Here is a 71,493-nt window from a genome sequence, read left to right on the forward strand (position 1 = left end):
GCTGAAAAATTAAGTCAGGCCAAGCTTCACATCCATTTTAAGACTCTAGGTCTTCCTTAAGGACGAAACTTGACTTTTATTTTCATTTTTGTTTCTCCTTTGGTTGAATCATGGGCCTATTACAGCCAGAGCTCCTTGCTCAGGTGACATCATCTTTCAAACTGCTGTGCCTGTGAAGGAATCCACATTAGCCTGTGGGATCAAGAAACTGGAATTTGCTGCATAAAGCCTTTCCACAGCTCAATTTTTCCAGTTATGAATGGCATTTCAACCATGCAGGGCCAAGATGTGCTTAAGGCACATGGCTGTCTAACTGGCCAGTACCACGAGCCACCCCACTCTGCCTTCCATGTTATTCTGAAAGGAGGCTGGAAGAAAGAAAGGAAAGGAAGGAGAAGAAAGGGAGAGGAAGTTCACTGGAATCCAAGGCAACAGGCTTCCCTGTTGTTTACAGCCCTGTTAATTTCTCCAGTCATTCATTTCCTCATGCACTGAAGATCTAGTAAGTGTCTTCTACACGAGGACTTGTAATTTATGAACCTGACAACAGAAGTGAGCTTGAGCTGGGAGCATTGGAAAGCTTCAGGAGAAGGCTACAGAACACAGCATTTCCCAAAGTTCCTGAACTCTAGGAGCCTTTTTGAACACCTACTTAACAATCTCCCAGAATTACCATCCACAGAACACTGGTTAAATGGAAAAGTAAAAAGGCATTTAGTGAGGCTCAACATCTGTTCTAGTGTTTTCAAATGAAATTCTTTTAAAATTCATAATAGAAAGATACTTCTTAATGTGACTGATTTATAAAATATTAAACCAGCAGCTAACAGCATATCCTCAGGTGAAATAACAAAAGAATTGTCATCACAGTTAGAAGCTTGGTGTGGATGCTTGCTTCCCAATACAATAAAATAGGAAACAGAAGAAGAAACAAAGTAATCACGAATGTAACTGATACAGCTATCTACCTAGAAAATCCAAAAGAACCTACTGAAGAGCTGTCAGAGTAACCTGAATCAAATGAACAGATACAAAACAAAAATGCATAAAAATCAGTAGTTATCTCATATACTCACAATACCCATCCAGAAAATATAAAGGAAAAAAATCTGACTCATAAGAGCGAAGGAATATAAAATACCTAAGAACAACATAGAGTATATAGAACCTATGTAAGTACATCAAACACCTTTCTGAGATTCATAAGAGGTCTGAGTCAAAGCCATGCTGTGTTCCTGCTTGGGAAGAGCAAATACCAAGATACAAGGCAGTTCCAATACAAATGGATCCCAACAGTATTTTCTGGGGAGGATCTAATGAAGCAATTTTAAAGTTCCTTTGAAAGAATAACAGGAAATGATGACTGACAGTATTTGCAAAATAAAGAGAAGTGAGATCAAAAGCGTTACAGCGCATCACTGTTTAATTAAAGAATGTTTTAAAGTGACAGTCCTTAAGACAGTGTGGTGTGGGCATAAGAATCTATCAACAGAGCTCCAAAAGATCCCAATATTTAATAAATTAGCATATGAGGAAGCCTCATGTGGTAAAGGGAAAAGGTACAATTATTCAATAGTGCTAAATAAAAAAGCAAGGGGCGCCTGGGTGGCTCAGTCGGTCAAGTGTCTGCCTTCAGCTTGGGTCATGATCCCAGGGTCCTGGGATCAAGTCCTGCATCAGGCTCCCTGCTCATCAGGGAGTCTGCTTCTCTCTCTGCCTCTGCTGATCCCCGTTTGTGCTCTCTCTCAAAATAAATAAATAAAATTTTAAAAAAATAATAAAAGAATATTTTTCCTGTCACACTTGATTTAAATAATAATACATAGTTTCACTGACAGTTTGGTGAAATAATGATCCTCATATTAGATTCTGTGGTGGGAATCTAATTTGGGATGACTTTTCTGAAAAGGTATATGTACACATACATATTCAGGATAAAATAATGTTTTATTTTATATAAAATATATATTATATAAACATGTATGTACTATATGTATATATAAAATCAGCAATATACATAAACTTGACAAATATTTATACCTTTTGATGCAGTAATTCATACTTGGGCAGATATTCTTAGAAAGCAAAAAAAATGAGACAAAGATTCACAGCTAAGAATGTCCACTGCTATATTACAGATAACAGCATAAAATTAGAAACAATGTTCCAAGCTGTAGGATAGACTAGAATGCAGTCAGGAGAGCTATTTCCGAGGATTACTTCATAACACAAGAAAAAGTTCATCATATCATATTAAGTGAAAAAGGTTGTTTATTAAATTGCATTTTTTGCATAATTCCCAGTTTTGTAAGCATGACTTCTACGTCTTCGTCTAGGTCATTCGCTAAGAATGTGAGCAAATGGAGCCTGGACCACATGCCATGGAAAGGCCACCAAAGGGAGCCTCCCTCTTCTGGGTTGAGGCCGACCCGCTTCAAGAGTTAAAAAGTTCAACCACCATGATTCCATTAGCTGAACCTTTGTCTATCTATGGTTTCCGAATATTTCCTGGGGGAGGCTACCTAAGAATTACCGTGGGAGGTGGTTTCTAAAAACCAAACCCAAACCAAACCCAAACCAGATTTCAGAGCCTCTCCCACAGAGATTCCAGTTCAGGAGGTCTGGGATAGAGGCCCCTGGAATTTGTTCTCAGGCTCCCAGTGATTCTGACCCATAGCCAGATCCAGGGACCATGGCTTTCTGGTTCATAATTTTCCAAGGTCTTGAAAAGTATCCTGAATGCCTTTTAGAAGCAAGCTTCTAGATGCAAGTTAAAGAGAATTTTATAATTAAAAACAAACAAACCTGAACACATTTCTCCTCGCATCTCTCCTCGTCTGGGGGAACTGCTGCCGTTTGTCAGGCAGGTGGTGTAGTATGTGGACAGGAGGCCAACCTGCAAGTTCTCCCTACGTGACTGCTGTGACCCCCACCACAACCCCTGCCCTCAAGCCCCCCCCCACCCTTGCCCCTAGGCCTGTCTCTTCTTAGGTTTCTGAGATACCAGCTGCTCACTTTCCATGGGCCCCTTCCATCAACTTACAATGGCTTTTGCTGGAATGCCTGTCACCAGGGCACAGCTCCTCCCCTGCAGTACCCAGTCACTGAGAGTTTTCTGTATCTGATGCTTCACCTCCCACTCACTCCTCAGCCCATTGCCACCTGGCTTCCATCACCGCCACTTACTGGCATGGTTCTTCCCAAGGTCACCCTGAGTCCTGATGGCTAATCTACTGGATCCATTTCAACCCTTTTCTCAGAAGCATCTGGCCCTGCTGACCATGCCCTCTCTTTCCCTGGCTTTTGTGGGGGCTGCCCGATGGCTCACACATGCAGCAGATATTTTCCCTTTTTTGATAGCAGCACCTTGAGGAGCCACGTTGCCCCAGTCTTAGTCTACATGGCTTGGGGCCCAACCATCCCACAGCAGACATGGGTATTTCATTCTCCTGGCTCAAGGAATTGGTTCAGGATGGGCATACAGCCAAGGTCTAACCAATGAGACTTAAACCTAAGACTTCTGCAGAAACTGTTGGGAAAAGCTTCTCTTTTTTTCCCCCACTGGGGTTGCTGAGCTGTCAGGTGAGTTTGGAATCGGAGATGGCCACCTGCCCACCCCATGAGGGGCAACTGCCTGAGAGGGAAGCCAACATGAGGAAGGCAGCAGGGCTGAGAATCAGAGACCAGATGGCGCTGCTTGGGGTCCTAGGCCAGGCCTGAAGCCAGCACACCCGGGTCTGATCAATTTCATGAGAAAACGTATGTTTTTCCTTAAGCCTTCTTCACCTGAGTTTCTGTTACTCGCAACCAAAACAGCTCTATGATGGCTCTGAATGGCCATCCACCTCTCCGGTGACTTTTCCCTGTGGCTCTACAAGCTCGTCTTCCTTTCACTCCAGACGCATATGTCCAACCCCTTGTGGACCTTACACCAGGGTGTTTAAACATGGGTTTAAATCTAAACTCGTAATTATGCCTCCCCTCTTCCTCTCTGTGTGTCCCCATTTTGGTGGATAGCTCCACCGCCCGCCCAGTTATCCAAGAAACCTGGGCCTCATCATTGACACTTCTTGCCCTCATTTCCTGGTCTGGTTTGGGCAGCTAATTCTGGCTCATTCCTCAGGGCTCAGCTGTTAGGTTGTGTCATCAGGGAGGCCTTTTCCAACCTCCAAGCTGAATGAAGGGCCTTTCCTATGTCCCCATCCTACCCTGTGCTGCTAGCATCACAGCTCGGGTCACTCAGACCCTCATGGCCTGTGGATTCCTATCCACATTCCCCATGAAACTCTAAGTTCTGGGATAGCCAGACCCTTCCTGGAAATCAATATTATTTGAATAAATGGACACTGGGTATATAGGTATGATCTTGTGTATTATAGATAGTCCATTCTTCTGTAGAAATTAAATATTTCAGCATTTTGGAAAGATCTATGAATGGCTAGGTATTTGGCAGAGCAGACTATCATTTTCAGGGGCTCAGGGCCTGGCTGACAGTAAGAACCGCCCAACAGGGCCCACAGTGTTTCCTTAACGGGATTTTCTTTAATGGGTAAACCAGGCTGCCTCCTAGTGAGAGCCTTCACTTCTCTTCACTTTAATAACAGACTCTAGAGCTTATCAAAGGAATGAAATCGAGCTTTGTTCTTTAATAGCATCTATTTCCCCCTTCTTCTGAAAACTGGGACATGTGCCTGCTTCAAGTTTTCTGATACTCCTCCTATTCTTCATAACTTCTTAAAAATTACCAGACACAGCCCTTTGAGCCCAACTACAAGTTCTTCCTATCTGGTCCTGCCATCTGCCTCCTGACCCCCCAGTATTTACAGTGCCATGCCTGCACCGCCCCTGGGGCGCTCCTCACCTTCCAGGCTTGGATCCCCTTTCCCACCTGGCTGAGCTCCCCTTCCCATCTCTGGATCATTTGCTTTTGAGAGAAAAGGAGACAAGACAATACTAGCTGAGTAGTTCTGCTTTCTTTGAAGGTTACAGCAAGAGTCCCAAGCAATGGGCCTATCACTTCCTGATTCTTTTTCTTGTTCTAATCATACCGGAAAACGCCTTTTCTTGTCCAAAAAGCTTCTTAACACTTCATACTGTCCCTAAACCTTGTTTCCACACTTGCACAAGGAACTTGAACTTTCCCCCCATTAACACTATATTTAACTGATATTTAAAGTTTTAAAACACAATTACTTTATCAAGCATTTTATAGGAAAATATTAGACTTCGACTTTACTTAGAGTGTTAGGAAAAAACAAACGTTTATACACTGACAAGAATAATGGGGGAAAATACAGGGACTGTGTGATAGCCACTTGTTTTCCTTTTTCTTTCCTTTTTTTTTTTAGGATTTATTTATTTATTTGAGGGAGAGAGAGAAAGAGAAGTCACACAGAGGGGAGGGACAGAGGAAGAGAGAGTCTTAAACAGACTCCATGCTCAGTGCCCAGGCGGCCGGGTTCGATCTCATGATCTGAGATCAACACCTGAGCTGAAAGCAGGAGTGAGATGCTTAACTGACTGCGCCCCCCAGGTATCTCTGTAGTCCCTTTCCCCCTCATGTATATTCCTTAGTTCCTTTTTTCCATGTGTTCTTTTGGCTTATTTCCACAATTTTTGGTTTGCTTTCTTTCTGGCAACCATTTTTATTTTAAATTATTGGATAGAGATGTAGAAATTACTTGACTGGCACCAACTGCACAATTATGGAAACTAAAGAAATCACAGGATGCTGAACTGTTGGAAGACCGAACTGTTTTATATTTTTAACTGAGATAAAATTAATATACCATAAAACCTACCCTTTTAAAGGGTAAGATACGCTTCTCTGGTTTTTTGTAACTTCACAAAGTTGTGCAACTAACACTACTCTCTAATTTCAGAACATTGTCATCACCCCAAAAAGAAACCCTGTAGCCATTAGCAGTCACTCTCTGTTCCTTTTTTTTAAAGATTTTATTTATTTATTTGACAGAGAGAGAGAAATAGAGCGCACATAAGCTGCGGCAGAGGGAGAGGGAGAAGCAGGCTCCCTGCTGAGCAAGGAGCGTGATGTGGGACTTGATTCCAGGACCCTGGTATCATGACCTGAGTCGAAGGCAGCCGCTTAACCAACTAAGCCACCCAGGCACCCCTCTATTCCTTTGGCAATGTGGCTATTCAGTTGTCCACCATCATTTTTTGAAAAGAATGTTCTTTCCTCCATTGCATTATCTTGGAACCCTTGGGAAAACAAATTCACCAGACATACGGGTTTATTTCTGGGCTCTCAGTTCTATTCGTCAGTCTCTATCTCCATTCTTATGCTATTATCCCACTATCTTGTTTACTGTAGCTTTGTAGCAAGCTTTGAAATGAGAAAGTATGAGAACTCCAATTTTGTTGTCTTTCAAGATTGTCTTGGCTAATCTGGATCCCTCATGTTTCAGAGTGAATTTCAGGAGCAGCTTGTCAATTTCTGTAAAAAAGGCAGTTGGGATTTTGGTAGGGACTACATGGAATCATAGATCACTTTGAGCAGTACTGACCTTCCAAAAATATTAAGTCTTCCAATCTATGTACATGGGAAGTCTTTCCTGTTCTGTTTTTAGGTTTTCTTAAATTTCTTGAAGCAAAGTTTTGTAGTTTTCAGAGCATAAGTTTTATACTACTTTTGTTAAATTTATTTCTAAATATTTTCTCTCAGATATTATAAATGGAATTATTTTCTTAATTTCAGATTGTTCATTGCTAGTGCATAGAAATAAAATTGAGGTTGTATACTGATCTTGTATCCTAAGATAATGCTGAACTTGTTTATTTTAAAAGGTTTTTAGGATTTTCCTAAATCCTTAAGATTTCTCTATATATGATCATGCCCTTTGTGAATAGAGATGGTTTTACTTCTTTCTAATCTGCATTCCATTTCTTTTTCTTGTCTAATTGCTTTGGGCTCTACCCTTTTAAAGCCTATACAGTTTCTTGAGTGACTTCCCTCTTTTGTCCTCATTAGAATAAATTTTTCTCAGAGAAGGGGACAGGGTGTAGGAGGAAGAGAGAAAGCAGAGTTTTTTTTGTTTGTTTGGTTTTTATTATTTGATAGACAGAGATCACAAGTAGTCAGAGAGGCAGGCAGGGAGAGAGAGGAAGCAGGCTCCCTGCTGAGCAGAGAGCCCGATGCGGGGCTCGATTCCAGGACCCTGAGATCATGACCTGAGCCGAAGGCAGAGGCTTAACCCACTGAGCCACCCAGGTGCCCCAAAAGCAGAGTTTTTAAAAACCAAAATATGCCTGGGTGGCTCAATGGGTTAAGCCTCTGCCTTCAGCTCAGGTCATGATCTCAGGGTCCTGGGATGGAGCCCCGCATAGGGCTCTCTGTTCAGCAGGGAGCCTGCTTCCTCTCCTCTTTCTCTGCCTGCCTCTCTGTGTACTTGTGATCTCTGTCAAAAAAATAAATAAATAAAATCTTAAAAAAAAGATATGCCAACTGTGTGGTTTGAATTGATTAAAAAAAAAAAAAAAGATATGCCAACTGTGTGGTTTGAATTGGTTTTCAGTGAGCCTCACCTCCTCTCAGAGGAAATGTCTTCCTTCACAGCACCTGGGCCCAGGTATTTTCTGGGGGAAGCTCTGAAATCTGTTTTCCTCAGGTTTTGGATATAAGCCTGGCTGGGCCCAATATCCACCCTTCCTTGGCTGTTACATAGTCTAAGACAACATGGCCACTTTTCCCCATACCCATCTCTTCTCCTTTTTTGGCTAAGTCTTACTGGTTAGAGGTAGAGCACCCATGGTTTCTCTCATAGTATCCTCTGCCTTCTGAGAAATAAAACTGACTTCTGAGAAATGAAACTGTCAGACAGTAGGTACATTAGCTGTTCTGCTTCTATCCCAAGAAAACTTTGACAAATACTCCATCACATCTGAAGTCACCTTCTGGGCCAGTTTTGTGACCCATGTGAGGAGGGTCCACCAAGACTCTCCTTCCATATACTTCCATACACTTCTAAAAAGTAAGTATAGTTTTTGACACTCAGATTTTTCATCCATCCCATCTAGAAGACCTTTTAATTAGAACAAGGCACACATTTAATTTCCTCATTCCTGACAAAGTTTTGACTCACCATGTTTTAGTGGGGCTCTTACTTCTTCCCAGTCAAGGGACAAAGGAGGGAAGAATGGTTTTATTAAAGGTATGCGATGCACACCAAAGGCCTTGCTGACTGGCTTTAGAATGAGAGAAGTTTCCTTCCTGTCAGTGCGGGCTCTGTGTTACCAGTGACCTCTTGGGACATAGGAAGTCAGGTGGATGGGAATCTTTGACTATGTAAATAGGTGCACCCCATAGCCAAGTATGAGCTTCTAGTGCTCAATGGCTAGAAACAAACAATCCAGGCACTGATAAGCTTCAGAGAAAAGACAGCCATGGATGCAGGCAGGATCCAGGAGGGTCAGCACCCTGGGCCAACTCCACTGCTTCCCAGGGCAGGCTCTAGAGGGTAGCTGCCCTTTTGTTTGGGGCTTTCCTCTTAGGACTTAAGTCTCCTGCTCCTACCTCCGCTCTGAAACCAAACTCAGATCTCTGGTAGCTCACCAAGCTTCTTGCGCACCGTGATTTCCTTCTAATCTCACAGGTCCACTTTGTGCCCACTGCCTAAGGACAAAGTCACTTAGGCCAGAGAAAGTCTCAAAGAGCAAGTGACATCTTGGTAAGGTGACTGACTCCTCCCTCCCCCTGAGGTTGCACCTGCCTCCCGTGCCTACTGAGAAGTGGTCCATATGGATGAAGTTCCCAGGAGTCAAGCCTCAAAATCTTTCTTACAAGTGTGCTTAGCCATTCCACAGAGCTCCCCACAAATGATGAAAAAGAGAGAAGAGTGAGGCTATGTGAGCAGAGAGATGGCCACTTCACATCCTGGTGGGGACAGCAGCACCAGGGCTCCCTAATCACACAAGGCACAATAAAGCCCTGTGCCAGAGACAGACAGGAGGAAATGCCCAAGGTGCCATGAGCATGCCATTGCTCATGTCTGTGATTATTATAATTATGACAATGGCAGCTTCTCATCCCTTATCTGTGTGTTTCAAAAGGCTCACCTTCTACTCTTGTATACTTGGTCTCAATAAATCAGTATCCCATATACTTAAAAACTGGTTAATATTACTGAGACCTGAAAGGTATTGTCTTTCATCTTTCAAGGTACCGGTGACTGTGACATTTTTAGGTTTGAGTGTCTGGGGTGATATATTTAATACTATTTTCACCTTATTAATAAACACCAAATTCCTTCAGTCTTCCTTCACTTTCACTTTACTATCTAGAACTATATTTCAATATAGTGTATTTGCTTTTGCTGAATTCATTCATAATGGATCTGTACTGTACGTCTGGATTGAACACATTTCCTGTAGTGACAACTACTCTATTTGTAGGAACTATTTAGGTCACTGGAGTGGAGAAAAAGAGACTGCTGTTTAATAGAAACAGCATATATCCAAATATAGGTGCAGTTTTCTGGATACCTGTTGAACATCAGTAATGAAGAGACTGTTACAATTTCCCAAACTGTAGACCAAAAGCTTAAATGATTAGTCACTTTGTTTTAACTGACCCAGGGTTTAAGCCAGGAAGATAAATTTCCTAAGCAAAGAAAGTAAGCCTTGAAAGTGTCTTACTTCTGGTTTAGAAGTCACAGTCTTCTTCAAAAAGAAATTCGTTGCAATGTAAATGATTTCCCAACAAAAATTACTTCAGACGAAGCCATATGATCTGAGCCTTAGCTCATGCACAGTAATTGTTTGCTTTTGGAGACAGAGCAAGCATGACAAATATTTTCAGTTGTCAAGGGAGGAGGGAATGACCCACCTAAGAAATGGAAACTAACGAATAGTAATATGACACTCCCCCTTAGTTCCACTGGGCGCCGACTGGGGCTGCTACACAGTTAACTTCCTACAGCCGGATAAAGGCGAGGCTGTGCAGAAGCTAATAAAAGCGGCCTCTCCACCCGCTCCCCCCAACACTGTGGTGGGGGACGGCACACAAGGACTTTAATGGAAGGGGGTGTTGGAGAAGAACCCTCCCCTGTTGCCATTCATTCATTCATCCATTCATTCGATAAAGTTATGCGCTGGGGGTTTAATTCTTCAACTATGACTCAATAGCCCATTCCGATACCACACACCTCCGTCCCCATTTCTAGCCCTAGGCCCCACTCGCTCATCAAGAAGATGCTTATTATAGCCTCGCTCTCCTCCCTCCCTTCGCCGGGTCCCCAGGCCAGGGTGACAGAACAAATCCAGTCGGAAGAGTCCTTTATCAAGAGTATGGAAGGAGGGCTCAGAGTACACGGAGAAGGGGTTCCGGGGACCTTCCTGCCTGCGTGGGGGAGAGGCAGCCCCTTCCTGGGCGGCCGCACCCGGGGCCGAGACGGAGGGCTGTCAGGCAGCGCTTTTGGACGGTGAACCTGAGCTCACGCCGATGCTGGAGGGGGAAACAGCCGTGGGGGGATTCCGCACCGGGGAAGCGGGCGCTGCAGGACGTCCGAGGGCGGTGGGAGGCTGGTGACAGCACTCGCACACGTGGGGAGGACCGCCCCCACCTAGGTGGTGGGAACAGGGGTCCCGGCGAGGGCGACGAGCGGGAGGGGCGGGTTACCTGATGAAGGTGGTCTTGCCCGTGCTGTACTGGCCCACCAGCAGGATCATGGGCTTGTTATCGAAGTCGGCGTCCTCCAGCGCTGGCGAGTGGAACTCGTGGAAGCGGTACGCCTCCTCCAGCGGCAGCACCTTGCGCAGGTAGAGCGAGCGCAGGCCGCCAGTCACCGTCTGCACCGCGTCCGCGCCTCCCGCGCGCTCGCGCCCGCCCGCCTGCCGCCCCATCCAGCTGAACATCCTGCGGCCGGTCGGCGCCCCGCGCCCGCCCTCTCAGCGCCTGCCCCGCGCTCCCACCAGGCTCCGGGTCCGACCCTCCCCGACTCGTACTGAGCTGTCCCAGCCGCTCTAGCCGCCGCCCGAGCTGGCCCCGCCTCGTGCCGTCGCAGCCAATCGCTGGTCGTTACGTCACGGCAGCTCGTTCACTATTCAGAAGGCTCACTCAACTCCTTCCTCATTGGGTCGCTGCCAGCGCGGGGGTGGTGGCGTCAGCCAATGGAGAGGAGGTTCTTAATGAATTATTGATGACGGAGTCTCTCCGCGGGACTGGGCGGGGGAGAGGGTGTCCCCAAGCCCCGTGGCGCAGACGGGTCAGCGGAGGGGCCCCCCCTTAGGTCGCGGGAGCCCCACCTCTGGCCAGGTGGAGTCGGATTCCGAGCAAATCTGAGCTGGCAAAAATGAGCCTCCGGAGGCTGCTTAGTCTCCCAGGAAGTTTACCCCTCCCAGTCGATACTGGGGACAAAAGTGCAGAAGTTGATAGGCAGGTTCTTTCTACCGCTGGCGGGTTATTTACCTTCATTTTATTTTTGAAGAGACCTTGACTCACAGACATACTGACAAGATTTGAATAAGGGGAAGGAGACTCCAATTTACTTGGTTATATATTCCTCCTACTTCACACTGCCTCCACTAAATTCTGGATAGATCGAAGGCCTTTTGCCCTTATTTTTCTTTATTTGATTAAATGTAAAATTGAGGGTTTAATCATCATCCTTATTATTATAACCTAATTACCACATAGGGATATGTAAAAGAGTTATTGCTACGGTCTAGCTCTCTCTTTCTCTGGTTAAAAGGACACTTCTAAATTGAGACTGGAGAAATAATCAGCTATCACTTTTGGTGCTCTAGGTTTGAGAATATTTCTCAGTTGTTTTAGAGCCTTCCTCAGGTGTAATCCATGGAGTCACCTGCTTAAGAATAACCTGGGATACTTGTTAAAATGCAGATTTCTGCATCTCCCCCAGACCCACTGAATTAAAATATTGAGGAGGGTTGGAGCTCGACAAGTGCTCCCAGGTATTCTGACATACCCTAAATTTGGGGAAATATGCTACACAACAGTACTTCTCTAACTTGTTAGAAATGCAGATTCTGATTCCAGGGTGTGGGTTGGGAGCCCAGACCCGCATTTCTAACAAACTCTCAGGTGTTTCCAATGCTGTCTGTGGACTATACTTTCAGTGCCAGGGCTATGGTGAAGAGAAAACAGGACTCAGCATCAAAAGACCTGAGTCTGAATCCTAACGACTAAATTAATGGCTATATGGCCTTAAATGCAATGAGCTTCTTCTCTGCCTCAGTTTCCTTGTTTGTAAAAATGGAAACTCCTTGGGAATTGTGTGGATCAAATATTTAGAGGAAGCTGTATGCAACTAGGGAAGTGAAAAGAAAGCCAAAGGAAAATGAACTTCGATATCTGCCTCATGTCAAAATAAAACAAAGGTTAAAAATGTAAAAATAAAAGAAACATATAGGTGTACTAGAAGAAGGTACATGTGAAGATTTATGAAATTTTGGAAGGGAAAAGCTTTTCTAATCAAAACCAAAGACAGAAATTGTAAAGGAAAAGGTTGGCAGGAATTTCAACAAAAAAGTGAAGGCTTTAGTGTATTTTTTAAAATACAAACCCATGTAATCATACTCTTTACCATATGATCCAGAAATTGCACACCTTGGCATTTGCCCAAATAAGCTGAAAACTTATGTCTTCTAAAAACTGGACATGGATATTTAGAGCAGCTTTATTCATAATTGTCCACACTTGGAAGCAACCAAGATGCCCTTCACTGGACACACATCATTGTGGTACAACCAGCTGATAGAATATTATTCAGTACTAAAAAGAAACGAACTATCAAGTCAGGGAAAGACACAGAGAAACCTTAAATCCATACTACTAAGTGAAAGAAGACAATCTGAAAAGGCTGCACACTCTATGATTTGACTATACAACATTCTGGAAAAGGCAAAGCTATGGGGACAGTAAAAAGATCAGTGATTGCCAGTGGTTAAGAAAGAGGGAAGGATGAAGAGGAGGAGCAAGGAGATTTATAGAATAGTGAAAATAATTCTGTATGATAATGTCATTATACATTTGTCCAAATTCATTGAACATATACCACCAAGAGTGAACCCTAATGTAAACTGTGGATTTGGGGTGATAATGATGTGTCAGTGTAGGCTAGATTCATTGATTTGAGTGAATCAGTTACACTCTGGTGGATATTGCTGGTATGGGATGTTGGCAATAGGAGGTTATGTATTGGGGAGGCAGGAGGTACGTGGAAACTCCGTATATTTTATGCTCCATTTTGCTGTGAATCTGAGACTGCTCTAAAATATTCTATTAAAAATAGTATATATACAGGGCACCTGGGTGGCTCAGTGGGTTAAGCCTCTGCCTTCGGCTCAGGTCATGATCTCAGGGTCCTGGGATCGAGCCCCGCATCGGGCTCTCTGCTCAGTAGGGAGCCTGCTTCCTCCTCTCTCTCTGCCTGCCTCTGCCTACTTGTGATCTCTGTCAAATGAATAAATAAAATCTTTTAAAAAAATAGTATATATAAAAAATAAATCCATAAACAAAGGTCAAAGACAAATTGGAAAAACTATTGACAGACATATATAATAGATATATTTAATTAAGGATAGTAGACCTTTAAAAGCTACTCTAAAATTATTAAAAAAGAAATGATGTTCCATTAGAAAATGAGCAGAGGACATAGATGACTAAAGACAAATATAATTGGCCAATAAATGTTAAATGATGCTAACTTCCATTAATAGTCAAAAAACATAAATGTAAAATAAATAGATAACATTAAGAATGGCAGGCCTATTTTTCTAAGATAATGCCTAATGTTGGCAAGAGTGTGGAAAAAGGTATCATCACATACATTATTGGATATGGTGTAAATTGGCACTTTAATGGTATCCATATTTATCAAAAATCTTGAAAATGCACATTCAAGATTTCTGCAACATCATACTTAATGGTGAATGCTAAAATCAGGAACAAGGTAAAATGTCTACTCTTATCACTTCTGTTCAATGTCATACTAGAGGTTCTAACCAGTACAATAAGAAAAAGAAAAGGTATCCAGATTGAATAGGAATAGGGAAAATTGTCTTTATTTGAAGAAGATATGACCATCTATGTAGAAAATTCTATGGAACCTACCAAAAAAACTACTAGGACTAAGAAGTGAGTTTAGTAAGGGGATCAGATACAATACACATATACAAAACCCAGCTATGTCTTTATATACTAAAACTGAACAATGGGACAAGGAAATAAAAAAAATCAATGACACTTATAATAGCATCAAAAATATGAAATGCTTAAGAATAAATCAGATTTAAAAATGTACAAGGTCTAGGGACTCCTGGATGTCTCAGTAGGTTAAACATCCAACTCTTGATTTCATCATAGGTCATGATCTTAGGGTTGTGAGATTGGGCCCCATGTCAGGCTCCGGGGCTTAAGACTCTCTCTCTCTCTGCCCCTCTCCCCTGCTCATGTGCATGCTCTCTCTAATTAAAAAAAAAAAAAAATGGACAAGGTCTATACACTGAGAACCACAAAACATTTCTGAGGGAAATAAAAAAGGCCTAAAATAAATGGAGATATACACCATATACCAGGCTTATGGATCAGAAAACTCAAGATTGTTAAAATGTCAGTTTTCTCCAAACTAATGTATAGATTTAGCACAATTCCAGCAGGTTGTTATTTTTGTAAGAATTGACAGGCTGATTCTAAAATCCATATGTAAATGCAAAAGATCTAGCCAAAATGACTAAAAAAACTAACAAAGCTGGAGGACTTACACTACCTAATTTCAAGACTTATAAACCTACAGAAATCAAGACAAGACAGTGTGGTATTGGTATAAAGGTAGACTAATACATCAAAGAAATAAATAGAGCTCAGAAATAGACCCAGATACATAATCAATTGATTTTTGACAAAGTGCAAAGGCAATTCAACGGATGAGGAAAATTCTTGTCAACCAATAATGCTACAACAATTGGATATCCTTATGCAAAAAATATAAACTTTGACCCATACCTTGCACTGTGTATAAAAATTAACTCAAAATGACTATGACATAAATGTAAAACTTAAGGGGCACCTGGGTGGATCAGTGGGTTAACCCTCTGCCTTTGGTTCAGGTCACGATCTAAGGGTCCTGGGATCAATCCCCACATTGGGCTCTCTGCTCAGCAAGGAGCCTATTTCCCTCTCCCCTGCACCCCCCCCCCACCTGCCTTTCTGCCTACTTGTGATCTCTATCAAAAAAAATAAATAAAATCTTTTTTAAAAATGTAAAACTTAAAATTATAAAACTTCTAGAAGAAAACATTATACAGGGGTGCCTGGGTGGCTCAGTTGGTTAAGCAACTGCCTTCGGCTCAGGTCATGATCCCAGGATGCTGGGATCTAGCCCTACATAGGGCTCCCTGCTCAGCGGGGTGCCTGCTTCTACCTCTCCCTCTGCTGCTCCTCCTGTGTGTGCTTGCTTGCTCTCTCAAATAAATAAATAAAATCTTTAAAAAAAATAGTAGAAAACTTTTGGATATTATGTAGGGAAAGATTTCTTAGGTGATACCAAAAGCATGATCCATAAGAGAAAAAAATTAATAAATTGGACTTCATCAAGATTAAGAACTTCTGATCTTTGAAGGATACTGTTAAGAAAATGAAAAGACAAGGCACAGACTAGGAAAATATATTTTCAAATTACATATCTGATAAAGAACTTATATCCAGAATATACAAAGACCTCTTAAAATTTAATAATAAGAAAACAACCCAATTTAAGACATGGAGAAAAAATTTAAACAGCTACTTCACCAAAGACAATGTATGGGCAAATAAGCACATAAAAAGATGTTCAACATCTTTTTAATGAGTCATTAGGAAAATGCAAATTAAAACCACAACAAGATATTACTACATACCTATTAGAATGCCTAAAATTAGAAGACTGACCATACCAGTTGTTGGTAAGGATGTGGAGCAACTGGAACTCTCATAGGTTGACAGTGGAATGTAAAATTATACAACTCCTTTAGAAAACAGTTTGGCAATTTCTTTTTTATTTTTAAATTTTATTTATTTATTTATTTGACAGACAGAGACCACAAGTAGGCAGAGAGGCAGGCAGAGAGAGGGGAAGGGAAGCAGGCTCCCTGCCGAGCAGAGAGCCCGATGTGGGGTTTGACCCAGGACCCTGGGATCATGACCTGAGCCGAAGGCAGAGGCTTTAACCCACTGAGCCACCCAGGTGCCCCGGTTTGCAATTTCTTAAAAAGTCAAGCATATACTTACTACATGAGCCAGCAAAGGAAGAACATAGGGAAGAATGACCAAGAGCATGAGAAAAGTTTTGAGGATGAAGGATTTGTTCATTACCTTGATTGTGGTGATGGTTGACAGTTGCACAGATCTGCTCAAACTCATCAAATTGTGTGCTTTAAATATCTGTGGTTTATCTTGTTTAACTATATGTTTACTAGTTGTTAAAAATGCTCAGACTTCTAGATTCAGAAATTTTGCCCTGAGGAAATAAGCAGTGCAAAGCTTTATCTAAAGTATGTTTATCAGCATAACACTTACAATAGTGAAAAGCTGTAATTAGCTGTTCCCCCAATGGAGGATTAGTTAGATAGATAATGGATTCCTATGCAGTCTCTGAAAATTGTGTCATAGAGAACGAATGTTAATGACCTAGGAAAATACTCAGAATATATTTTTAAGTGGAAAAAAGATTACAGAAGAGAAGACATTCAATTACTATGGAAAACAGCAATGGTAATCCCTTGAAAAATTAAAAATAGAACTACTATGTGATCCAGTCATCCTACTTCTGGGTATAGATCCAAAAAACTTGAAAGTAGGGTCTTTAAGAGATATTTTCACATCTGTGTTCATAGCAGCACTATTCATAATAGCCAAGAGGTGGATGCCACCCAAGCTTCCACTGATGGATGATTGGATAAACAAAATGTGGTGTATACATACAATGAAATATTATTTAGGCTTAAAAAGGAAGGAAGTCCTGTCACATGCCATAATCTCCAAGAACCTTGAGAACATGATGCCAAATGAAATAAACTAGTTACAAAAAGACAAATAGTATATGATTCCACTTCTATGAGGTATCTAAAGTAGTCAAATTCATAGAAACAGAAAGTCAAATGGTGGTGACTGGAGGCTGGAGGGAAGAGGAAATGAGGAGTTTTCAGTAGTATAGAGTTTCAGTTTCGCAAAATGAAAAAAATCCACGAGATCACAACAATGTGATCATACGTAACACTACTGGGCTATAAAATGGCTATAAAAATGGTTAAGATGTAAATTTTACATCATGTGTATTTTACCATAATTAAAAAACATATAGGGTTTTTGTACTTCTGAAAAAAAAAGTCTCTAAAGACATGAAAACATGGAAAGATAAACCCCAAAATAGTAATGATCTCTGGGTTTTGGAATAATAAATGCTCTTAGTTTCCTTCTTTATGTGCTTTTGCATTTTTCAGATTTTACACAATAAACATGCTCTTGTTTTATAATCAGAAAAAATTTGAAGGAAGAAAAAAAGTTACTGCCTTTAATCTTAAAACCAGTGGAAGTCCTGAAAGAGCCTGGCCCAGAGGACACATTATAACGTCTTATTTTTCTCCCTTTTCTGTCTTCATACAACTGCTTTCGTGTTTTTTTTTTTTTTAATTTGACAGACAGATCACAAGTAGGCAGAGAGGCAGGCAGAGAGAGACAGGAGGAGGAGGCAGGCTCCCTGCTGAGCAGAGAGCCCGATGCGGGACTCGATCCCAGGACCCCGAGATCATGACCTCAGCCGAAGGCAGAGCCTTTAACCACTGAGCCACCCAAGCGCCCCTGCTTTCGTGTTCTTGATCCGCCCTCAGGACAGTCATCTCACATCCATTTACAAGCTGTGATCTTCTTTTGGTTTTCTTTCTTCAGACTCAACAATTCCAATCATAGTCACCTTTTCATCTGAATCCCATTATTATTTTCAGGCTAAAGTTTTGCAGAGAGTGCCATTAGTTACCTGGATTTTTGTTGGATTAAATAATTCATGAAATAAGTATTTTGATAACAACACTCAACAACTCTCTTTGCTATATGGAAATTTTAATCGTAATCCTTGTGGAAGGGTTTTTTTTTTTTTTTCCCTTCTTATTCTTGGCAATTTGATGTTCACAAGGTTTGCTCTCTTTTTTTTTTTTAAGAGAGGGAGAGAGACTGTGCTGGTGGGTGTGAGCAGGGTAGGGAAGGACAGAAGGAGAGGGAGAGAGAATCTGAAGCAGATTCCACGCCCAGCCCGGAGTCCAATATGGGCCTCCATCTCATGACCCTGAGATCGTGATCTGAGCTGAAATCAAGAGTCGGACACTTAACTGAGCCGCCCAGGCGCCCCTCACAAGGTTTGCCATAGATTGTATTCAGTGGTTGTTCTATATGCATACCAAGTGCAGTGTGTTACTCTGATACTTTAAGTCCCAGAGAAGTTAAAGACCTGAGAGACACATGATAAAGTGATTAGAGGAGGTACTTTGGCAAAGAGCCCCCTTCATTCTCACACACGCCTCTCCTTTCTCTGTGGCCACTTACCCAAGTCACTGCTGCCACTTGGAGATGTTGGCTTATAGGACACGGCAGGTGGAGATGTCTAGTAGGTAGTTGTAGTAAGACAGGCAGCCGCCTATACATGATCTCTCATTTTTAGCCAGGCCCATTGCTACCAGGTAAAGACAAAATTTTCCAGTCTCTGTGCAATTAAGTGTGATCCTAAGACCAAGGGCTGGTTGCTGGTATGTTACCTGAAGGATGCGTGGGAGTTGCAGGAAGTCTCCTTTAAAACGAGAAAAAGTTCAATTTGGCTCTCCCTGTCCTCTCTCTTGTAGTCTGGGATAGGGATGTGTTGGCTGGCACCTAAGGGCCCATCTCGGACCATGAGGCCAAGAACTACACATGGGAGGGTAACTCAGAGCTGGGAGGAGCAGAATCTCTGATGAGTTCTGGACATGCCATGCCAGACTTGGATGGCCTCCTTGTGGGCTTTTTTCCCATGAATGTATTGAGGCCCCTATTTGTTAGGTCTCTGCTAGTGAGAGATGAAACTAATTCCTAACTAACACTGAATTTGTTCCTAGATATAGAACCTGCAATGACAGAACCCAAATGTGACATTTCCTTAGTGGAAGAGAGGGAACGTCAGCATTAAGGATTCAATTACTCAGGCTGGGATTTAAAATATAGCCATGTGTATTTTCCGATATACCTCTTATCGAGAGATGGGATCTTGGTCCCCTCCACTGGAATTCAGGTTGGCTTGTGAGTGCGTCTGCCAATAGTGTGCTGTGAAAGAGATGGTCTGTGCCTTCCAACACTGGATCATAATACACCATGCACCTGTCGCTGAGTAACACTCACTCTTGGAGCCCTGAGCTGCCATTTAAGAAAGCCAGGGATCTTGAAACCACCACACTGGGGAGGCCACGCGAAGGTGCTCTGACAGTCAATCAAACTGAGCTTGTCTTCAGCCGTCCCAGCCTCTCTCACCCAGGCACTGCTCATCTCAGAGGTAGATCCTTCTGCTCCAGCTCTTCCAGACCCCAGCCCTCTGAGCCCTCCCCAAGCACTTCAAGTCATTTCAGCGGAGGCCTCCCAGCATGAATAAGAGTTGTCCTTGCTATGCCCTTTTTAAATTCCTGACCCATAGAATCTGTAGGCATAATCAAATGGTGGTTCTTTTATACTGTTATATTCTGGGTTTTGTTTTGTTTTTGTTTGTTTGCTCAGCAATAGAAAATTGGGACAACTGGTAATTCTCATTATCTTGTTAAGGTAAAAATTTAGTTTTCTGTCACAGAAAAGATGTTCAGAGGTAGGCAAACCAGGGCTACTTTGGTGTGTTCACTGTCAGCAGGAGTTCAGAACCCTTTAACCTCCCTGCTGTCTGGAATGTGGATACAATGGGTGGAGCTCTAGCAGCCATATTGGACCAGAAGGCAAACTTGAGGATGGCAGAAGCAAGAGCTAAGAGGAACCTGGGTATCTGCTAAGAAATAGAGAAATCAATTTCTTCTATCTTCTTTAAGATACTCTTAAGAATCAAAAGATCAAAAGTTTCTTGACCTTTTTGATTATGTAATGAAAAATAATGCTAACTGGTATAGAATTTGAATCCATGAATCAAGAACTTAGGAAACTGGCTTGGCTAGAGCTAAAGGTTTGAGAATTTTCAAGATAGAAGTGGTAGTTGAAGTCCTGGGTGTAGATGAGATTGCCTAAGGAGAGTACAGAGTGGGAAGAGAGGAGAGCTGAGGAGAGAACCTCAGGGAATACCAGGAGTTAATGGAGGGCAGGGGCAGTGAGACAACAGGAGGGGCTGGAAAGTGGGAAGGAAACCAGGATGGATGGTGTCCAGCAAACCGTGCCCCTTCCCTCTAGGCGGAAGCCTAGTTGGCAGCCCCTAATGCATTCCCCATGTGTATACAGCTAATATGGAACTTTCCCTTTGTCTTGCAAGGCTCTGTTTTGATGAAGCCCTTCTACGTGGGACCAAAAGGAAGCTCCTTGAAGTGTGGGGTCAATTGTTAATCATTTTTATTGTCCCAGTGCCTACCACAGTGACTGGCATGTAGTGAGAAGGCAAGAAATATTTACAGGCGGAACAGAGTTGAACTGCTGTTGGCAAGGAAGTCGTGGGAAGGGATGGTTTCAGGAAGCAGGAGTGGTCTGCAGTGCCAAATACCGAGAACAATCAAGTAAGATAAGGCCTGTAAAGGGCTGGTGCCATTTGGCTCAGCGTATCTGGCAATTAGGACGCTGGTGACCTTGGGGAGAAGTGTTTTCACGGGGACGTGGGGACAGAACACAGTGGTGTGTGAGAAGCCCAGGCAGGGGTGAGGGCAGGAATTGGCTGGTTTTGTAGCACTGGATAATGAGCGAAGATGAGTCAACAGCATTTACCCACAGGGCCATTTTATTCTGTGATCAAATAATACAATGGTTTTACAAGCCTCATTGTACGCACTTTGATGAATCCAAGGCAGGGCTGTCTTTACCGGCCAGCAAACAAGTCTTACGGCATGGCTCACTCTAATTTAAGGAGAGCCTGTTTGTTGCAGATGGAGAGAAAAGATGTGAAGGTTGAGGCTGTTGGCTGCTCCAGCAGAGGGCATGGGCAGTGTCTCAGGTCCGCATTATCTGGGCAGGGACCAGTTTCACAGGTCCAGGAGCCCTATTTACCAGTGGCTTAGGGGCGCTCATGGATTCCTGCTTTCCAAGCTTATAGGAGAGTGTGGCATAAATCTACACCATTCAAATTTAATATGTGTAGTCTCGTGGGAATAGAGCAGAGACGGGTGCAGAGGGGAGGTGGGAATCTCCTTAAAATGCAGATTCTGGATTCAGCAGACCTGGGGTGGGGCCTGAACTTTTGCATTTCTGATGAGTCCCCCACCACACTTTGAGTAGCAAGGATGGATTTTGGAAGTCGATCTTTCTGAACTTCCGTTACCTATCACCACTCGTCATCTCCTAGAGGCCAGGAAAGAGGACCAAGTCTTCCAGGTTTGCTGGGCCTCGTGGGGACCACATGCCTTTCTGGTCACACCTTCCATCGGCCTGGGCTTCTCTATGACTCAGGTGACCTATTTCTTTAGTCACGTTCCTAGCCTGATGGGAGGCCTGGACACTTTGCTGGGCTTCTCTGTGTCCCAGGGTTTTCCCAGTGATTTATCTGCCAGCGCTCTGCGAGGATGGACAGGCTTCTTCCTTAGGGCTAACCTACTCCCTGAAGGGTTTCCTCGTTTGTTCTCTCCGTGACTCTCCGAGAGCTTTGGGTATACTGGCCACTGCATTTACATGATAAATAAGAGGAATCCCACTTAGAAATAAATAATCCCACCTGAAAATAGGAGAGGAAGGTTAGAAGGGAACCGAGAAGTGCTCCTAGAGCAGGCTGGTCGGCGAGCGCGGGCCCGAGGCCTGACTCCATTTACCTGCTCAGACGTCCCTGAGCTGCGCCCCCCGATCCTTGTTTGGTGAGCCTGAGCTGCAAACTCGGGCTTTGCCTGGCATTTTCCCGGGTGCTCAGAAGAGGCTGACTGGTTGAGATCCCAGGGATCACCGGTTCTGGGGTTCAGAGCGGCTAGAGAGGGGCCACTGAGACCCGTCACCCACCTGGTCTGGCTTTGTTGTTGAAGAGACCAGTGCTCAGTCTAGATCCTCTGGCTTCACACTATCTATGAACACCCTGATTCTAAACAATGAAAACCACAAAATATAATAGCCTATAAAAATCATGATTGCCTTTAATTTAAAAAGGCATTTTTCCAGAGAGCCCGCCGTACTCCTCAGGTCCTCCCCTTATTTATTCCTGGAGGCCCTCTATGCCAGGAGGCCGGGAGGAGTCAAGTCAAGGAGGCTTTGAGCTCCAGTTTGCAGGCTGAGGTCTCTGGGGGAACCAGTCTCTTCCATAGGCCACGATTTCATTCTCCACACTTTGGGCATGTGTGGGACCCCGTGGCTATGGGACCCCCTTCCCTGCAGGGATAGGTTTAAAAAAAAAATTCCTGCGGGTCTAAAATCCCAACACTTGCCTACATTGTATTCCTTTGTCTCCTTCTCTATCTCCCTCAACTTGTTTAAATTTTTATTTTTTTGATAGAAAGCCCAGGTCAGCCTGCCTACACCCCTTGCCAGATAGCAGAGCCGGCAGCACAGGCCGGTCAGCCCCCATGGGGTTGGCGCCTCTGACCCTAGAAGCAGACAAAGGATCGGTGAGGCTCGCTGGGACTTAGGAGGAACATTGGCTCTTCAGGCGTTTCTTCTTCTCCACTGCCATTCTCAAGGCCTGAAGGAGCTTGTCTTTGTTATTCAGGATGTTGTACTCAGAGAGCTTCACCAGCTTGTCAAAGGCGGCCTCTGTGTACGTGAGTTCCTTGGTAGCGTATGGGGTTTTGGGGCCATAAATGTCCACGTGGCCCTGCTCCAGCTCCTCGGGGCTTCGCTCCACACCTGGAGGCAGCAGAAGGACTTGCTATACACAGAGGGTTGTAACGATTTGCATCTGTATCCCCTCCCATGGCCTGTCCCAGCCCACGTGGGGACTCACACCTGTGTGAAAACCACGCACACGTGGGCGCACACGTACACAAGCACCTGTGCACACACACGCACACACGTGCACACCTCCACGCTCCCCAGGGGAGAGATGCAGCTTGCCCATCTTAGGGCCACCCTAGCAGGACACAGCACGGGGCACCTAGTGGGATGTGGATAAATGCTGAATGACTGAAAGAGCAGAGGATGACATTGCTGGCTCACGCAGGGAGGGGCTTTGCTTTCTTCCCAAAGCCAAGGTTGGTTCAGAGTAAAGCGGAACTGGGCTTCCCTGCTAGTACAGTCAGAAGATGGGGCCAGGCTAAACACAGGAGTTCTCAGCCCAAGGCCAGCAAGCGGGTGGTGGGAATCAAGCTCGGAGGCAGCTTACCTGGGGCCTTGTACTTCTGGAAGGTGTCATTGATGAGTGGGAAGAAAAGCACGATGGGGGTGTCAGGCTCCTGGGAATTCTCCATCAAGTAGCACTCCTTGAGGTTTTTCTCATCCTCTTGCAGCTCGTATTTGGGGAAGGGGATGTTCTGCACGGAGCAGTACTCACAGGTTTGCTTCATGGGCTGGAATGAGGGGTGGGGTGGGTAAGCAACACAGAGTTCTTAGTTCCAGCTTCCTGATTTCCCCCAGCCAACAATTTAGGTCTCACATGGCTATGCCTCTTTGTGCTATTTCTGGAACAAAGGGCCTGAGGTGGTAGGTTGGTGTGTGTCCAACTGTAAGCTCCTTCTGAAGGTGGACAGAAGCCCTTTCAAGGATGCTTCACCCAAAACACAGACCTGGGGAGATGTGGGAGGCAGCCTGAGGGTGACTGGAGCTAGGCCACGTCTGGCCAGGCTTCTGTGAGATGGGCATGGCCTTTGGAATGGACAAAGGGCCACAAGGCTGGAAAGGACTCTGAAAGGGCATCTTTATAAAATATGATGTAACAGAAAGAGCAGTGGACTGAGAACATCAGAATCCCCTTACTTCTGCCTTCACCCTGTGTTCCAAGCACACTAGCTATGCGATCTCAAAGCAAGCCACTTCCCCTCTCTGTGCCTCAGTTTCCTGACTGTGCCACTTACCTCAAAGAGCTGGGGTAAAGATCAAGTGAGAGCACAGATAGGAAAGCACAGCATTACTCATTTATACACTTGAGTCCTTATCATTGGTGTCATGCTGGTGTTCTGTCTATAAGCCCCTTTCCTGGGCTTCAGGCTAGGACTATAGTAAAGGAGACCAAAAAACAGTTTCTTTCCCTTAAAAGGCCAGAACTTTTCAAAGGTAAATAGAGAAAAATAAATAAAAACCTCTGATCCTGGCTTTTCATATAATCTCATGGAGGGCCCTATTTCCTGTGGAAAAGGGCAATGTGATTATTTTAAAAATAGGACATTATAAACTCTTGGAGTGGTACAAAACTTTAGAATGGACTGGACTCCATTAAAGTTATTTTTAAAAACTCCTTTTTTTGCAGCTGATGAATGGCCAAATACAGCAAATGCTCAGATCATAAAATTGCTGAAATAAAACTAGAATTTGTTCCATGGGTCCCCTTGAAGCCCACCCTGCATGTGAGGGCCAGCTGGCTGCCCAACAACGCCCCCCACCGCCACCCCAAGAGGTTTGGATGGCTAACCTCACGCCAGGTAGAACAGCTTGAGTCTCTCAGATGCTAAGTCTTGGGGCCTGTGGGGGAATGTCTGTTCTCCCATTTCCCAGTTTTGTGGGGGCTCGGTCCTGGGAGCCCCCACGACCGAGTGGCCTGCCAGTGGGCAGGAGCCTTTCTTTGTCACACTTGCCTTTGTCTGGGACCCAGCACAGTAATTGAGATGGATGATGAGGTCCACTTTTCTCTCAGGCCTCAGGAGGGGCGGGTAGCTGGAGTTGACGAAGAAGGCGGTGTCCAACAGGCACAGGTGGTTCACAGACTCTGTCAGCTGGTTCGGGAAGCCATCCAGCACTGTGTCTGAAAGCCAGGATTTACAGTTACCATCGTGCCTTGGTGCCCTGATCTCAGAGGATGAACACAGGTGGCCCGTGTGGACGGAACACCCTGACTAGAGCTCCTTCATCTGGGCCTGGGCCCTGGGCCTAACCCCTTCCAGCCAGGACCCCCCCCCAATGAGTCCCAGTGCCCCTTGGGGTGGGGGCTGATGCAGAAGATTATTATCCTGGGGCCTGTAGCAAGTCTTTGCTACAACATAGATTAAAAACCCTTCTGACTTAGCCACAGAGTTTTGGGGTTGCAGGGGTGTAAGAATATCTTATAAATCAGTGCACACGCTGGGCCCAGAGCCAGCTGCCCTTTCTGCCCCAGACAGGGAGAATGAGCATCGTTAGGCCAGGCCAAAGCAGCCACTGGCAGGCTGTAGCCAAGGAAAATTCCAAAGACAGGGGCAAGTCAATCTTCAAGCCTTAGCAGGAAGGGGAGGGGGCACCGAGTTGAAGCTGCGTGACCACGATTTAAGACCTGGCCCCGCCACTTACCATGTTGGGGGTTCTTGAGCTGGGTCATCCCTGCCGCACCCTCAGGGGGCACTGCTCCCATTAAAAGGGGCCCCCAGAGCACAACGAGAGCAAGTCAAGGCCCACATTTCCCCAAGTTCTACCTGCTGGGATTGTTGTACAGATTCAAGTAATTACATACCAACAGTACAGCACCTATGTTCAGAACCTCGCCAAACATGGAAGACACCCTGGAGAGAGCGTGCCTCCCCACCAACCCCTGACCCCAGCGAACATGGCCAGAGAGGCTTCGCCAGGCTTTCTCCATGGCAGCCTCAACATGCCCTTCCCCTTTATCCAGGCCAAGGTGGGCAGCCAGGGAGGGTTACCTTTCCACATGGAGAACTGGTTGTTCTGGAGGTAGTCGGTGTGCAGCTGCAACCCCAGCAGGAAGTTGTGGAACTGAGACACGAAGGCCCGGTGGGTGAGGATGGTGCGGAAAGTGTTGGACAGCCACGACCCCGGGATCACCACCGCGGTGTCCAGGACAGTCGCATTACATTTGGGGATTTCAGGCAGGAGTGGCTCATCTTCTGCAGGGGAGAGGGAGGATGGAAGGCAGGTCACAAGAGCTGGGGTCCCCAGACGGCCCAGGCGAAGCCTGTGTGGTTACGTGATACCCAGGGTTCAGCCACTGGAAGTGAGGCTCACACCTTCCTTGCTGAGATGATAATCCCCTGGCATTGGGGCCAGGAGGACCCAGGTGAGAGATCAGGGACAGGGTGGTGGAGAAGAGGGGTGATGACAGGTAAGTTGGGGGGGGGTCCCAGAGAAGACAGGGAATCTACAAGAGCCACTTGTCACTGTACTCATGGATCCCTACCCCGTTAGCTCTCCAGGGCACTGTGCCCCTCTGCTGGGCCCTCCCCCACCCTCACCCCCCAGTCAGGCCAGGGCTGGCCCCTGAAGCTTGTGATGGAGCCTCCCTCTCCCTCTGCTCCAGGCAAGGATGACCTCATCCTAGCTGCTTTCTCATCTCAGAACCACAGACATGACGTTGAAACCGGTGGCCAGGTAGACTGGGCCTCGGTTTGTTATCCACCCCTCGCCCCTACATCCCCCAACCAAAGAGGGGAAGCCAGTGGGGTCACCCACCGATGTCGTTAACTTTCTCCCTCGTCCACCTGTGGAAGAACTCCTCCGAGCTTTGGGATAGATTCCAGGCATCGAGCAAGTTTAGGGAGAAGATACTGCTCCACAAGCCTAGGGAGCAGGACCAGCTGTGAGTGGCTCTGCCCCAGAGCCCCAGCCACCAAAACACTGCCTGCCTCTCCCTTGACTTGATGTTCCCTCCCAGTCAGGCTGCTCAGGGGGTGAGACAGACTTTGGTCTACTCCCCACCACCCCCCGCCGGCCCCGGCAAATGCAGGAGGGTCCCATTCTCAAGGGATCACCCAAACCAGCACCCGAACCCAGGACAAGATCCTGGGGGAAAGGAGCGGGCCTTCCCCTGCCCCCTCCCCCACCCCTCCGGGCCAGGAGTCACCTAGCATGTAGCACATCCTCGACTCTGGGAGCCTCTTCATCAGCCGCCCCATGAAGAACTCAGAGCCGAAGAGCTCGGTGGGGATGAAGGCCCCGTACTTCTGCAGGCCCACCTCGTAGGGGGAGAACTCGCACCACTCTGCATGGGGAGCAGAAGGGTGGCGTGTCATTCTCAGGCCTTGACAGCCCCACCCTCCCTCCTCAGGGCTCCTACAGATCAGGGGCATGGAGGGCAGGGGCGGGTAGGGACAGGAAGACCGCAGTTTCCCCCCCACAGGGCACAAGGGGGCGCCCAAGACTGGCTACTGCTGGCCAGTCAGACTGCTTTGCCACCTGCATGGCTCGTTTGCTCCACCAAACTGGATAAACCGAGATCACAACTGACCTAGAAGCAGGCAGAGCAGGTTTCTAGAGTCCCTCAGTCTGGGAACCTTGAGAAATATCTAGAACCGCCTCCCTTTTTTAACTTTATTACCCCCGTCCCATCAAACCTCTGCTCCTAGAAAAGCCACAAGCCCCCACCAGCCTGATCCATCCACACAGAAGGGGTAGCCAAGTCGAGGTGGAGGGGGGCAAATGTGGTGGGTTGGGCATGTGCTGGGGCCCTGGGTACCTTTGCCTGCTGAGAAGGGACCCCCTTATAAACTAGCCGCCAGTGTTACCTCTGAAATCCTGGTTGCTTACATCATCCTTGACATTGATGGTGAGGTAGATAGGCAGGGGGTTCTGGCCCTGGCACAAAGCAGCACGCTGATCTGACAGTTTGGATTCATTTCTCTGTGGGGACATGAAATGGTGAAGGAGCACAGACAGCCTGGAGGCAGGGCAGAGTAAAGGGGATGGTCTGGACCTCCAGCAGGCCGTTGCCTGGCTCCTGAGCCCATCCGGCTGCTGTGCAGATCCCAGCTGACACCAGTCAAACCTGCTCTTAAAATGTACCCAGAGAATGTTCGCTCGTCCCTGGGCTATTCACCGTCCCAGACACGTACACGGGAGTGGGGGTGAATCTACAGTTTAGGGCTGTCCCTCAGAGTCCCAAGATTCTCCTAGTGTCTCAAGGACCAGAGAAGGGAAAAGGCCACCACTGTCCCTCTCCATCCCCATCATCTTCCACCCAACATACCCTGGAGCAGGTGCATTTTTCTTCTCTGCTTTGCATGTTGGGCTCCCTCATAAAATTTGTTTGGGAAGGAGGAGAAAAGCTGCTTAAAAAAAAAAATCTGAACAGGGGCACCTGGGTGGCTCAGTCAGTTAAGCGGTTGCCTTTGGCTTGGGTCATGATCCCAGAGTCCTGGGATCGAGCCCTGTGTCGGGCTCCCCACTTGGTGGAAAGCCTGCTTCTCTCTCTCCCACTTCTCTTGCTTGGTTCCCTCTCTTGCTGTGTCTCTCTGTCAAATAAATAAAATCTTTTTTAAAAAATCTAAACAAAAGGCTTGGAAACGGTGCACCAGCTGGCAGCCAAGGTCCCTCTGAGTCCCCAGAGCATGGTGCTGCCAAATCAGAGGGGAGTCAGCAGTAGCCAGTCATGGGTGCCCTCTTGTGCCCCGTGGGGGAACTGCGGCCTCCCTGTCCCTGCAGAACAGCCAGGGCCACCGGCCACCTACTGAAATGAATTAACCATTGTAGACAGGCCAGTTGAGGGGTTAGTGGGCCACGCTCTGACCTTAGGCTCTATGCAGCTGCCTGCTGGGTGACCATCCAGGGTTATTCAGGTGTGTGAAGGCCTCTGACCTTGTGTGGGATGCTAAACACACACGTGGGGCAAAGAAGTCTTGGGCCTCCCTTGAAAGGCAAGCAGGGTGCCTTTCACAATGGCCCAGAGATCTGGGCACTGCAAAGCTGAGTCCTGGAAGTAGAGAAAACTATAGACTCAGGGAAGAATGCAGTCTACACTCACGGTCAAAGGAGTCCAAGGGGAAGAGGCTCCTGCCTTGGCCAGAGTGGAACAGTAGAGACCTCCAAATTTCAATTCTACACTTGCCCTCCTGGGAACCTTGGCTCCTCCTCCTACTCCACCCCAGGCAACGCTCAGACGTCTGTTGTCAGTAGCCTGGGTGCTTTCCTCCTCATCACACGGGGCACTAAGTATTGTTTGAAATATTAACTACCCCTTATTGATGTAGTTCCCATTTAAGGAATAGCACAGAGCAGGACCTGGATTTAAACCTCAACCTGGGGGCGCCTGGGTGGCTCAGTGGGTTAAAACCTCTGCCTTCGGCTCAGGTCATGATCTCAGGGTCCTGGGATCGAGCCCCACATTGGGCTCTCTGCTCAGCAGGGAGCCTGCTTCCTCCTCTCTCTGCCTGCCTCTCTGCCTACTTGTGATCTGTATCTGTCAAATAAATAAATAAAATCTTTAAAAAAAATAAATAAAAATAAAAATAAACCCCAACCTGCCTAAACCCAAAGGCCAACGCCCTCAGTCTCCACCTGTCCTGCTTCCTCATAAGCACAGATTAGATGGCGGTTATCTAGAGGGGGAGGGTGGGTGGGACCCATCAAAAGCTGTGAGTGCCTCAGTTCCGAACCCCCGTTGCCTGGCATAGTTTCTGACATGCCAGAGGTCTTAATTTTTTTGAAAGAAAAAAAAAAATGAAGGAATGAATGCACTTCGAAGATGAAGATCAGGTCATCTATCACTTCAGAGATGACCTTCATCTCTCTACAGACCACCTAGAAAATAATTTGTTATTCTCCCATTTCCTGGCAAGTTGTGTTTGGAATTCAGAACTCCTCAGAACCTTTTGGGAGTGGGCCCGAGAACTGCAGGTCTGGAGAGAAATTAGGTGGGAAGCTCTGCTTTGGGGACAAGCGACAGCCACAGCTGGTCCCTCCCCAGGGCCTGTGCAGCTGGAAGGGTCTGGGTGTTCGCTGAGCCATTGAGGGTGTTCCCCTCAATGCCACTGCTCCACCACCTTGCACAGATTGCCCCAGCAGCTGAGAGCCCCCAACACAGACTGTTTCTCTTCTTGGGCACATGGTGCTTGGATTGTTGGATCTCAGAGCAGGGAGGAACTTCTGGGCCCAACCTCTGTAAGGCAGCCATGAGAAAGGGCCCTACAGATCTTCAGCTACAAGGAGTATAATCAACTAAGGGCCTCCCAGTTTGCGCTGAGTTTGTGCTGGGGTCACAAGGCTTGGGCTGTTCCCAGCACATGTCTGAGAGCAGGAGGGATCCTGAGGCATGCCCATTCATGTCCATGGAGGGCACCAAACTCCTCTGACTGACAGCTTGTCTAGAGGCCTATCCAATGGCCTTACTGAACCTTCTAGACCAGCAGTCCTGGATGCTTCCACCCAGCCCTTCTTCCCTCTCTCCTCCACTTGGGGTCAGACTTGTATCAGTCTGATGTCTGTCCAGCCTCCTCCAACTCCATCCCCATGTTCTTTTGTGGTAACTTGGCATGGCCCAGAAGACATGCTGTCAATCTGCAGGACTGTTCCTAAGCCATCCCCACCCCAAGGGTCTCAGTCATACACTAAAGGGATGTGGCAAGCCAATTCCACAATCTTCCTCCATCATGCGCTTGGGAACCTCATGCTTCCTATGACCCACAGTTGAATCTGCAGGTCTAAGCTAACTTCCTTCTGCTAAGAAGTAAGTCCAGGACCCCCTGATGAAGAAAGAGAGCTGGTCATCAGCCAGGGCAGGCTGGACCTCAGAAGAAGCTAAGTACCTACCTCATCCCCCAGACAGGCCTCGATCAGCAGGCCCCAGAAATCTGTAAAGGTGACCTTGTAGCCTTCCTGACTACGCAGCCGAAGCTCTTCCTGGAATTTGGCCAGCTGGTCTGGGAACAGGGCAGGCATCTTGTCCTTGACCACATGCCTCCGTGCCTCCAATATGGCAGGCTCCAGGTTTTTGGAGGACCAGTCAGGGTCACGGTATAAGGTAGCCATGGTCCTGGAGAGAGACACACACGGGGATAGAACTGAGCCAGTCCTGGTCCAATCAACACTGGGCCCTGGCCAGAGAGAAGGTGGACAGATCGTGGGAGACCCTAACTCATCAGGAGAGGAGCTTGGAGGGAAGGGGTGGACATTTTTTTTTTTTTTTTTTTTTTTTTTATTTGACAGACAGAGATCACAAGCAAGCAGAGAGGCAGGCAGAGAGACAGGAGGAAGCAGGCTCCCTGCTGAGCAGAGAGCCCGATGCGGGACTCGATCCCAGGACTCTGAGATCATGACCTGAGCCGAAGGCAGCGGCTTAACCCACTGAGCCACCCAGGCGCCCCTGGGGGTGGACATTTTTAATCATAGTCACAATGGCTACCATGGGCCAGGTATAGCATGTTGCTTGAGAGTGAGGCTGCTGGGGGGCGCCTGGGTAGCTCAGTCGCTTAAGCATCTGCCATCAGCTCTGGTCATGATCCTAGGGTCCTGGGATGGAGCCTGCATCAGGCTCCCTGCTTAGTGGGCAGTCTGATTCCCCTTCTCCCCCCTTCCCTCCCTCTGCTTGTGTTTGCTCTCTCTTTCAAATAAAGAAAAAAAATCTTTAAAAAAAAAAAAAAGAGCAAGGATTCTGGACCAAGATCTACCTGGGTTCAAAACCACACTCTGCCACTCACTAGCTATATAATCCTGGGCAAGTTATCTAACTGCTTGTCCATCAGTTTCCCCATCTGTGGGATGGAGAGAATTAGCACTACACCTACCTCAAAGAGTTATTGTGAAGGTTGCATGAGTTAATGCAATTTAAAGTGGCCAGGACAAAGTGTGTGCTGGGTCATGGAGTGGTGAGGCCAACATTGGAACCCAGGTTTGGCTGATTCCAAATCCTGGACTCTTTCCACTTCACTGCATTCATTCCCATAATTACAATGCTGGCTAAAGATTTATTTCCCCTGCTTCTTCTGAACTTATACATGGGCAGTGGGAAGGAGTAAAACAAAAACAGTGACCCCTGTAGCCCTAGGTCTCTTCTTGGCCTGGAGCTAGCTTTTCTGCTGACGTCAGGACAGCACCTGGGAACCCTGTGCCCTGGGTGACCTTGTCTGCAGTGCCACTGTGTCTGAACAGTGGCGTCTTCCTTCACAGGGCTTGTTTCTGGTCCGGGAAGGTAGGGATTGGTCAAGAGATTTCATGGACAAAAAGCACCCTGCTCTCCGTAAGATTCACTCTTACTTTTACATGTTTTTTTGTTTTTGTTTTTGTTTTTGTTTTACTTTTACATGTTTAAAGGCTTTCAAAACCATCACAAATGATTGATTTTAAAAGGATACTTCCCAGTGCTTTCTTAGGTCAGGAGATGCTTCCCTCTTCCCCTACAGGACCCCCTCCCCACCCACCAAGTTCCTCCCAATCTCCTGCTTGTCAGGCAGGGCCAGAAGGATGCAAATGCCCCTCAACCCTGATAGAAGCAGCTTTTATCTCCTTATTGTACTACCCATGGGCCATGCCAACAAACGTCAGCTGTCCTTCTGTCCCACCTGGGCTGAAGCCTCGGAGTTCCTGACACGCTAGCAGCCCTTGGCCTTCCTAGGGCAAATTCACATCTACTGCTCAAATGTAAGTTCCTAGAGCTCCTCCACGGTGAGGGGCCACCTTGGGACCTTAACGGCTCAGAGGTCCACCAGTCCCTGACAGAAGATGCAGCCATTTTGTTCAAGGGTCCCCTGCCAGGACTGTGCTATGACCTCATGTGGGCCCCTTCCACCATAAAAATATGAAACATGTTTTATGATTGTTGTATAAAAATAAATATAATAATGTTATATTTGTTCTTGGGCAAGAAGTTTTTTTTTTTTTTTTTCCTGATCTTAAAAGAAGGTAAAACATTTTTCTGGGCTTCTACAAGCACTGTGGGTCCTAGGCATATGGCTACTGGCCTCATTTTCGGGGGACTCGCTCTCCTTGCTTACCAGCAGAGAGTGAAGAAGGCACCAGACAGAGGGAGGGGCAAGGATGGAGGTGGTGGGCTGGGGTCAGGGCAGCTAGAGCAGCTGCGTCAGCTCCACACAGCCTAGGAGAGCTGGCAAGTTCGGAGAAGGCAGCTGTTTCTTCCCGATAGGATGGGTTGGTGGCAGGAGTGGGTCACAACTCCTAATCACCATGTTCCTAGATCCCTGCCACAGCCCCAAGGCACCCAGGACTGGGAGAGTCTCGCTCAATGACCCCATGGGGTCAGTACTAGTTATACCCATTTTACAGATTCAGAAACTGAGACTCCGAGAAGTGAAGCCACTGCCCAACATCACACAGCTGTAAGGGGTAGAGCCACCCAGTTTTGTGAGTCACACTACCTTGGGGCAGGGAAAGCTTCACCAGAGACCCTGGCCAGCCTCTTTAGTGCTTACTCTGGGCTCCACTGGGCAGTGGCAGCCAGCTCCTTACCAGGTGGCCCCGGACAGGCCAGTGATGTAGCTGGCACAGTTCAGGATGTTCAGCTTCTGCAGCCCCAGCAGGTGGCCATACATGGCGGTCATGGATCTTGTTCCACCCCCAGTGGCCATGATGGCGATCAGCGGTACCTGGGAGCGTACAGAGGCAGACTGTTGGGGCTGTGCGGGGTGGGATAAGACACGGACTGACCCACGGAAGCTTAGAAAGAATGGTGGAGGCGGGAGGACTGGCTACAGACAACAGAGCACAAGGCAATAAGTGACCTGAAAACAGCCTTTCACAGAGTGATGGGCCACCTGGGAGGGCTAGAATTAGATCTTCCCTCCAAACCCAGTAGTTGGTGAGCATAAATGGTGCTGGGGCGTCACACAGCTTGGTCAATCAGCACGTGGTAGCTGGAAGAGTTCTTTGCACAATTAGTCTAGCCCTCAGTTAACAAGTGATGACACCAGGATCCAGAGGGCTGAGGGACTCGCTCGAGGACCCAGCTAGTGGGCAATTCCCTAACGGCTCCTCCTATGCAAGGATGTGCTATTGGGGCACCTGGCCCAGACGTGGCCCGTGACAGGTGCTCAGTATACACTGTATGTACAACAGCTGGAATCACTGAATTCTTGATGTGGGAAGGAGCAGGGTTGTCATCTCTGGATTCACAAAGGTTGAAGATGGTCTTGGGGTTTTCCTCTAAAGAGGGGAGAGTGGGGAGGGGGATCCTTGCCAAGATGTACCCTATTTGGGCAGGGATGATAAGATCCTTCTGTCCACTAAAGCCCCATCGCAACCGTCCTCGGGCACAAGGTCTCCATCCTCTTGCACTTGGAGGGTGACCTGCTGCCTGGTGTGGGGAGGGCGGGGTGTGGACCTCAGTCCATACCTGGGAGATGACAAAGGGCTCTAACAAAGGCACACTCTCTACCCTGTGGGAAGAAGTCTGCCCTACAGGGGAAGGGGCTTCTCTGTAGTGTGCCACTGACCGTTGTTTTTTCTGGGGGAGTTTTGTATATGCGTCTATTTGGGGGGAAGAGAGAATTGAGGAACAAAGAGCCCAGGGCCTTTTGAGTGGAGGTAGTAGGGCTTCAGCTGTTTTCCCGGCTTGGGGGGAGGAGGCCATTGTGTCCTGTGTAAGTAAGACCTCATAAGTCCCCTTGGGATCTGTTAGTGCCTGGGGAGGAGCAGCGATGGGGAGGGACACTCCTTCCTTTCTCTTTCGGCTTTGCCTTCCCAGCCCCTCCCCCTGCAAACACACAACTGAATCACATTAGGCACAGCCCTCCGCTGGGGACCCAGGAAAGGCAGTAGCGAAGCCACCCTGGAGCAGAGAAGGGCTTGGGGGCAGGTGGCAGGGTGTGGTGTGGGCAGGACAAGCTCAGCTTAGAGGGGCATGAAGCCCCGGCTGGCAGGCTCCTGCTTACCCACCTCGTCCGCAGACAGGTCCTCCTCCAGCTGCAAAACCTGTTGCAGCGCCTCGGCCACCACGACTCTCCGCTTCTCCAGGAACTCCTGCTCCTCGGGGCACAGGCTGAAGCCCAGCCGCACGTCCAGCATCTGAGGGCTATGGGGACAGAGGATCCTGAGAAGCGGGCTTGCAGACTTCACCACCACAAAGACATGGCTTTAAGGGTCAGTGGGTCATAGGCTTGAAGCCGGGTTCTGCCATATACCTTTCCTGTGACTTAGAGTCTCTCCTCTCTCATCTGTAAAATGGGGCTAGTCGTGTTTACCTCCCAGCACTGTCTTCCGCACTTAAGGAGATTGACAAACGGAAAGCCAATGAACCCTTCTCTGACACACTTTAGGCAGGTCCTCTGCAAAACTGGGGACTCATCTAACCCTCTGCATCCTCAGCCTGATCTGGAAAGCCCAGGAGGTCTTCCCCCAGGTATCTTCCATGACCTGAGGCTACACATGGGTAACAGGGAACCCTGGGATTCTTTTGGCCAGTCCCTCAGGACCAGGCTCTACAGTAAGGGCTTTCCTGTGGAGTTCATGTTCTTTGGTAAGTTCTCCTGCTCCTGGAGTAAATAATCCTTCTGTGTGTTTGTGCAACTGATGAAAACCCTAGTATTCCTGAGGTCACCCTCTCATCCCTATAGGTCCGCAAGGCAGGTGGAGCAGGAGTTGCCGAAGCATGTCCAACACTTGCCTTCTTTTGACTACCTCCCTTCCCTGGACACATCCAGGCTCCTGGCCTGGCAGCCAAAAACCTAGCTGCTCTGTGCACCCTCGCTGTTTGCTACTTTTTAGAAGGGGCCGCAGGCTTTCTGATCCCAGAAGCAGTCCGGGTTCTGAGACTTTGTGCAGCCCTTGGCTTCACCAGAACCTTCCTCCTTCTGCCTATGTCCGTCCCTGGTGTCCTTACAGGCTCAGTTCCCCCAGGACTCTGGGTGACTGACCATGGACAATTTCGGAACCGAATCTTACTCAGTTGCCCGAGTCACCAACCAGATCACATGTCCTTGAAAGCAGAGCCTGGGAGCCCTGCCATGGCGTTCCCTCCATGTTGTGCGTAGGCCTACAGACACAACTGTGAGGAAATACTTCTTTCCTTGGCCTCAATGAAAAATAAATAATAAAACAACAGTAATAACAACACTGGTTGATAGTTGCTGAGTGTCCCTCTCGTCAGATCACTGATTTTTGGCAAGGGTGCCAAGACAATTCAGAGGGGAAAGAATAGTCTTTTCCACGAATAGTGTTGGGACAACTGGAGATTCACACGCAAAAGAACGAAGCTGTATCCCTATTTCATGCTGTATATACAAATTAACTCAAAATCTGTCATAGACCTAAATGTGAGAGCTAAAGCCATAAGAACTCTTAGAAGAAAGCAGGGGATCCTCATGACCTTGAATGAGGCAATAATTTCTGAAATATAATGCCAAAAGCACAGGTGACAAAAGAAAAAATACGCATGCGCTAGACATCACCAAAGTTCAAATGCATTTGCGTCCAAGGACATTGTCAAGAATGTATAAAGACAACCTCTAGAATAGGAGAAAATATTTGCAGATCATATCTCTAACAAGGGACCAGTATACAGAATATAAAAAGACCTCTTACAACTTAACAAGAGGCAAGTAACCCACTTTAAAAATGGACAAAGGATCTGAATAGACATTTCTCCCAAAAGATATAAACATGGCCAATAAGCCCATGAAAAGATGCTCAGCCTGGTCAGCCATCAGGGCAATGCAAGTCAAAACCTCATTTCCCTCCCTCGGTTCTAGTAAATCAGAGGAACAGACAGAAGGAGGGTGCTTTACCAGGGTGTAGACTTCATGTGTAATTCACAGTCCTCGCCCTGGGAAGAGAAAGAGGAACAACTTTTCAGGGATGACGATTTAGAGCCAAGGGGTACCAAGCAAAGGAGGGGCGTCTCACCACATGGTACCCCCTGATCTGACTCAGCACACACATGTGCACACACACACATGCTAACCTCATTCCTTCTATGACCCTCAGCTCAGCCTCTACACACTCTCTTTGGCCCCACAGCACAGCCCGCAGTCTCCTACCCCAGCAGACTCCTCTGCCCCGTCTGAGAGAACCCCCTCCCATGTCACCGCCCCCCCAAGCCCTTCCCATTCTCCTCCCACAGCAGCTTCAGGCTGTGCTGCTCAGGGTCCCCTTACCACGGGTAGGGTCACCGTCTGGCCATCAGAGAGGCAGTCAAGGGGCTGGTGGACAGGGCTGTTCTTGCTGTGCGCACAGCAGCAGCAAAGCTGGAAGGATGGGCAGGCTCGGTGAGGGGTGAGGGGCTCCTCTGGCAGGTCCGGCTGCCCCAGTCCCCCCTGACCTCACCCCCCACCATTGTTGTTGTGTACCCCATAGCTCCACTGGCTTGTGGGCACGTCCACATGCATGCAGGGCTGGAAATACTTGGGGTAGTGGAAGCAGGCCGGGTTTGGGCAGCAGGGCTCCTGGCGGCATGGGACACGTTGGGTGTGCTCGAAGGACTCCTTCACTGTCACTAGGAGGTCCTTCACTGGAAGAGAGGACAAGAGGCCTGAGCCCCTAGGAGCCTCTCACTCCTCCACCCCAGCTTGCACCAAGAGAAAGCCAAGCTGGAAGAACCTGGGGCAGGGATTCAGAAGCATCTAGGGCACAGGTTAAAAGGCCTCCGAGTCTCACTGCAGGGCTGGGCAGTGCCCTAGAATCTGTATTTAGTGCGGCTGTGTATGATGAGGACAAAGAAGGTCCCCAGCAGGCCTTGAGATGCTGAGTCCCCTGGACTGGTCCCCCCAGATTCTGCTTCTCCAGGAGGTGCCCTGCATCAAAGACGGGCCCTCTCCATACCACCAGTTTGGGGGTGCAGCTTCTTCCTCCTTCCCTCTCCCATGTCCAGGCAGCTACGCTGCTCTCCTCTCTTGGGACAGGGCTGGAAGCTTTGCATGACTGAGATGGGATGGAATGGTAAGCAGAAGCAACTTGTAACTGTGGATCTCTTAGGTCTCTGCTGGCCATGAAATGCTAGGACCCTCTGTGAGGAAGGGGCACAGCTAGAAGGGGACGTGGAGGTTGTCAGTGCCCACCTGCCCCGGGGCGGACCACTGCAGCAGACCAGGCATGCAGGGCTGACCCGTGTGGGCAGAGAGGGCCATGCTGTGCCGCTGACCCCAGCCCAGGGCGCTGAGGGTCCCATGGGTGCCTGGAAGAGCATGCTCCCTATAGAGCGGTGGGGAGGCCAGGGGTTCATGACCCCTGAGGGGGAGGTGACCCCAAGAAGCCATGGCCAAGCTCAGTCAGGATGATGGACAGGATAGCTGTGGGAAGAAACGCTCTCCACCACCCCCAGAGGAAGTCAAAAGACTCACTTTTCCTCCTCTTCTTCTGCCTCCTGCACTCTGCGTGAACTTCCAGGCGGGAGACTTGCCGAGACTGAAACAAAGGAAGTGGGGTCCATCTGAGCGCTGGCTGCCCCCTCCCTCTGTCAGGCCAAATGGAGGAGATGAACCAGGGGATAAATACAGCGCTGGTCTGAATTGGGGCTGCTCCCAGGAACCATGGTGTGCCGACCACATTTTCTGAACCCAGTCAAAGCTTGTCATCTCATTAAGAGATGCAGTATTTGAAAATGAAGCTGTCCTGGGGTGCCTGGGTGGCTCAGTGGGTTAAGCCTCTGCCTTCGGCTTAGTTCATGATCCCAGGGTCCTGGGATCAAACCCTGCATCGGGCTCTCTGCTCAGTGGGGAGCCTGCTTCCTCCTCTCTCTCTCTGCCTGCCTCTCTGCTACTTGTGATCTCTCTCTCTCTCTGTCAAATAAATAACAAAAGAAAAAAAGGAAAAAAAATCTTAAAAAAAATCTTAAAAAAAAAAAGAAAAGAAAAGAAAATGAAGCTATCCTCAAAAATCTAGGCTATATGGTTTCTATATACCAGGAGTCATGTTCTCAGCTACAGGTCAGGGATGGAAGCTGCGGGATTGGTCCAAAATAAAAAGAGGGAACATTCCTCTTTTGGGGCTTTAGAATGAGAACTCGCAACAGAATAGTCTTCTAAAAGTCAGATTCTTTTACCACAGCCTCCCAAAGACTGATTTCGGGGGTGGGGGGAGATCTCCTCGAATCCTGAGGCTTGAGATGCATTTATTTAGCTGAAATGTCTGTACCAGAGCTGAATTATGACAATCTTAAAACACCGAGTTTGTAATTGTAGAGGAATTGGAGCTGGGGTGGGCGGCGGGGGGGATGGGACGGAGGCTGAATCTGGGAGGAGGCTGCTTCCATGGAGATGCTTTTACTGGGGAGGTTCCCAAGGGGAGGGGTCATTCTGTGGGATATGGGATGGATGTTCCAGCCCCTGCCTCCCCAGAAGCAGGGGCCGGGACCCCACCCCACCCGCCCAAGTCCCCGTTGGCCTGCTTTAGTTAGTCTGACTCCTGGAAGGCTCTGGGACAAGGGCTTGGGTGGGCTGTGTTCTCTCCCACGGTTCTGTTCCCCTGGGAGCAGCAGCCATGTGTGGCCTCTGGAGCTACAGGAACCTGAAGGACATATTACCACCAGCACGCCGTTGGTGATGAGGATCTCGGGTGGAGAGGGACTGGAAAACAAAATGAGAACTCCTGGTCAGTTATATCATTCTTGCCTGATTTCTCAAGAGGCGTTAAAGAACCTAAATAGGGTCAATATAGCAGAGTCTCCTTGATCCTTATCAAAAGTCACGGCTCAAGAAATTTTAGATCACAGAGTGCCTGAGTGTCTCAGTTGGTTAAGCATCTATCTGCCTTTGGCTCAGGTCATGATCTCGGGATCATGGGACTGAGCCCTGCATGAAGGCTTCCTGCTCGCCGGGGAGTCTGCTTCTCCCTCTCCCTCTGCCCCATCCCACTGCTCGCTTGTCCTTTCTCTCTCAAGTGAATAAATACAGTATTAAAAAAAAAATAAAGCAACCTTATATCTGTGGATTGTCAAGGCGAAAAGTGGCATACATTTTAAATAGAATATGAAAAAAATAAATGTATAGGTTGGAAGAAGAGTTCCTTTTTAAAAATTTTTTAATTCCTTTTTTAAAAGATTTTATCTATTTGACAGAGAGAGAGAGTACAGCAGGGGGAGTGGCAGGGAGAGGGAGAAGAAGGTTCCTGCTGAGTGGAGAGCCTGATGTGGAGCTCAAACCTAGGACCCTGGGTTAATGACCTGAGCTGAAGGCACTTAACTGACTGAGCCACCCAGGAGCCTCCTGCCCTTTTTTTTTTTTTTTAAAGAGATAACTATCCTAGGGGCGCCTGGGTGGCTCAGTGGGTTAAGCCTCTGCCTTTAGCTCCGGTCATGGTCCCGGGATTGAGCCCCGAATCAGGTTCTCTGCTCAGTGGGGAGCCTGCTTCCCCCCCCACCCCCGCCTGCCTCTCTGCCTACTTGTTATCTCTGTCTGTAAAATGAATAAATAAAAACTTTTTTTTTTTAAAGAGAAAGATAACTATTCTTTATGCCCAGCCAGATACCCAACTGTGCTTTCTGCACAACTTTAAGGAGCTATGAAGATAAAGAGGTAGCCGGAAAAGGCCGAACCTGCCACCTGCAGCTGGTGGAAAGATTTCTGGTGGCAGAAACGACCCATTCTCCTTTCTGTGCTGTATTTAATTCATGCTTTTAACAAACAGTTCTGATCCAGCCGGAGAGGGGCCTGGTGTATACGAAATACCTTCATATTATAAAGTCAAGAATGTAAGTCTTCAAGGTTACAACTAGCCTATGGGAGTCTACAGTCTCCCTTTGCCAAAATCAGGCCCAAGATGATTGCGTCTCCAGATCAACTCTTCCTACCAATTTTGACGTGTTTCATTTTGCAAGCTACAAGGAATTTGCCCCCAAGTCTTGTTGAATCAAGGACTGGAGGAGAGAGTCCTGATGTTCTTCAATGGGACACAAAGTAGACTTTAATTTGTTAATCAGCGGTTGATAAGAAATGAAGCACCCCAAGGAGTTCTATGTGCCCCTAGGTAGAGGACTCTCTCAGAATGGAGTTTGACAAGTTTCTTGTTCTAGCTCCTGCCTCCCACCCTCCCCCTTTTCCTGGGGCTGATCCTGAGTCCAGGGGCTCAGCCCTATGGGGACCACAGAGAGGAGTCAGCTGCCCAGTCACAAGACACACTAGTATCCTGGGCAGGCTTCTCCCCTCTCGCCCCTTCTCTCTTTGTCCTCTTCTCTTTCCTATCTTTCAGCTCTGGGGCCCAGTTCTACTCCAGTGCCCAGCATAGTGAAATCTCCAGGACCTCAGGTCATTTTCCTAGTTGAAACTGACAGGAAATAATCCCACATGTTGGGCCTGAGCATCTCCTTGATGTGGCTCTAGAGCTGGCTGCAGAGGGGACAGGCTGTTTCAGACCAGGGTTTGGGGGAGGTTTTGTTTTTGGTTTGGTTTTTTTTTTTTTAGATTTTCTTTATTTGAGAGAGAGTGTGAGAGAGAAAGGATTGAGAGAGCACATGAACAGCGGGGAGGGGCTGAAGGAGAGGGAGAAACAGACTCCCTGCTGAGCTCATGGGGCTCCATCCCAGGACTCCGAGATCATGACCTCAGTCAAAGGCAGACATATAACCAACTGAGCCACCCAGACAACCCCGGGGCAGTTTGTTTTAACAGTTCAGGGTCAAGGAGGAAACCCCCTGGTCCTGACCTCTTTCTCAGCCTGGCCTCTCCAAGGCCCCATCACCATGGGGCAGAAATTCTTCCCAAAGGTCACTCTCAGGAATGCAAGGGGCTGAAGCAGGCAATTTGGCCAGAGTTCTAGATCTCAGAAGCAAAACTGATGTTAGTGGAACAGGGTGAGCGGGGCTGGGGCCCAGTTACCTGCAGTATTTAGAAGCTCGCAAATGACTGTGAGGCACAGTGTGGGGTGCCAGAGGTGAGAGTGGGAGAGGGAGGTTAGCCAAAGAGCAGACCAGGCTCTGAAATGCCTGCTCAGAGCCACTGAGGGGTTAGGACCGTGGTGGGTTAGGACGGGGACTGCTCACCTCTCCTCCAGCAGGAACTCGACCTCCAGCTCTTCCATGCCCTGGCAGGGGGATAAAGGGAAGGCAGCTGTGACTGGGGCTGCCCCTGTCTGTCCCCAGACATGTCCCTTTAGCTTCTACCCCCAGCTTGCCATTGCTCTCCTGCCTTCCCAAGGGGCTCAGCACCTGGGACAAGGGAGAGCTGAGACTCAACCACCAAAGGACAGAGTCCCCTTCCCTCATCTGTTCCTTCACACCTCTTGTTGTGTAACTTCAGGAAGTTGTGGCTTCATGGACCTTAATTTCCGTGCCAGAATGGAAGACAGGCAAAAGCAGAGAGACTCATCCTCTGCTGTATCCTCAGGGCCTGGAACAGTGTCTGGACCATAGTAGGAAGTCAAGGATTTGTTGAATGATTGAATTGATTAACATCAGAGTCCAGCTCTGACTCTCTCTGATTTGCAGATTTACCCTTCTTTACCCTCATCTGCCCTCCATCCCCTGGGCTATCTCAGCAGAAGGACTCTGAGAGGAGAAAAGGGAACCAACACTTACTCCATCTCCATTTTGTACCATGAACAGTGCTAGGGACCTTAATTAGGTTTTTCCTTTTCAGGGTCACAACAACCCTGCGAGGTATGCATCACCATTGCCATTGGACAGACGAGGAAACAGAGAGCAGAGGAATTAAATCCATCCTGCCAGGCCACACAGCTAGTAAGCCTAGCACTGGGACTGAGCCAGCAGTACTGTCGTTTTCTGACTTGTCGACACAGAGAGAAGCCCGAAGAGCAGCACCAGACATAAGCAGCTGCTCCTCATGAGGCAGGAGGCTGAGGGCCTGGACACCAGCACCCACCTCTGGGTTGAGTGGGAACTTCACGTGGGTTTTCTTTCGGAAGCAGAGTTTGGTGAGGTCGTAGAGGACTGTCAAGAGATGGTCGTCTGGTGTCAGTGTGTCTTCATCACAGACGCTCAGCTCTAGCACGTTCTAGGGGAGAAAGGAGGGTGCAAGTCTGGTTACTGTGTTTGCATGGACCCATTTTCCTAGCAAGGAGGTGGGTCTCAGGGATGTGGAACAGCACAGAGGTCTCCGCTCAAGCATGACAGATTTGTAGAATGATGAACTTGGCGGGAGGGGGGAGATCGTGTCTAAACTCTCTAACTTTCTGAAGACTTCCTGACCCTCAGCTCTGATTGTTTTGGAGACCTGTGCTCTTTTGCAAGGTTGGCAAGGACCTGTGAAGTGTGGGAGATATCATTTCACCTGGGGGGAATGATGGAAGGGCAGAAAAGCAGGACCCTTGCCAAGTCATAGACTGTGTTCGGCACTGGGGCCCCAGAGCTGAAGACAGCCCATTACATGCTAGAAAAACCAATTCAGGGAAGTTAACACCTTAATGCTCCAGGGGGGTGATGTGGCAGATTACAGGGATTCTCATACTTGGTTGGCTTAGGGTGAGGTGTTTGAACTCTATCCCTCTGTCCATCAGCCCATAAAGAGGTCTCATGGGTGGTCCCAAAGTTGAGCACCTACCCTGACATCTGGCTGAATGATAAGGTCAGCAGTTTTGGGTGACTTGGATTAGCTTTGAGTTCTCTTGTTTCAAGGAACCTGGGAGATGCAGGTTAGGGCTGGGTTGACTCTTTGGTCTTTATCAGGTGGACATAAGGTGGTCTGGGGGTTCCTTGATGAATGAGACCTGTTGACCTTGTAATTACTACAAAAACAGACATGTCCCAGAACCAATCCCATTGATTCATATGAGCAGCCCTACAGATCTTTAGACAAAGGAAGTCAAAATTCTGGTTTCAAGATGGCAGACTGAGCCCATGCCAAAATCCCCCTACCTCACCAAAATCACAAATACGATATGAGAGATATTTTTATAGTAACAAATATAATAAATATACTTTAATAAATAACAAATATAATAACAACAATAATAAATAAATAATAATAAATAATAATATATAATATATATAATATTATATTATATATAATATAATAATATAATATATAATATAATAAATAAAAATAATAAAAATAAAATAATAAATAACAAATATAATAAATAACAAATATACTTTTAAAAAAAGTTTTAATTATTTATCTTTAGAGAGAGAGAGAGAGAGCACAGGGGACAGCAGGAGGAGAGGGAGAGAGAGTCCCAAGCAGACCCTGTGCTGAGCGTGGAGCCTGACATGGGGCCCAATCCTATGACGCAGAGATCATGACCCACGTTGTTATCAAGAGTCAGACACTTAACCAACTGTGCCACCAGGCACCCCCAAAGCCCTTCTTGAAAGGAAAAAAAGGACTTATTATGAACCAGAAATAAAGCATTACCCTAAAACATGGAAGCAGTAAGCTGGAGATATCAAGCCTCAAGTGCCCCAAGAATAGTGTTGATACCCCTATGATGAGGACCAAGTTTGTTTTAGGAGAATTCTGCTGAGGGAGGACCTGGATGGCTCAGTCAGTTAAGTGTCTGACTCTTGATCTTGGCCCAGCTTGATCTCATGGTCATGACTTTCAGCCCCATGTTAGGCAAAAAAAAAAAAAAAAAAAAACCATACTGAGTTGGTCCACAGCTCAGTAAGCTCAAAGGAGAATTCTCCAGTACGAGAACTGCCATATATCTGAGAAAGGCCAACACCATGAAACAGTAGCCCAATAAATGAAAGAATAGACATTCAAAGAATTAGAAATAATAAAGCCTTCTAAAAAGGAGTTAAGATAGGGAAAGCCCTCTGGCTAGAATTAGACTGGCCTCAGACCTAGTGAATAAAATGGCCTTCCCCCTCCCTGTATTCTCCTACTTGGAGCATGTTCGGCCAGCACGCTGGGTTTTGCAGCAGGAACCACAAATTCTAGCAACAATTAGGTAGAAGGACAAGAGAGAAAGGAAAGAAGGTAGAAGGATAAGTAGACTCAGAGGGACAAACATGAGGCAGGCCTCATAAAGGAGTGGTGAGTGGGAAGATGGGTCACTGGGAGGAGAAGAAGTAGATGGGAAGAAAGACAAATAGACATAAGAGGGACACATAAGCAAACAGAAGGACAAGCAGTCATGGAAGGGAATAGAAATGTAGGCAAGGCTGACAGACACAAGGCATCCTCTGAGTCTCACCTTCACTTGGCTCTGGATCTGGAAGCTGAAGGTTTCATTCCACTCTGGGTTTGGGCAGTTGGAGATGGTCCTAGTCCTCAACCTCTCACGAGAAGCAGTGGGCAGCCAGAGGCTCACAAAGCAGTCTGTCTGGCTCACTGTCCAAGGAAGACAAGGGTTGGAGGGAAGGGTGGGGAACCAACCCAGGTCCAGAGAGGAGAATATAGAGTCAGAAGGAAACTTCAGGCAAGTTACTTCCAGCACAAACCCTCGTCTCCCCTCCTCACTCATGGGTCTGACTCTTCAGAGACCTTTGTCCTAGAACCCCCAAGAAGGTCACAGCGTATAGGCCAGAAAATTCACAGAGGGGGATTCAGATCCCACTGATCACTCTCATGGACACAGATGGCTTCTGGCTCTTTTTTTTTTTTTTTTTAAGATTTTATATATTTATTTGACAGAGCGAGATCACAAGTAGGCAGAGAGGCAGGCAGAGAGAGAGAGAGAACGAAGGAGGCTCCCTGCTGAGCAGAGAGCCCAATGCGGGGCTCAATCCCAGGATCCAGAGATCATGACCTGAGCTGAAGTCAGAGGCTTAACCCACTGAGCTATCCAGATGCCCTGGCTTCTGGTTCTTTTCAGAAGCATCCCAGCTCTCTGAGCAAACACCTGCTAGGTTAGGACAAGGTCTGCCTATAGAATTTCTCCTCTGCCAATGGAAGATCTAGAGGATGAGCCCCACAGAGTCCAGTTTAACTCTTGCTTAGCCCAAGGTACCAGGGAAACCAAAGTAGGGCTCTGCTCTTCCTCAGGGCTGCTGAGAAGCAGGGGGTCAGAGTCTGCTGTGCATCTGCTCAGAGGGCCAGAATGGGGAAGGGCTTGGGTGGAATAAGAGTTTAAGAGAATCTAGAAGCAGGGGCCACCATTTACATAAGACTAATGTCTCGACTGCCTCTAGTCAGGTTCTTCATACCTATACTAGTCTTCCAACACGAGGCATGTGACCCAAGAAACCCTCACATCTGAAGCCATGTACTTTTTTTTTTTTCCTTCTCATTTGAAATGAATGACCCAAGGGTGATTGCTAGATGTGCTCTGGGGAAGGGGCAAAGGTTTTGTTCTTAAAAGTCCCTCCCAAAGTAGATGAAGGCCTCTCAGGTCCTCTGGCTGGAGCAGCAGAAGGCATGGGGTGAAAAAAAATAACAGGTAGCCTGGCTCCTTCCATTCTACCTGGGAGGAGGGAGGAAGAGGGGATGTGATTGCCCTAGTCCCTCTCCTGGCAATGTGCTGGGGTAAGTCCCAGGGTACACACCAGATATGTAGAAAATGGCAAAAGTCAACATAGTCTCCGGTGTCAGAGAATCCTCTCGATGGTGGAGCTGGTGGGAAGATATGAGTTTTGTTCTAGTAGGATTGACCAAAACTAGTTCATAGTTATTAGTAGTAATGTCCTATGAGAGTAAAACCCAAGATGTCCCCCTGGACTGGCTAGTTTTACTTTGTCACCCCACTGAGAACATTATCAGAGTTAAGAACCACACTTTGCATCATAAGCATCCCTAGCTTCTGATTTCATCTCCAATATCTGATTAATCTTTGAGGGCTTTACATTCAGTGAACTGGAAAACATGGCCCTCCTCCCACTCGATAAAGGTAGGATGACACTGCATTTTAGAGTTCATAATTGCTTAATCCAGACACAAAGAATGACCAAACCCAGAGGAATCTAAAGAAAATGATAACCTCATCATCTCCACCCATCCCCTCCATGCCCAACCTGCTCCTCCTCGCCATCAATTCAGGTGGCCAGGCCAGACCTCAAGTGCCATCCTTGGCTCTTACGTGATGTCACTTTAACTCTGTTGACCTCTCCAGCCCACCCACACCTCACTTGCGCCACCACTGCCTTAATGCAGGCCACCGTCGCCTCTGTGACTACTTCCCAACTGGGCGTCCTGGCTCCTGTCTTGCTCTATTCTCATATTTTCTCTCAGAAGAAACCAGAAGGATCTTTTTAGAGCTGACTGTGTTATTCCCAGTTTAAAATCTTTCAGTGGCTCCCATCTGCCCTCAGGAGGGAGTCCCCACCACTCAACATGGATACCTCTCCCACTTCCCCAGCCTCAGCCCTCCTCCTTCTATCCTCCCTACCACCCAGCCCCTGCTCTGCCACCAAACACACACGTAGGCGCACGCACACACACACACACACAGCACTTGCACTCACCCCCTAGACTCCAGACAAACCCAGTCACTTGTGGGTCTCAGGAGTGCCATGCTGTCTTGCCATTCCTTCTGTCTAGAACACCGTTCTCTTCCATTTTCGCCTCACCCTTCCCTTGGCTAGCCCCTTCAGGTTTCAGAAGGAACCACCGCTGGAAGGCTTCCCTGAGCCCCCACATCTTGGCCAGGTGCCCCTCCCTCCTCCTAGCCTAGAATCTCTGCCCTTCTCTTGGCAGGGCACTAGCTACATTCCACCACAGTGCGTGTCAGAGCACCTGTCTCCACTGCACTCCGGATGCCGGGAGGGCCTGGAGACTATGTGTCAGCACTTACTAAACATTTGTTGGATAAATGAACTGAACGGAAAAGCCCAACTTCCTGCTTGAGGGCACTGCATCAAATTCTGGGCTGTCACCACAGATACAGTTAAGCAACTTGGATCTCTGACTCGTCTGCCTATAGGGAGACTCCTCAGGGATCTCCTGGGACCCCTCTGTTGGCTTTTCCTGGACACCCGCCAGAATGTCTCAGCCTGAGACATTCTCCTCAGGTCTGTCTCCTATATAGAGGAAGGAGCCTGCAGGCAGTGACCCCACCAACTCTATGCCCATTTACTTAGCATGATTTCATCAACCCCGTAGAGGCCCCTTTGCTTCTAAAATCCCTTTCCTATTTTCAGTCCATGCCTAAAATTCTCCCATTAAGCCCATTAAATAAAATCTCAGTATTTCTGGCCTAAGGCTTAAATCGCTAGGTAAGATACAAATACTCCTGGAAGAGACAGGATCGATCAGACACCCACACTTCCAGCATTGATTGGTTTTTCAGTTCTTTCTAAGAGAACTGGTGCCACCGCTCTCCACAAGGTTGGGAAGGAGAAAGCAGCCGAAGGAGGGGGAAATCCTGGGAAGAGAGAGGTGACTTGATACAGCAAGGCTGGTAGGGGCCTGGAGGATACTCTGACTGGAAGGAAAGTGACCAGCATGCTGGCAATGAAGAATGGTTAAGCAATGCTGACCCAGTTCTGAGGATTTCAGAGACTGCAGGGGATTTCCTAGGCATTAATGGTTCTAATCCTTGTTCCTCTTAAGTGATAGAGGGCTTGGTCATTTGAGTGACATGCCTCCTTTCCCGGAATGTGGGTGGCAAAGAATGACTCAATGAGATCTACAGATGCTGAGAACACTACCTTCTTAATACCTCTGGAGACACCTGCCTCGCATCCCTTAGGGTACTGGTTTGAATTTTAACCTGATTTTCCCAAGAGGAATAAAAGCTCTTGGCCACTGGGAGGTTTCCAGGTCTACTCCATCCAGTCCTGGCCCGGGGATGGGTGGATCCCTGAGTCTCCTCCCTTTCAGGCTACTTGAAATCTTGGGAAACTCAGACACACACTAGAGGATTGAACCAGAGTGGAGCGCATTTTTGATCCAAGCTAGAAGAGAACAGTTTGGAGCAAGAGTAATCTAGGACCCAGAAGACATCAGGATAGTCGCCAACCACATCAGGCAAGGTGGCAACAGAGTCCAGCCTACATCCTCTGTGGGGTCTACACATAACATGCCCCAGGCTGACACCCCCAGACACCATGTATGCCTCCTGCCCTGTTTCTCAGGGGAAATGAGAACAACATAAACAACAAGGGGAACCTGGAAACCTCCCAAAGTCAGCCTGTGTGCCAGAGGGGCTTGTGGGGAAAGGGAAGAAGAGGGCGGTGGGTCAGACTTTAGCCCATCTGTTGGTTGCCTGTTCCCCCATCCTCCCACCTCTGGGATATGCAGGGGATGGGTGTGGCAGGAGAAGATAGAAGAAAGAGGCTTGGACCAAGGGAAGGTCTACACACACAGGTGCAGGCATGCCACGAGAGTGTGCAGCCCGGATGACCCGCAGGGTTGGGACAGACACACCTCAGGAGTGGAGACAGGTGAGGGCAGCTGTGGGCGTGTGCAAGCTGCAGGTATCCTGGGGGTGCAGGGAGTGGGTGAGTGTTGCCCAGGGGTGAGTTAAATGTCCGAGTAACCCACCATGGCGTGGGGAAGGAAGGCAGAAGAGGTGGCCAGGCCCTGCCCAGGGAACACTTCTCCTCAGATCACTCACCGGTGGCCTGGGAGGCCCCGAGAAACCCGAGAAGTCCCTCGCAAAGCCAGGCCCAAACTGGACACTGGCCAGCATGGGCTCTGGACACTTGTCCTCCAGGGGGCCCAGCTGGAGTCCTTCCCCACCCCTTGGTTTTCCCTCAGCCCCAGGGCCCTCCCTCCTCTGCCCTACACACTCATGCCTGCACTGTGGCAACATCATCTCACCAAGTTCGTCGGCCTCTCCCCACCTGTGCTCCAGCACAGTCTGCTGCTCGCCTCAGGAAATCACACAATCCCTTCCTCAGGAACCCGTCAGGAGCCCAGCTGCCCTGTCCCTTGGATCTCTGTTCCTCCTCTGCCTGGCCCCAGCCTCCGTTTCCTGCTTGTCTTGTCATCCCCCCACCACGCCCCCCAAGGACCAGACCTGGGATCAAACACTACTTCCACCTTTAGGCAATTATCAGCCCTCACCCACCCAGTGGGCATCAGCACTACCCTCAGGTCGTTCAGAGGAGCAAGCTGCCCCCTACAGGTGCTCCCAGATGCCCAGCGACTTCTCTCCCTCCCTCAAGATGGCCTCTTCCCCACATCAGGCTCCCAGGACCTGCGGATGCTCACACTATGCTCCTCTCAGATCCCAGGCCGTCAGAGTGGCCTTCCTTAGCTACTCCTGGCTTTCGGTGTCCTCCTCCAGTCCTTTTTTTTTTTTTTTTAATTTCATTTATTTATCTATTTATTTATTTATTTGAGAGAGAGAAAGCATGAGCAGGAGGTGGAACAGAGAGGGAGGCAAAAGGGAGGGAAAGAATCTCCAGCAGACTCCCTGCTGAGCGCATAGCTGGACCCTGACCCTGAGACCCTGACCCTGATGAGGCTTGGCTCTCACAACCAGGGAAGCATGACCTGAGCCCAAAGCAGGAGTCAGAGGCTTAACGGTTTTTCACTGACTGAGCCACACAGGCGCCCCCAGTTCTAAATTCTATAGTGACAAGATTAGAATGCCATCTCCTGTTACTGGCCTATACTTGCTTTGGGTATCAATGTCTCCCTTGTTAAAATGTACACTTTGGGGGGGGGGGCCCTGGGTGGCTCAATTGGTTAAGCCACTGCCTTTGGCTCAGGTCGTGATCCCGGAGTCCAGGGATCGAGTCCTGCGTTGGGCTCCCAGCTCTGCGGGGAGTCTGCCTCTCCCTCTGACCTTCTCCCTTCTCATGTGCTCTCTTTCTCTCAAATAAATAAATAAATATAAATAAAATATAAAAAAATGTACACTTGGTATCATAGCTCTCTGCCTTCTCTGCCCACCACCCCCCACCAGCCCAGGACCTCTCTAGCCTAAATCTCAGGGTGAGGGCAGTGCGAATATCATGAGCTCTGGGGAGCCCTGGTGGCCCTTGGGCCATTCCTGTGGGGTCACCAGTGAGGGGGGACATGCCCTCAGCCATAGGGCCTTGACACAGAGCTTTCTCCTCCTTGAGGGCCAAGCTTCTCTCTGGATGGGGCAACTTGAGGGTGGCATAGGGAGGGGATCTGGGTTCTCCTGATTTCTTGAATTCCCAAAGATAAGCATGAGAAGAACATCCTGACCGCCCAGATGCCTTCATTTCTCACTGAAGCCAGAGACTTCCCGGGACCCCCATAACCTGGGAAGGCAGTGGGGGCTGGGACGAAGGCAAAGTTACGTCTGCGAGAAAACACTGCACAACCAGCCCTGGTAAGTCAAACTGCATCGTCCATGGGGCTACGCTGCTGAGCTGGTGCTGTGCAGCTTCTGCCATGAACTCCAGAACCCAGTGTAGGAGCCATATACCAAGAAGGGGCCCTAGGACTAGGCTGACAGATGGGCCTCTCCCTCTCCTTCACCTCTACTGGCCCACCAACTCATTCAGAAGCAAGGAGTACCCAGTGTAGGAGAAGCTGCTGCCCCTGGAAATGGGTGCTAGGGGAGTGGGAAGGAGAGAGTAAGGTGAATGGGGCTCTCAGACCCAGGCAGACTGTAGGGGCTGATCGTGCCAAGGTTATAGGTGAGAGGAGGGACCTGGAAAAATGATATAACCCCCAAAGTCTGAAATACAACCCGAGTATAGCAGACACACCCACACCCACCCACACCCACACCCACACCCCCACACCCCCACACCTTGCACACCTCCGATGTGTCTCCAGCCAGGTCCCACAAGCAGAGGAGGCAAGACAGGGCAGGATACTCACCCCTATCAGCCTGTCGGACATTTCTCATCCGGATGACCTTCACGGTCAGCATGTGGCATGGAGACAGCCCGCCCTGTGGATGGAGAGGATAGCGGGCTCAGTCTTCAGGTGACAACGCTGACAGAGAGAGCAGCTCAAGCCACCCACAGGCTCCCACTGCTCAGACTCAAGAAGCCTCTCCTGCCAATGTGCATTTCTGGGCTCCAGAGGATATCACTGGCCCCCAAGGCCACTCCTTGGGGCTTTCTCCTCCCCCCACTATGAGCCAGCACATCTTAGAAGGAGACCGCTTCAGGCCTGGTCTGTTCATGCTTTTCCTGGTTGAATCACAGGATTTGAAGACCCTTCCCTGAGAGTTTTACCCAGGCATAGAGGAGTCTGTTTACCATTCACTCCTAGCCTGCGCCCATGGCAGATGCCCTGGGACCCCTCCCACTGACCAAATGACCATATTTACAGAGGCCTTTGAACTAGAACCTTTTACACTCCACACAGTTCACGCTATGCTATCAAAATCTCATTATGCCTTTTTAGGAGGATGCAATTCTCTATTTAAAATATTATTGGGTTTTTGGGAAAAACATAAAAGTATGAAGAAAAAGAAAAGTCTCCAGCATCCTACCATTCAGAGACGATCACTATAATCACTCTCTTGTTTTTTGGGGTTTTTTTTGAAGGTTATAATTAGGGGCACCTGGGTGACTCAGTTGTTAAGTGTCTGCCTTTGGCTTGGGTCATGATCCCAGGGTCTTGGGATTAAGCCCCATATCAGGCTCCCTGCTCAGCAGAGAGTCTGCTTTTCCCTCTCCCTCTATCCCTCCCCTCTGCTTGTGTGTGCACTCTCTCTCTCTTTTTCTCTCTCTTGCTCTCTTTCTCTCAAATAAATAAAATCTTTAAAAAAATAAATAAATGTTATAATTATTCTGATTTTCAACTAAGACTGTACACAGATCATTTATGTGCTTTGGGTGTCGTCAAAGGTAATAATACTATAAGACCTATAGTTAGTATCTACTGAACACTTACTATTTGCCAGACACTTTTCTTACATTTTTAAATCTTCATAAGACCTTTATAACAAAGGTTTTGCTATCTTTTTAAATTGATATATAATTGACATGACATTGTATTCATTTTAAGTGTACAATGTAATGATTTGATATACACAGATACTGCAGTAAGATTACCACAAGGAGTTAACACCCATCACCATATAGGGTGACAATGAGCTTTTTTCTTGTCATGAGAACTGTCACCATTTTGATGTCTGTCCTTCCAGCCTCTTCCAGAGCTCCATTCTAAGCAGCAACAACAGAACAATACCCAGGGGGCTGCTCCACAGACCCTGAGATAGAATTAGAGCCTCTTTCTCCTCAATCCCCATTAGCTGCCTCAGAATCAGAGCAGAAGCCAAACTGATAGTTATAAATAGTCTTTATAGTTTATAGTTATATATAGGTCTGAATCCCTTCGTGTGAGGCTGGCTCTGAAATAGCCAACCTCACGAAGGTGAGGGTGTGAGGCTGTCTTCAGAGTAATTCGATCTCACAGGATTCTCTTTGGAGCTGAGTGACTGGCCAAAGGCCAGGCACACCGCTTCTCCCCCCCTCCCCGCCCCCCATCCTCCTGGGCTGGAAATAGGGCTGGGTCTTTGGTCAGGCCCATTCTAAGCAGGGTGGGCTCCTCATTTCTCACTCCCCCTTCCAGCGGAGTGGGTGTCCTGGTCTGATCTGGTGAGGAAGAGAGAGTCGGGTTTCACCTGTGAGAGCGTCTGTGGCAAAGCCTGTTCCCACTGGCCTACTTTCTCAGAGGGCAACAAGAGTTCAAATGGACCGCCGAAGGCCTCAGCCCGGGCCAGGGTCAGTCCTCAGGGACATTTCATAGCATTGAAGGGCTTCTCCTGCCTCCCGGAGGGGCTGGACTGCACCCCCTCGCCGTCCCATGTGTCTTCTCTGGAAGGACATGAGCACTCACGGCTTCCAGTAGGATCTCATTCCAGGTGCCCCCTGCCTTCCAGGAAAAGTCCTCTGCTGCCATCGAAGCCTGACACCCTCCAGGGAGGCTGCCCACCTCTTCCCACTCTACCTCAGCAGCGCCGACCGCCTCAGTGGCAACCTGTCAAGTGTCCACCATGTGCTAAGCGTGGTGTGTGTAATCTCTACATTCCATCTTGTTGTGTCCTCACAACACCCCCACGGAGCAGTTATTATTAGCCTCACTTTACAGATGGCGAATCTGAGTCTGAGTCCTTGGATGTTGGGCCCTCAGCTAGAATCGGAGGAGCCCTAGTCTGAATTCAATTTTAATTCTTCAGCCTGAGCGTGTAACCACGACCATGGTATCCCCTTACTTGGAACCAAGCATTAACATTAAACACAAAGACGGGTGCCACTTGCCTCCCACCCCCTCCTCCTTCATCTTTTCCTCTTAGAAACTATTTCCCTGATAGATTCTTCTTTTCACTGGGAATTCCCCCAAGACTCTAAAATAACCCCCAAACTCTAATAGTCCTTCTACTTGCAATGCTTTCATGAGCTATATTTCTGCCACTATATTCCACCATCTCGCTCTTTTTTAAAGAGCCAGCACACACAAGAGCCTAAGAGTTCTTGAAGGAGAAGGCTCCTCTGTGGTCTATCTGGAGTCTCAAATCACAGCTTCTAGATCAGGAATCTGCAGGAGAGACCAGTTCCAAAGCGCTCCTCAAAGGACTCTGACATTTCGCCAGCAGGGAGACAGAACCTGGCAGGGGTGTCGAGAGAGAGCCCAGAGCGGTCATGCTGGGAGGAAAGAGGTGGGAACATGGGACTTGAGTCTTGGGCCCAGATGAGTGCGACACCCAGGTCTGTGAAAAATGACCGTCTTGGATAAAAATGAATGTACCTGTTTTGCTCTTGCTATAACCAGCTCAACGGAAGGAGTGCTGGAGAGAAGCAAAACTTCATGGCCCCAGAGGTAACTGAAACATGGTAGAAAGTTCCAGTGGAACAAAGTACCAGTGTCTGTGGCTGTGCAGATGGGAACCAGAAACTGGGGACATTACAGATCCCAAGTTTACAGGGTAGCTTACAGTGTGGTAAGGATAAACACTTTAAGGACTTGAACAAGCCTGACCCTAGGACGGGATGCCTTGGCTGGTTATCAGACTGAAAATAAAATTACTGAACAGCAGCCATGGCTGGGCACCATGCCAGCTGGGCTGTGGCCTGGAGCTGGGATGGACATTGATGGGGGCCTTGCAGGGTCCTGGGTAAGGATCAGGGAGCACCCAGGGGAGCTGGAGCTCAAGGCAGGAACTGTTGGGCAAACAGTAAAGAAATGTATTCAGCGCATTAATAACCAGTAAGTACAGCTGTGCAGGGAAGGTGGGCCTGAGCGGTTTCGTGGAAGCCATGTGGGAGAAAGGGCTCTACTGTTCAGGTGGCTCTGGTTCTGGCTCCGCCCTCCTCCCCGACCTTGATTCCTGGGGCGGAGCTTGCAGGACCCTACTTCCCCTTGAGACCTACTCAGAAGAGGGGGATCTTGCCAGCTCTTGTGGACAAGATGTGACTCTTTGACTCTCAGGACTGGCTATTAGGCAATTCAACAGACGCCCCCACCCCACCCCGACCACCCCCAACTTCGTAGATAGGACCTTGGTGCGGGTCGCGGAGCACAACTTTCTGTCCTCCTCCAGTGTGCCCGGCCCTGATAGGACCTTGGTGCGGGTCGCGGAGCACAACTCTCTGTCCTCCTCCAGCGCGCCCGGCCCTGAGCCTGCCCCAGGGGGCACCGCATTTGTTCTCATGTAGCACCCCAGCCACGCTCCGAGGAAGATGCTCTTACCCCCTACTTTGTGGAGAAGCCTGGGTCTAGAGAGACTGCTTCTCACGCCCGCACCCAGCGCCGAAGCTGCAGGGCCAGGACTTGGGGCGCAGACCTCCCTGACCGCAGGGCAGCGTGCGTTCCATCTGCCTGGGGGCTGGCTCTCACGGAGAATTAACCAAACCCGCTAAAAGCTTGCTCCTGGTCATGCCCTGGACTGCTTAATAGCAGAGGCAGTTGTAAGCCCTCAGTGGCCATTCAGGGCTCTCCCTGCACCCCAGGTTTGGCTGTCACCACAAATTGGTCAGAAGAATTGTCACCAACGGGCTCTCACATCAGGAGTGGGGAGAGGGGGAGGGGGTCTGACACGTGGGGTTTCAGAAGTGGTGGGTGTGATACCCATCCCCTGGGGCCAGGCAACCCTAACCAAACCAGCCCACAAGGTCTGGGGTGCAGGAGAGGGCAGACGGCTCCGAGGGCGCCTGTGGGAACTCCCTCACCAAGGCTTCTGGGGCAGGCCTGGCCGGTGAGGCCACCTCCTCCTCCCCCGGGGGAGCTGGGTGTATCCATCCCACCGGTTCCTTGCAACACCTGTGTCAGAGCTCCCAACAGCCCGGCGGTGGCTTCCAGGACGAGTGGGCCCTCCCTAAAAGGACACCATTGGGATGGGGACTTCATGGGACCTCAGGACATGACCCAGCTAGTGTGAGCACCATCCCAGACCAGGAGGAGCTAACATGGCTGTTTTCCTTTTTTATCACACAGGGGAGGTGAGGGGTCAGGGCAAGAAGTCCAGCTCTGAGTCATGGAGCCTTGGGGACCTGAGAGGGACAGGCACACTTCTTAGCTGCTCCACACCACCCTTCAAGGTGCTCTGTCCCTTCTGTGGAAGCTCTCCCCTCACCCAGCCCAGGTTCGGAGGCTCCACCAGACTAGGGAGGCAGGAACAAGTGCTGACCAGAGGCTCTCCAGCCCCCTGAGAGCTGTGGGGAAATGTGGGGACACCCCAGAAGGTGACACCCATCCTGGCCAGGATAGCAGAGCACCAGGCACCATGAAGCTTGGAGCTCCCCTCCTTGGGCTCCTGGGAGGCTGAGCAGGGTCTCTACCTTCTACCCCCAAAGGACAAGACATTTTTGGGGTCTCATTCATCTCATTGATTCAGTGTGGGCTGGGGGAGGGGCCTGAAAAGGAGAACAAGGAAGAAGATGCCGCTGCCAGGCCTGGCCGTGTCGTGCCAATGGCAAACTGGAAGCTTGAGGTAAATGGGAAAGCAGAGGCAGAGCTGGTCTGGAGCCCTGGCAACCTGACCCTTGAACCCAGGGTCTCCCTAGGGGGCTAAGGGGAGTCTGACGGACCCAGGAGTCTTGACCACAGATCCAGCTGGGCTTCTCAGCCCATGTGGCAGGTTGGCAATGCCACTGATCCTTCTGAGACACCACACCACACACTCACACAGCATGGAAGCTTAGAATGTCCACAAAGTCAACACTGGCTCACCGCTAGGATGGGCTAGGATGGATCCACCCCTGGCAGTACTGAGCACCATCTTCCTGGGTGCTGGCCTGGCCCCAGAAGGCCCTGAGCCACACCATCGCACCTGGTCGAATCTGTGGGCACCCTTAGCTGGGCCATCCACCCAGGAGCCCCATCCGGGCCAGACCACATCCCCAGGTGCCAGGTCAGGGTGGCCCAAGCCCAGATGCTCCGTGTCTCTGGAGTCTACAGTACTCACAGCCCTCCCGGTGCCTGCCTCCTGTGCTCAGCTTCCTGCCCCACCTACCCAGTGCGGCTCCCTCACCTCTGAGGCCCGGGGGGGCTGAAGGCTTGCCATCTTCCGCTTGGCATAGGTCTGGTAGGTAGTGCGAGAGCCAGGCGGGCATCTGTCTGTGCAGCATCGTGGCGGCTCTCCAGCTGGGTGGCAAGATTGGGGATTTATATTCTGACTCAGAGCTCCACCCTCTGGATACCTCTCTGCTGGGATTGCATGGGGAGGGGTTATGGTGGGTAGGCGGATGGGGGTGGTGGGGGGCCTCGACCTCTTGGTATCAAGGGACCCTGAGGCCTTCAGATCTTGGAAAGGCAGGAAGCAGCAGGGGGCTCCAACCCTTGAGGTCAGCAGGCTGCTGCCCCCAGAAACTCAGAACCACCTGGTGGTCCAAGGGAACAGGTGGCAAGAAGGGCATGCTGGACCCTCACAACCTTAGGATTAGCCCAGCCATGATTTGGGATAAGTCATCTCTCTTCAGCTTATCAAGGTCATGCCCTTCTGGGCGTCTAGGGAGAGGTATGGGGAATAGTACCATCCTTCCTAACTCCACATAGTCCCACACCTTGGTACCCAGGAGCTGTGGGCAGGGATCACGTGGGAGGCAGGCATGATGGTCAGGGTTCCCAAAGTTAGAGGGAGAAGAAAAAAATAATTGCCTGAATCCTTGGTGAGGAAAGGGTCAAGTGCAAGTGTCCCCAGCTCTCCCTCCTGGGAGGCCAGGTGGAGAGAGGGTGTGCCCAGCCTCTGCCTATCTCAGGATAGCTTAGAGGATGCTCCCATTCCACCCATCTGATTCCTATCTCTGGCCTGATGGCTGCCTCATTCAGGGGCCTGGTGGGGTGACTTCGCCGGCTTGGCTGCCCGGCTGGGTACATTGGGAGTTTCCTGCCTGAGCCATCGCCCGAGGCCCTACAACCGGCTTTTCTGGCCCACATATTAAAGTGATTTTGTGAAATTGAGGGTGAGATCTGAACACAGGGCTGACTAGGCCCAAATGCAGGGATGGAACCTGGTTGGTGGTATCTGTGAGATGCCTTTCTGTGCCCGGCAGAGGTGCCCCCCTCTGCCCCACCTGCCCCCCTCTGCTGTTCAGGACCTCCAGAAGGCAGATGGGGCCTCAGCGTGGACCGCTCTCAGCTTGCATCCTTCCCCTTCCCTGCCATCTACCCCTCAGCCAAGGACACAGACTCAGCACCCACACTCCTCAGTGGAATCCACCAATTTCAATTTAGTTCACACACTTAGTGAGCACCAACTGTATACATGCTGCTAAGAGAGGAGAGTCCAGGCTTGAAGTTGCTGATAGTCCGGCGGGGGGGGGGGGGGGCAAATGCATCCAACCGCTCAGAGGTCCAAGTCTCCCAAGGTAAGAGGGGGCATCTTAGAAGGAGGAATACAAATTCACGTTTATAAACCTGTGGTTCACATAGCTAATAACTGGCTAGGGAGCCCAGAAAATAGAAGGCAGATGTTGGCTGGAAGTAAAAGAGCAGATCTGGGAAGGCTTCATGCAGGAGGTGGCACCTGATTTGGGTCTTAGAAGATGGCTAGGATTTCAAAAGCTAATGATAGGTGGGAAAAGTATGCTAGGAGGAAGGGAACAGCATGTGCAAAAATAGGGAGGCCAGAAAGCAGGGTCTGCTCAGCTATGCAAGTAGTCTGGAGTAAGGTGTGGAAGGAGATGTGGGGGGTGGACTGTGAGACACAGGCAATGTGGAAGTTGGGCAGAGAGGAGGGAGGCTTTGTGAAAGAACAAATCCAGAAAGATATATTAGGGCCCAATAGTTGTGACCCTCAAAGGTCAAGCTTTAAATTTGAACTTACTCCCAAGGCAGTGAAGAGCCATCGGTGGTTTTTGAGCAGGAGAGTGACATGATCAGAGCTGAACTTTAAGAAGGCAATGCTGAGGGGCGCCTGGGTGGCTCAGTGGGTTAAAGCCTCTGCCTTCGGCTCAGGTCATGATCTCAGGGTCCTGGGATCGAGCCCCACATCGGGCTCTCTGCTCAGCAGGGAGCCTGCTTCCTTCTCTCTCTTTGCCTGCCTCTCTGCCTACTTGTGATCTCTGTCAAATAAATAAAATCTTTAAAAAAAAAAAAAAAAAAAAAAAAAAGAAGGCAATGCTGACTGGTGTTGTGGGCAACCCAGCCCACAGCACTACAGTGTCCTGAAAGTAAGGCGTGAGGGATATGCTGAGTTCTGGGGAACCTCCTCACCGGGGATCCTTCTTGCTTGTCCCTTCCCTCCACTCTGTTGCCTTTTGCCTATCAAATAGGCCCAGGGCAAGCCCCCAACTCCAGGGCATTTCCCAAAGCCTGGTACATGATCCTCTCCTCACCGAAGAAGCCCAGCCACAGCCTGCTCCATCCATCCAGGGTAACACATGGAAAAATCTAGGTCTTCAACCCCTTTATTTCCTCATGGTCCAAAATGCTTCAAGAGCAGGGTCTCATTTCAGCTGAATGAAATCAAATTGATTAGGAGGCTAAGAGGAGGTGATTTGGAGTTCCTTCCTCCCACTCCTTGCATGGCTTCTGACCCAGGTTGGAGCTGGTGCAGTGGTGAACTGAGGGAACATTCCAGAAGCAAGCACATCCTTACTGCCCACTGTGTGCCCCGCTCTGTGCTGTCTGCTCAGGGCAGGATCTGGAAGGAAACCACCAAGGATTTACAATCTAGTGAGAGGAGAAGAGGGAGCTGAACTCAAGGGTAAAGGGTCCAGCGTGGACTTTAAGCAGGGCGGGAGGGGAGAGGGGCCTCCGTGGGGATGGCACGAAGTGTGCTGGGAAAGTATGGAGTGCCAGTCCATGTGACCAAATAAGGAATGCATCAGCCTCCCCTTCGCACCTAATACATCTCCAAATGAACACAAATTTAAGCTTAAACAGTGTTCTTGGTACACAGCTGATGCTCCAAGCCAGGTCCCCTTTCTCACCTTGTCCCAGAGTCACTTCATGGGGAAATTCTAAAGCTGCTGCTACAGAGCAGAAGGCACTGAGTTCCTTCCCACCCAGCTCCTCTCCTCCTGGATGCACAGGGAGCCTGAGATCTCCCCCAGAAACCCTGCATCCTGGGAGGCCTCTGCCTGTGGCAATGTCCAGGGCCTTCTTAAGTGACTCCAATTGACTACTGCAACCAGGACCTTCCTCTCGCCAGCAGCCCTTGACCTTGGGGAAGCCAGCACTGAAAAGCATTTGTCCAGTGGTTCAGCTGACATCCCTCCCCGGAGAAGCCTAAGAAGTCTGCAAGGATGAATTCCTCACCTTTCCTCTTTCAAGAGGCTTCTGGTGCCTGTCCCTCCCTTCCTATCCTGTCCATGACATCTGTCTCTCAGCCTCCTCATTCTCTCAGGGATTCATCCCCCACACACCTGGCTGGCCAGGGAGCTTTGGAAACACCCCTTTAAACAGCCATTCTCCTGCTCAAATGTATCCAATGCTTACCCATCCTTTGCCAACAAATTTTGGATTCCAGCACTTTCCTTAAATCAAGTAAAGCCCCCAAACAGCCCTATGCATATATATGGAATTTTATAATATGATAAAGGAAGTCTTTCAAATAGGGGTGAAGGGATGGGCTATTAGTTATTGGAAAAGCTAGCTTGCCACTGGAATAAAATACTTCGATTCCAACTTCATAATTACACAGAAACAAATTCCAGACAGATTAAATATCTAACCATTAAAATAAAACTACAGAAGATTTAAAATAAGATATTGGAGAATATTTATATAATACTGGGATGGAGAGAATCTTCCTAAATCAGGTACAAAACCTAGAAGCCAATAAGGATATATTACCAGATTTGAATATAGAGAAACATATAAAATTTCAGGAAAGCAAAAGGATGTTACAAGGACACTGTTATCTGCAAAATATATCCCAAATTTCTTCCTCTTGATAAATATCCATGGGTAACAAACTCACCCTTAAAAAAATACTGGTGGGGCACCTGGGTGGCTCAGTGGGTTAAAGCCTCTGCCTTTGGCTCAAGTCATGATCTCAGGGTCCTGAGATCAAGCCCCACATTCGGGCTTCCTACTCAGCAGGGAGCCTGCTTCCCCGCCTCTCTCTGCCTGCCTCTCTGCCTCCTTCTTATCTCTCTCTGTCAAATAAATAAACAAAAATCTAAAAAAAAAAAAATAATAATACTGGTAAAAAGGAGAGTCTTGCCCTACCAGATTCTGAGTAAACTACAAAGGCATACTTAGACAAGCAGTATGTTGTTGGTGTAAGAACCGGACCAATGGGATGAAATAGAGGGATGGGAGACACACCTTGTTAAGGGAACTTAATCAATGATAAAGTTGGCACCACAAGTCAATAGGGAAAGAACAGCTGTTTAACAGATGACGTGGACATGAGTGGCTCACTAAATAGAACAAATTAAACAGCATCCCCACTTAGTTCTATACTAAATAAAAGGGCTGTAAATGGGATCAACACCTGACACGGAAAACGACGAAGTTCATAGAAGACAATGTAGGAGACTCTTACCTGTGATCTGGGGATGAGAAGGATTTCTTAAACAGCACTTTGAAACCATGAACCTTAGGGCAAAAACATTTCTAAATGTCGTTAAATAAGGATTAAGGATTTCTGTCAACTAAGATCACACACAAAAAATTTGATAGATGGAAGAGAGAATGACGAAAGATATTTATAATGCATCCGCAAATCACCAAAGGATTGACATCTGGCATACACAAAGAATTTTTATGTAATCCACAAGTAAAAAGATGGCTGCACCAGCGCAAAAACGGACCAGAGATTGGAACCCGCAGTTTATATTGGAGGGAAACCCAAAAAGCTAACAGGCATTTGAGGAGATGCTTAAAATCATCTACATTCAGGGAAGGGCACATTGAAACACCAATGAGATTTCACTGCAGCTATTCAGTCGGAAAACATGGAGAAGGCTGAGTCGTGGTTGCCTTTCCCGACGAGAGAATGGGGAAGGATATGTGGGTACAGGGAAACAACCAATCATAGGAGAAAGCATGGAGCTCATGGGACCGAAGAAGATGTGCTCCATGTCTTCAGTCCTCTGCACAAAGAGGAGACTTTTTCCCTCCAGTTTTCCCCAGCTTCACGGCCACTGGTCTAGTGCCAGTCACCACCTCCACTCATCTCAACGATTGAGTTAGCCTGACTGGTCTCCCTGCTTCCACTTTTGCCTTCCTACAAACTATTCTCTGCTGAAGGCACAAGTGATCTCCTAAAAACATCAGCTACATTCTGTGACGGCCATGAGTAAAACCCTCCCAGCACCTGGCTACTCTCACGTCTTGCCACGGCCCTGAAAGGTCCGGGGTAGTCTGGCTACTCACATCTGTTCTACTCCCCCCGTCACCAGCTACACTGGCCCTCCATGCCTGGAATATGGCAAGCTCTTTCCTACATCAGGGGTTCTGCACTTGCCGTTCCCTAGCCTGATATCCTTTTTTTTTTTTTTTTTAAGATTTTATTTATTTATTTGACAGACAGAGATCACAGTAGGCAGAGAGATAGGCAGAGAGAGAGAGAGGAGGAAGCAGGCTCCCCGCTGAGCAGAGAGCCTGATGCGGGGCTCGATCCCAGGACCCTGGGATCATGACCTGAGCCAAAGGCAGAGGCTTTAACCCACTGAGCCACCCAGGCGCCCCCCTAGCCTGATATCCTTCACCCTGACTCTAATTGTTGCTGTTCTTTCTCATGGTCACGGATCTGCTCAAATGTCCTTTTCTCCAGCAACTCTTGCCTGACCACTCTCCAGAACATGTATGCCTCTGGCCCACCAACTTGCTTCTGGGTCACTCTGCTTATTTGATCTGATTTAATGTATCGTATCTTGGATTATCTTTTTCATTGATTCTTTTTGACTCTTTCTATCAGACTATAACCTTTTATAGGGCAAAGATATTTCTTATCTTGTTCATCAGCTGGAAACACCTAACCCCACTAGTAGAGGAAATGTTTTGAATGTTAGGACACATTCACACACCTGGAATATTACAGGTGTTAATACAAATCAAGTCGCTAACATTTACTGAATGTATACAAAGCGACAAAAACTATGCTACATATTTTATATTACCTGAGAGATAGATAGTGTTATCTCACTATATTGAAACATGGAGTAATAAGTAATTAGCTGAGGGTCACCATGGTAAGTGACAGGTTTGAGAGGCAAGTCAGTCTGGCTCTAACAACACACACATCAGGAGATAACGTGTTAATATGTTGAGATGTATCAGAATCTCTGGCCAACAAGCTAGACGTGACTCCATTTCATGAAGGGAGATACAAAATAAGCATAAACAGAACAAGAAAGGACCTTCATTCCAGTGTAGGTAATATTCTTAGTGCAGTCAATAGATCTGGCTCACAAGTATTTTCCGTTCTTCCTCTTTTTGTTTTCTTTCAAATATTTATTTATTTGACACAGAGAGAGAGAGCACAAGCAGGGGGAGTAGCAGGCAGAGGGAGAGGGAGAAGCAGGCTCCCTTTTGATCAGGGAGCCCGATGCGGGACTCAATCCCAGGACCCCGGGGACCATGACCTGAGCCAAAGGCAGGCATCTAACTAACTGTGCCACCCAGGCGTCCCCTGTCCTTCCTCTTTACAACACAATGTATAAGGCCCAGCTGAGCACTTTGCATCCTCAAAGCACTTGTGTCCACAGCTCAACATTTCTCCATCCTATGAAGTTCCTGCTCCTAACAGTTGTGGTCTCTGGTTTCAACTAGAAGATAGGTTTTATTTTCCGGCTCCTGACTCTCTCTCATACAGCGAGACTGCCTGGAGCCTTTCGTACACTGCGGTTTACTCTTTGTCACCAGTTCCTTCTGTGAGGATGACATTGCCATTGTCTCAAACCTGACTGAATACGACAGAGTTGGTCTAGACTTCAAAGTTTCATAGACCTGGATTTGAACACAGCTTCTGCTATCTATTAGCAGCATGAACTTGGGTGAATTTATCCCTATATACTTGAGTTTCCATGAAATGGAAAGCATAATGATTTCTACCTCATGGGGCGGTTATGGAGACTGAAGGAGATAAAGCAGTTAGCACACGGCAGATGGTTAGTCAGTGATGCTTTCACCACAGAGGTGTGAGGCACAGTAATACCAGAGACACCAAGACATCATCCCTGCCCAAGGAGCTCCTTTCTATTTGGGTGAGCCGGAAAGGTCACACAAGTGGTCTTAGGATGCTCCTGTCAGGTATGAGGAGAGGCGTGAAAATATGCCACTCAGAAAGCATGGCCACCCAGGGCGGGGAAGGTTGGAAGAGGCCGCCAGGCACAGGAAGATCTCGCACTTGCCTCGGAAGGAAGGGTAGGGACCTGATGAATAAAGCAGGAAGGGACATCTGTGTCAGGTGAGCCAGCATGAGGAAAGGTATGAAGGTTCAGAAAAGAGACAAAAGAAAGTCTTGGATATCAAGTATAAGAATCATGGTCTTTTGTTGGCAGTGTAAAACTCAGGGAAAGTTTCTGAGTGGAGAATGTTTGAGAAAGATAGCAGCCCTTCCTCCCCCATCCCCGTGGAACAGCGACCAGCAGCACTGTGTGGTCTTTAGTGCTGGAAGGCAGGCTGTCCTTCTTTATCAGCCCAGTGTGGGCCCCCAGGGCAAGCCTATGAGAGGCCCCTGCCCCGGATTCTCTAGCTGCCACTGGGGAAAGATAAAGATCTGCTTATCTGTGGAGGAGGGGGCGTACTCCAGAGCAGGACTGAAAGCTGCTGGGGAAGATGGTGGTGGTGGTGGTAGGGCTTGGGGAGCAGTGGGGAGGGGTGTTGCAAATTCTATTCATTTCTTCATTTTGCCTTCAGTCAACCCTGCCAGGCCAGAGCATAGTCCAGTCTGTCTGTGGTTAGGTAGAAGTTAAGTCCACATAGGCATGATACTGCCTTTCCCTATGGCTGCTTTACAGGGGTGGGAGGGCCTGGATAGAGACAGAGGCCACGTCGGGCAAAAGCCAACTGGTCACAGAGCCCAGGTGGCACCAGGTACCTCCAACAGATGACATTACATTGGGAGAGAACATTTGCTCCTCACAAGGCTCTGATTCTGGAGAAAGGGATCCTGAACAGACACTGCTTGCGAGTGAGGGACTCTCTGGGAATTATCCTCTCCTGAGGATCAAAGATTTACCAAGGGGTTTTAAAAAAAAGATGATCAAAACCATAATGAAAGATCACCTCATACCTATCAGTTGAGCTGTTGCCAAAAAGACAGGAGATAACAAGTGTTGGCAAGGATGTGGAGAGAAGGGAACCCTCATACATTGTTGGTGGGAATGTAAACTGCTGCAGCCACTGGGGAAAACAGGGAGGAGGTTCCTCAAAAACTTAAAAGTAAAATTAACGTATGATCCAGTAATACCACTACTGAGTATTTATCTAAAGAAAATGAAAACACCAGTCAGAAGGAATACATACACCCCTGTGTTCAGGGCAGTGTTATTGACAATAGTCAAGACATGGAATCAACCTCAGGGTCTATTCATAGATGAATGGATAAAGAAGAGGCACCATATATCTCCCCTCACCCTTCCCATTGCCCTTCCCATCCCACAGGCCTCTCCTGCTGGGCCTGAGGGAACCTACAGGACAGATGTGGGGGGAGCTCCTGGCTTCTCCCACAGAAGGGTGACAAGAGACCCTCACTTCTTGGTCTAAAGCCGGCTGACCAAGCATCCCCCAAACTCTTCTAAGTCTCTTGACATCAGCTTCTCAGTGAGGGAAACTGGGGGGACCCCCAAACCCCATAGGGGGAGGATCTGGTGGGAGTCTTCTAGCAAGCTCAGCCCTGGGGTAATGTGTCAGGGCGGAGTTTGTACTGTTGCCATTAAGAACTGTATCCAGTCTATCCCATTCACTGGTTCTCTTTTCTCTTTTTTCTTTTTTTAAGGATTTTATTTACCTATTTTAGAGGCAGAAGGAGAGAGATAATCTCAAGCAGACTCCCTGCTGAACACAGAGCCTGATGGAGGGCTCAATCTCACGACTCTGAGATGATAACCTGAGCTGAAATCAAGAGGCAGACGCTCAGCCAACTGAGTCACCCAGGCACCCCTGGTGCTCTTTTACCTGAATTTGGCTCTAGCCAAGTTCTAGCAGAGGAATATAATTCCCCCACTGGTTCCTTCTGGATCAAGCCCCTGAGCCAAGGGTCTGCAGTCCCTTTCTGAGAACTGCTCCCCACCACATCTCAGAGCAGAGGAGAGGAAGACCACACAGTACTGGCCTGGGAGGGTCTATAAGCAGGAGATGCCTTCATACCAAATTTGACAAGGCCCAGCGGAGCTGAAGCACGCCTTGGCTCCTTATCGATTTCAAGGTCAGTGTCCATTCGTGTTCAGGAAAGTCCTCTGGTGTGCTGGGCAGAGCGCTGGGGCTGAAAGCCAGGAGTTGTGGGCTCCAGGTCCAGCCCTGCAGGATGATATGAAACAAATGGCTTCCTCTCTCTGGGCCTCACTTTCTTCTTCTGTACAATGGGCGGCTGGACAGGGTGAGTCCCGAATCCCAGCAGGGAACCTTCATTTCAGGTGAGTCTGGGATGCAGCCATGGCAAGACCACAGAACTGGGAAGCCTCAGAGTCCTTGGCTGCTGCTAACTTCAGGGGTCTGTCCTGCCCTGAGGCCCACTGAGGCCTCACCGTGCTTGGGCCTCAGCTCAGAATCAGAATGAGGGACTCTTAGGGTCCTTCTGAATAAAATAGGACAGTCACCACACTGTGAAAATGGTGAGTTTGATGCCAGAAAGGAGAAACAGCCAAGGATACGGTCAGGGAAGAGCTAAAAGTGACTAAAAATAGGTTGACATTTGGTGAGGGGGATGGGAGGCCTGATCAGGAGGGCACTGGGGGTGAGTGAATCAGCCTTGGGGCTGTTCTCAGCAGGATCCAGGGCTGGTGACTCCTCTTACCAACTCCTTCTCCCAGCTGCATGTGTGGGGGGGGTGGGCAGGGAGGGGTGTGCACTTGCGGGGCGTACACATGTGCTCTTTCTTGTTGGCTGGGAGACCCTGAGCCCTCGCTGGAGAACAAACTCCTGTTGTACTGAACTGGATCAGCCCCTGGGGATCCTAGAACACAACCCTAAAGTCCCATTTCCAGCCGTCCCCATGAGCCTCAGCCCTCTTGCTCTGCCAGACTCAGGGTTTGCGTGAGCCTTGTAGCTCCTTCAGGCAAAATATCCTGAGGATTTTTTAGTGCTGTTTGGTTGATGTTGATGTCATGACCAGGGTTTAAGTTAAAGGATTTGCTCTGAGGATGTGGTGAGTGGCACCGGTGACAGACACAGAATTGCATGTATTCAAGGCTTCTGGGAGGCCCTCTCCCACCTGGTGGCTTGCCCTCCTCTGCCCCACCCCCTTACAAGTGCTGGCGGGTTGGTGGCAGGTGGGCTTCAGGACCCCGGGCCTGGAGAGCAGAGGGGAGCTGCTGGGAAGATGTAAGGGGCCGAAGGGCATTCCTGGCGGTGGGGTGGGTGGGGGCGGGCCTTGGGGCTGACTCTGGAGTTGGGGCGCTAGAATCTAGGCTGTGCCTAGGCAAGCCTGAAGATGGGCGTGTTCCAAGCACAGCAGGCAGAAGGGGCCCTTGCATCTGTGAGGAGCAGAGAAGGGTGGGAGCCCTCTCCCTGCCTGCCCCAAGCCTTCCAGTAGAGCCATCTCCTGCTGCTAGCTGGGTCTTCCAGCTCTGTCCAGAGCGGGCCCTGCATCTAGTAGCCATCTCCTGCCAAGTGCAGGTGACACCTCCCTCCTCCCTCTGTGCACATGCCTTTCTAGGCGTGTGGTAGGAGGGAGTAGGGGGTGCCAGTCCTCTTTCTGGTGATGCACATCCTCGGAGGGAAGGACTCTGGGTTCCAGGCCCCTGTTGTACGTGGCTTGGAGCCCTGAGCTCCCGTCTGCTGCAAACAATAACTAAAGGCTCGATTAGGGTGGCCAGATGACCCGGTTGGCCAAGGCATGAGGGGTTTCCTGGGACAAGGGACGTTCAGTGCTAAAACCAGAATGCTGGGCAAACTAGGATGATTGGTTACATTATTTCTAACTTTTCTTGGAAAGAAATTATTTTTAAAGATTTTTTTCACTTGAGAAAGAGTGAGCAGTGGGGGACACAGGGAGAGGGAGAGAGAAACCTCAGCAGATTCCTCACTGAGCTCTGAGCCCGACAAGTGGCTCACTGTGGGGCTGGATCCCACTATCGTGAGATCATGACCTGAGCTGAAACCAGGAGTTGGAAGATCAACGACGGCACCACCGAGGGGCCCCTTGAAAGTATTTTTTAAAGCAGAGAAAAACTTGGTGTGCCAGACCTGCAATTTGTAATTATTCGTATTTATAAGTATTTATAATTACTCTTAAGTTTTATAGTTATTTGAGATTAAATAATTTGATTGTATGCTGGCTTTATTTCAGAGTACATAAGCAAAATCTATATGGAAAAATTTCATATATTCAAGCCAGTTCTGAGGTTAAGAGATGATTGAGTCTGTGTGTGAGATCCTGGTATACGGACATAATGACCCCAAGAATCCCTTTCCTCTTCTGATAAAAGCACATTTGGGGCTCTCCATTAGGGAGATGGAGGGGAGGCCTATCCAGGGTTATATTCTCTTCTGCCTCCTGCACTGAGTCCCTTGTGTCTTTAGATTAGGGAAACAATATCTCCTCCAGGACACATCTAAGGTGGGAGGTACATGTCTGTGCTTTTATCTTCAGGGGTCTCCTTCAGGGATACTGGGGCAAGAGCTCTTCCAAGTTCTTTTTTTTTTTTAAGATTTTATTGATTTATTTGACAGACAGAGATCACAAGTAGGCAGAGAGGCAGGCAGAGAGAGAGGGGGAAGCAGGCTCCCTGCTGAGCAGAGAGCCTGATGCGGGGCTCGATCCCGGGACCCTGGGATCACGACCTGAGCCGAAGGCAGAGGCTTAACCCACTGAGCCACCCAGGTGCCCCATCTTCCAAGTTCTTTTATCTGCTCCCATCCCTCCCCTTGTTTCAAGGATCTGCTGAAGTCTCTTGTTGGTCCTTGACTCTGGAAGTCAACCCTATCATACATCTACCTCCCACTCACATACCTTTTGCCTTTGTGACATCCCTGCATAGGGAAAGCCTTTCCTAGTCATAGGAGGACCAACCATTGCCTTCCTTATTCCATTTCAACACCAGGTAAACTAGGGTGGAGAGAGAGCATTGGTTACTGTCCCTGCCTAGAGCAGGAGTAGAGGAGGCTCACTCTGTCTTCTGGCTGGGAGTGAAAGAAGCAGCCATCCCTTCCCAGTGAGTAAGGCTGAGTGGACTGAAGGGAAAGGCAGGCATGATGGGGCAGGCCCAGAGATCAGGCATAGGAAGAAGCAGATGGCAGAAAGACCACAGGAAATGGAAATCATATCCTAAGCAAGTCGGGATAAGAATTCACAAATGAGCTCAATACTTGACCTTCAGGATGACCTTTTAATCCCAAACCATCCAGCTGGGAGAGGATGGGAGGAGGGAGGGAGAAACTGTTTTCCTGCCCACATAAATGAGCCTCCCAGCAAAGCACATATTCCCTGGCTTATCTTTTAATTTGAATTTCTCCTTTTAAAAAAGTATGAGCAATTTTATGACATACGAAATGTATAGAGAATAATAAAGTTAACATCCATAAACCCACTACTCAGAGTAAAAAATAGAACAGTGGTAACAGAGTTAAGTCCCCTTGTGTGCCCCTCGATCGGTCATTTCCCCTCTCTCCTGGGCATAACCACAATCCTGAATTTCTAGCCATCATTCCGAGGCATTTCTTCATTCTTTTCCTAAATATGTCTGTGTTTCTGAGCTCCATTTTGTATCCCATTACGTGTTTTAAACTTTATATAAGCAATATCACATAATGAATATGTATTCTACAGCAAACTTGGTTGCTAGGTATTACGTTTATAGAATTTGCTTATGTTGCTAAGTATAGATCCGTCTCATTCATTTTCATAGCTGTAAAGCAGACCACAATTTATCTACACATTTTTGTGTGATGGCCATTTAAGTTGTGTCTAAGTTTTTATAATTACTATATTTCATCAATTCTAAGGCTTACATTTTTTCACATTTAAAAATCTCTGAATTAGGAGATACTTATTAAAACCAATGATGTGTTATACTTTAATTGGCAATGTTTTCCCTTAGTGAATGATGAACCCTAGATTCAATAAAGTACATGGTAGCACTAACCCTACTGTGAATTTTCCTGTAGGTGTTGTGTTTCTTTAGTGTATATATTCCCCTGGAAGTAGAAATTGCTGGGTTATAATGTACATTACCACCAATTTTACTAGATATTGCCAATTGTTCCCCAAAATATTTTTACTAATTTATACTCCCATCACCATTGAAGAGGGCTCCCATTGAGGTATACCCAGGAGTATTGGCAGACTTTCTGAGTTTTGCTAATCCAATGGTATGAAATGGTATCTCATTGTGGTTTTAATGTGAATATCCCTGATTATTAGTAATCGTGAGTATCTTTTCAAGATCGTTTACTTCCTCCCACCTATATTCTTGGGACTCTATCAGTATACCTGTCTCAGTCCTTCTTTATCATAGTCAAACCAATGACCAGTGATATTTAACAGCATACAGTAGAAATTATCAGAAGTTATAAAACTATTGATGCCCAAGTAATTCTACTCTTGGAAACTCAGACTGAGAGAAAAAAATTTTTTTTTAATTTAAAAATTAAAAAATAAGCAAAAATCTTAAATTTTCCTATAAAAATCATAACCACCAGAGAAAATGAGATCACATACACAATAGCAATAAAAATATAGTAGGTAGGGGCGCCTGGGTGGCTCAGTGGGTTAAAGCCTCTGCCTTTGGCTCAGGTCATGATCTCAGGGTCTTGAGATCAAGCCCGCATTGGGCTTCCTGCTTGGTGGGGAGCCTGCATCTCCCCCCCCACCTCTACCTGTCTCTCTGCCTACTTGTGACCTCTGCTGTCAAATAAATAAAAATCTTTAAAAAAATATATAGTAGGTAAACCTGGGGGCAAATAAATAAGAAATTTACCTGTGAAAATGATGGCATTACAGATTAATAGGGGAAAGATGGATTTTTTTATATTATGTTGGAAAAAAGTGCTTTTTTTAAAAAAAGATTTTATTTATTCATTCGACAGAGAGAGACAGCGAGAGAGGGAACACAAGCAGGGAGAGTGGGAGAGGGAGAAGCAGGCTTCCCGCAGAGCAGGGAGTCTGATGAGGGGCTCGATCCCAGGACCCTAGGATCACAACACGAGCTGAAGGCAGACGCCTAACAACTGAACCACCCAGGTGCCCCAGAAAAAGAGATTTTGTTTTTGTTTTTTTAAAGATTTTTATTTATTTGAGAGAGAGAGAGAGAGAGCACGAGAAGAGGGGAGGGGTAGAGGGAGAGAGAGAAGCAGACTTGGGGCAAATACTAGGACCCTGGGATCAAGACCTGAGCCGAAGGCAAACACCTAACCAACAGAGACACT

General features: G+C 48.3%; 2 protein-coding genes across 2 annotated transcripts in view; both read right to left on the reverse strand.

Moving 5' to 3' along the window:
• LOC111138991 (EH domain containing 4) overlaps nucleotides 1-10,872 on the reverse strand; it is a 79,604-nt gene extending 68,732 nt beyond the window's left edge. The window contains exon 1 of the mRNA XM_022491063.1: nucleotides 10,637-10,872. Within this exon, the coding sequence (XP_022346771.1) occupies nucleotides 10,637-10,872 (236 nt within the window). The remainder of the gene's footprint in view (nucleotides 1-10,636) is intronic.
• An 11,784-nt stretch (nucleotides 10,873-22,656) lies between these two features.
• On the reverse strand, nucleotides 22,657-57,137 carry LOC111140157 (phospholipase A2 group IVE). Its single transcript, XM_022492506.1, is given in 21 exon segments — nucleotides 22,657-22,969; nucleotides 23,445-23,628; nucleotides 24,850-25,016; nucleotides 25,885-26,088; nucleotides 26,651-26,758; nucleotides 27,042-27,179; nucleotides 27,703-27,817; nucleotides 30,722-30,944; nucleotides 33,374-33,510; nucleotides 34,799-34,934; nucleotides 36,646-36,683; nucleotides 37,015-37,104; nucleotides 37,207-37,367; nucleotides 38,197-38,260; nucleotides 39,378-39,420; nucleotides 41,832-41,872; nucleotides 42,670-42,801; nucleotides 44,945-45,081; nucleotides 51,436-51,508; nucleotides 57,041-57,055; nucleotides 57,057-57,137. Coding segments are annotated over 21 exon segments (2,508 nt in total). The 3' UTR covers nucleotides 22,657-22,748.
• Nucleotides 57,138-71,493: the final 14,356 nt, after the last annotated feature.

The sequence above is a fragment of the Enhydra lutris genome, unplaced genomic scaffold (genome assembly GCF_002288905.1).
Source record: "Enhydra lutris kenyoni isolate GAN:26980312 unplaced genomic scaffold, ASM228890v2 scaffoldscaffold4, whole genome shotgun sequence".
Classification (NCBI taxonomy): Eukaryota; Metazoa; Chordata; class Mammalia; order Carnivora; family Mustelidae; genus Enhydra; species Enhydra lutris.